This window comes from Nyctereutes procyonoides, unplaced genomic scaffold (assembly GCF_905146905.1).
Source record: "Nyctereutes procyonoides isolate TBG_1078 unplaced genomic scaffold, NYPRO_anot_genome, whole genome shotgun sequence".
NCBI classification, from domain to species: Eukaryota; Metazoa; Chordata; class Mammalia; order Carnivora; family Canidae; genus Nyctereutes; species Nyctereutes procyonoides.
This window is the reverse complement of record NW_026575121.1, coordinates 16,756,722-16,828,810: the sequence shown is the minus strand read 5'-3', so window position 1 is coordinate 16,828,810 and position 72,089 is coordinate 16,756,722. Positions and strand designations below refer to the sequence as shown.

Here is a 72,089-nt window from a genome sequence, read left to right as displayed (position 1 = left end):
AACTCTGCCATATAAGCTGGAAAATGCCAAAATTATTGGGAAGTGTCTCAGATGTTAAGCTCTACAATAATGACAAAGCTCCATAAGTTCCTTTACCTATCAGTCTTACATAAAAATCTAACATTACTTTCTCCATTATCTTGTCATGCCCTTGCTTCCAAAATATTCACTTGTTGCAGTGATATGAATGAACCTGGAGGGTATTACGCTATGTGAAATAAGCTAGACATATATAAATAATGATACTGTACAACATTACTTATATGAGGAATCTAAAATAGTCAAACTCAAAAAAGCAAAGCATAAGATAGTGGCTGCCAGAGGCAGGATGAGGAAATGGGAAATAATAGTCAAAGGATACAAAGTTTCATCTATACAAGATGAATAAGTTCTGGAGATTTATTGTATAGCATAGAGTCTATAACAATAATGTATTTTATACTTAAGATTTTGCCAAGAGGGTAGGTCTTATGCTAGGTAACTTTATACATACAAAAAATAATAAATAAAGAGGGTGGAAGCAAGTTTTTGGAGGTGATGAATATGTTGACAGCATAGATGTGATTTCATGGATATATACTTAGCTACAAACTCATCAAGTCATCTGCACACATTTTATATGTCAACCGTACTTCAATTAAAGTGGTTAAAAAAACAACAAATGTTGGAGAGGATGTGGAGAAGGGGGAACTTGCACTGTTGGTGGGAATGTGAACTGGTACAGCCACTCTGGAAAACTCTGTGGAGTTCCTCAAAGAATTAAAAATAGATCTGCCCTATGACCCAGCAATTGCACTGCTGGGGATTTACCCCAAAGATACAGATGCAGTGAAACGGCAGGACACCTGCACCCCGATGTTTCTAGCAGCAATGTCCACAATAGCCAAACTGTGGAAGGAGCCTCGGTATCCATCGAAAGACGAATGGATAAAGAAGATGTGGTCTATGTATACAATGGAATATTCCTCAGCCATTAGAAATGACAAATACCCACCATTTGCTTCGATGTGGAGGGATGTGGAGGGTATTATGCTGAGTGAAATAAGTCAATCAGAAAAGGACAAACATTATACGGTCTCATTCATTTGGGGAATATAAAAATTAGTGAAAGGGAATAAAGGGAAAGGAGAGAAAATGAGTGAAAATATCAGTGAGGGTGACAAAACATGAGAGACACCTAACTCTGGGATATGAACAAGGTGTAGTGGAAGGGGAAGTGGGTGGGGGGTTGGGGTGACTGGGTGATGGGCAATGAGGGGGGCACTTGGTAGGATGAGCACTGGGTGTTATGCTATATGTTGGCACAATGAACACCAATAAAAAAAAATTTTAAGTGGTTAAAAAAAACTGGTTCTAAGTAATCAGCTGAGAGTAATATACTTAATGGGTATCTATGATCCTCTAGGTTCACATTTTAACTACCCAACCTCCTTCCCCTATTATTCAGTGTAAATCCTCACTTTCTATTTTCCTAGGACACAAATTCTAAGGCCAATACTTTGCACATGTTCCACCCTCTGCCTAGAATGCCCTTGACTTAATTTCTCTATATAAATCAGGGGTGCTAAAACTTCTAATGATATCTGTGATGAAACACAGGGTCTTCCTGCAACACTACCCTGAGAATGATTAATACCGCTTCCAGGTTTAATGGGAAGATGACTGATTTTTGGTGTCTGCCATGGCTGAAGGAGAAGTGACTCCTTCATGCAAGATCTCCGTCCTCCCTGGTCCAAATACACACACTTTTCAAAATTCTGCACAAGTACCTCTCCTATTAAGCCTTGCCCATCTATTATAGCTCACTATGACCAATGTAATTTTAAAACTCAGCACTAATTTTTTCACATTCATTTTGACACTTCTCTATTTCTTTTCACAGTCTCATGAATATATCATAGCTTCATGTATCATGTTCCTTAGGTAGTAAGCGCCTAAAGGTTAGGATCCTTTCTTTCCTCCTCTTGCTCATCAGCACATGAATCTGTACTCTGTCTTCAGCAGATAGTCAAGAAGTCTGTTGAAAGAGCAAATGCCACTGTAAACCCAACTCATATTTTGTCTTCTTCTTTAAGATGCTGGGATCTCATATTCTCCACAGTGACTCCTATGATATTTTATATTACTGATGTACAACGCTGGCTTCTCAAGTTCCTAACACATCCTTGGCAATGATGCTAGTAGATAAATTGGCTCAGCCTCTCAAGTACATTCCCTAAGGTTCCTTGAAGCTCAGCAGCTGCTACAAATGTGCTGTACTTGATTCCCTTGGCAGGCTCATCATGCTCACCCCAGTCACCTGTTCTCACATTGCTTTGGTGAATTCACCTGTTGTGACAAATGTCCTCTCTTTTCAGCCAGACAATGATTCATCAAATATCTTACTTAATCAGGTATTTCCTCTTCTAAGTCTTTGTATGCATTTGTTCCTCTCATTATTCTTGTGTGCTGAGTAAAATAATGTCTCAGATCCTAGAGCAGGGAAATACTCTATTAAAGAATCTGGTATGAAAAAACTATGGTAATGTTTTTTGAGGGTACAGGTTTTGAATTTTGAGTATCCAAGTACACTAGTTCTTGATGACTTACCAGAAAATTGTCTGGCAAGAAAAAGGGGCCTTAGGAAAGCATTATATACATGTGTCTCTCTCTCTGTGTGTATGTATATTACCATTTTCCATAAAATATCATTAATTTTGGAGAAAGTCAAAATTACTTTTATTACTAGCTCCAACTTTAAATAAGTAAAATGAAAAAATCTGTATTCAAGTAGGAAGCTGTTCAGCTGCCTTGCCATTTCTTCAAAGAGCAAATGTATGTTAAGCATCTTCTAATATCCTCATTCATTTCTTCCTTAAATTTCCAGCTTACTGAATATTTTCAATACCAGAAAACCTTCAAATGCCTAATCTAGCAATTATTCAAAATCTCCCTTTCCACTATGATCACCACCCAGCCAAACGTATACCCTGCATCAGTCATAGTTCATCCTTCAGCCACCACAACACTCCCAGGTCTGTACAGAATGTCCAGATGCGTTCTTGTTTCTTCATCTTGCAATTAGTACTTAAGCCCACTTTTTGATCAATTTTCTTCTAAGTCATCATGAACCATCTCATATACCTCCTTTTCAGTGAATCTTGCCTCAGATTCTCAAGGCCAATTCTCAAGGCCAATGGTCCACTAGGGAGCATCTGAGTAGTTCAGTGGTTGGGCATTTCCCTTTGGCTCAGGTCATGATCCTGGGGTCCTGGGATCGAGTTCCATATCAGGCTCCTTGCAGGGAGCCTGCTTCTCCCTCTGCCTGTGTCTCTGCCTCTCTGTCTCTCTGATGAATGAATAAATAAAATCTTCTAAGAAAAAAATAAAAGTGGTTCACCAAGTTCCCACAGAACAGTTTTCTATTACAATTGACCACGTTTCTAAGAGTCTTCATGCCTAGAAATCCAAGAAGGCAGATCCTATCCCATTCTTTATGAATTGATACCTGGCAAAATATATGACATGTATGATGAACTTGATCAATATAGGAAAAATGATTGTAAATTAAGAATCATTTTTGATAGATTTTGTTTGTTCAAAAAAAAAAAACCCTAAGAGATTTGCAATAACATTACCACTGAAAAAAATTCAGAATGCTACACAAAATATAAAAAAAGCATAATTACAAACCCACTACTGGACTGATAAGAGTATTAGAAATCCATAATAAAAGTGAAGGCAAAGGAGATAACTGGTGATTTTGAGGTTTGTTTTTAATGTATATATGGACTATGGTGTGAGAGGTCAGGAGGAGTGGGCCTTGGAATGTTAACTCCACCCCCAAGCCAGTGAATATGACAACAGACAGCTGAATAATGCTGAAACTTAAAACAGTACATGTTCAGTGTGACAGTGAACTTGAAATAAACTGCTATGCATGAGGGAAAAAGCAGCAAGGGAACTTCCCTTTCCCCATATCATTACTGGGTCTAGGAGAAGCTATATTTTCTCCCTGTAATTTGGCCCTCCTCAAATCTGTGCTCCCAAATCCCAATACCTTGGATGGTTCAAAAATCCTCAAAGGGAAATTATAAAGTGACTATTGGTTAACGGCATTCCAGGAACCTGGTAGAAGCAAATGCAAACCCTTTTTGGATTAACTGAGTTCTCAGGAAATCATCACTAAAAGAAATGTCTAGCAACAAAATTCATAACAGAATCACAATCCACACAAATAATGCATGTGCCATAATACCCAAGAAACAACAGAAAGAAACAAAACACACAAAGGTTTAGATACTGAAATTATCTATTCCATACTGGATATGGAATGTATAATAAAAAACATTCATGTGTTTAAAAAAAGGGAAACTGAAAAATATGATCAAGGAACAAAATCTTTTTATAAATAAAAAAATTTAAGAACAAATATAACTTCTAAAAAGGAAATAATTTCAACTAATAACTAAATTTCACAAATGAGTTAAAGAGATTAGATATAAATAAAAAAAGACAATTGAAGAAATTAAAGATTGACTTGTGAAAACTATGCATATCACAGTCATGAAATGAAGAGATAAAAATGTAAATGGTGTTTTAAAAGATTATCTAAAAAGATTAAAAGGCTATATTTCATTTTCATGAGTAGGAACAAATAATAAAATAATGATTCACTTATTTCCAAATGCTCTGTAGATTCAGTGACATTCCAATAAAAATACAGTTTGGAACTTGAGTAAGCAAATCTAATATGTTTTTGTATCAGAAAATACCCAAGAAGGACCAAGACACTTGGAAAATAATAAGGAAGGAGACTCACTATGCTAGATATTAAGACCAAACGTTTTTACATTAAAATAACATAATTAAGATAGTGTCTAAAAGCACAAAAAGGAGAAACAGAGCAACGAAACAGAATGAAGTATTCAAATTACAGTGAAAATGTATAAAATGTAGCTCCATGCATTTACCATGGATGGATATCTCAAATGTCATGTTGAGCCTGAATCATATCATGAAAGAAACATCATTATTATATTTATATAAAGTTCACAATTACATAAAAATGAGTGACATATTTTAGGAATGCTTTCACATGTGATGAAACAGTAAAGAAATGTAAAAGAATATGAGATAAAAATCAGGAGAATGTTCCTCATGAGGAAATTAAGAGACTGGAGTAAGTCTCTGGAGCAAGGATGATGTGAGAAACAAGGGCAGAAGAAAAATTATTCAACTTCCTTACTATTTGCAGCCCATTGACAAGTCCTTGAAACAGACAGAGTGAAATTCCTCTAGGGACTCAACTGCCTGGATGTTGACTCTTTGCAAAAAACAGCAGGCAATCTTAGCCCAACCCCCAGGATCCTGTAAGTGTACTTGAACATATATAAGAATTCCTTTGGAAACTTTATCTTTAAGCCCCCTCCCCCACTGATTATATATGTTGGCTACCATTCCACCAGCATATGACCCACCAATATACATCTGAAGGGTCTCCTGACTAAGGTTTTATTAGACAATAATAAATGACCTTTTCCTAACAATAGCTGGCTCCCTCAAGGTCTTGGAAACGTTGCTTCCAAAATTCCTTTGAGATTTATGCTGTCCCTAACCCCCTCCCAACTTTAAGATATATAATGGGCCACTCCTCATGACCCTAGTGCGGCTCTTTCTGCCCACAGGTCTTGTCCCGGTGCTTTAATAAAATTACCTTCTTGCACCAAAGACATCTCAAGAATTCTTTCTTGGCAGTTGGCTCGAGACCTCACCAACATTCCAACACTATGTCATTTGATAACCCAGATAGGACCCCTCCTCTCACTCTAGCGAGCTTTTTTTTCTCTTCTCACTTTCACTTAGGAAACTGACACTTCGCCCTTTTGTGTCCATGAGATTCATTTTTTGACTCTACAAGACAAGAACCCTGCAACCCTGTAGCAAGGACACAGCAAAGTTCTATGAAATTAGTAATATTCTCTTGCTTATATGGTGCGGTGGGAATAGAGATATTTGTGTTGTATACTTTTTACGCCTCCATTCACATGTCTTAGAAATATTGCTTTCTCTCCTTATAATAAAAATTGAGATTTGATTTTGAATAAATAGGATTTATTAATTAACTCAACAAATATTTATTGAGAACCTTCTGCATTCAAAGCACTGTTTCAGGTGCTGGGATACAGTAGTAAATAAACCAGATTAAGTTTTTATTCTGGTGCAGCTAACATTCTAGTTTTAGAAATAAAATGGTGAACATAATTCTTTTATTTCACTAATGAAGAAACTGAGAAATTGAAAGTCCAGATGACTTTTTAAAAGTTCCAAAATGAGGATAAATTCAGACTTAAGTATCAGCCGTCTTGATAGCCAGTGCAGTGTTCTTTTCATTACAAATTCAACTATCTATATGCAGGAGAAATGCTATGTAATAGAGAGGTAAAGAGATGAATCAAAGGTGGAGAGAGGGAGAAAAAGAGAGATACACACTCATAAATATTATACCTAAACAAAAGCAAAAACAATACACCAAGGATGTGTTCCTGTAAGCAGTTATCTGTTGGATGACAGCCTGTACTCTCTCATTTCCGAATAGTCCTCTAAAAGGTCATCTCCTATTCTGTAGGTTGTCTTTGAGTTTTGTTGACTGTATCCTTTGCTTTGCAAAAGCTTCTTATCTTGATGAAGTCCCAATAGTTCATTTTTGCTTTTGTTTCTTTTGTTTTCGTGGATGTATCTTGCAAGAAGTTACTGTGGCCAAGTTCAAAAAGGGTGTTGCCTGTGTTCTCCTCTAGGATTTTGATGGAATCTTGTCTCACATTTAAATCTTTCATCCATTTTGAGTTTATCTTTGTGTATGGTGCAAGAGAGTGGTCTAGTTTCATTCTTCTGCATGTGGATGACCAATTTTCCCAGCACCATTTATTGAAGAGACTGTCTTTCTTCCAGTGGATCGTCTTTCCTCCTTTGTCGAATATTAGTTGACCATAAAGTTCAGGGTCCATTTCTGGGTTCTCTATTCTGTTCCATTGGTCTATGTGTCTGTTTTTGTGCCAGTACCACACTGTCTTGATGACCACAGCTTTGTAGTACAACCTGAAATCTGGCATTGTGATGCCCCCAGCTATGGTTTTCTTTTTTAAAATTCCCCTGGCTATTCGGGGTCTTTTCTGATTCCACACAAATCTTAAAATAATTTGTTCTAAGTCTCTGAAGAAAGTCCATGGTATTTTGATAGGGATTGCATTGAACGTGTAAATTGCCCTGGGTAGCATTGACATTTTCACAATATTAATTCTGCCAATCCATGAGCATGGAATATTTTTCCATCTCTTTGTGTCTTCCTCAATTTCTTTCAGAAGTGTTCTATAGTTTTTAGGGTATAGATCCTTTACCTCTTTGGTTAGGTTTATTCCTAGGTATCTTATGCTTTTGGGTGCAATTGTAAATGGGATTGACTCCTTAATTTCTCTTTCTTCAGTCTCATTGTTAGTGTATAGGAATGCCATTGATTTCTGGGCATTGATTTTGTATCCTGCCACGCTACCAAATTGCTGTATGAGTTCTAGCAATCTTGGGGTGGAGGCTTTTGGGTTTTCTATGTAGAGTAGCAAAGACAACCTACAGAATGGGAGAAGATATTTGCAAATAACATATCAGATAAAGGGCTAGTTTCCAAAATCTATAAAGAACTTCTTAAACTCAACACCAAAGAAACAAACAATCCAATCATGAAATGGGCAAAAGACATGAAGAGAAATCTCACAGAGGAAGACATAGACATGGCCAACATGCACATGAGAAAATGCTCTGCATCACTTGCCATCAGGGAAATACAAATCAAAACCACAATGAGATACCACCTCACACCAGTGAGAATGGGGAAAATTAATAAGGCAGGAAACAACAAATGTTGGAGAGGATGTGGAGAAAAGGGAACACTCTTACACTGTTGGTGGGAATGTGAACTGGTGCAGCCACTCTGGAAAACTGTGTGGAGGTTCCTCAAAGAATTAAAAATAGACCTGCCCTACGACCCAGCAATTGCACTGTTAGGGATTTACCCCGAAGATTCAGACGCAATGAAACGCCGGGGCACCTGCACCCCGATGTTTCTAGCAGCCATGTCCACAATAGCCAAACTGTGGAAGGAGCCTCGGTGCCCATCGAAAGATGAATGGATAAAGAAGATGTGGTTTATGTATACAATGGAATATTACTCAGCCATTAGAAACGACAAATACCCACCATTTGCTTCAACGTGGATGGAACTGGAGGGTATTATGCTGAGTGAAGTAAGTCAATCGGAGAAGGACAAACAGTGTATGTTCTCACTCATTTTGGGAATATGAATAATAGTGAAGGGGAATATAAGGGAAAGGAGAAGAAATGTGTGGGAGATATCAGAAAGGGACACAGAACATAAAGACTTCTAACTCTGGGAAATGAACTAGGGGTGGTGGAAGGGGAGGAGGGCGGGGGGTGGGGGTGAATGGGTGACGGGCACGGAGGGGGACACTTGACGGGATGAGCACTGGGTGTTATTCTGTATGTTGGTAAATTGAACACCAATAAAAATTAATTTATAAAAAAAAAAAGGTCATCTCCTGACAAATATAATCATTAACATCTCATTTTCATTTTAAATGGTGACAAACATTAAAATATGCCTTTCAATACCTCCAATTAAATGGGAGCAATTTAGCATCAATGATTAATCAATAATAAGTCAACAATAGCAAACTGCTTACATGTGAACGTATATTTTTTAGTAGTGACCTAGTGCTAATAGTAATACTTTCTTTTCTTTTATGCTTCTAGGCCTAATGATAATTGATCAAAGCAAGCAAGTCTTTGCTAATTTGGAAAGGACCAGAGCTGGGTGACACCCTATATATACTAAAGGGTGTAGATTATGTATTTATGCATCTTTAAAATGAAAATGTGTAAAGCACACATAAGTATTTGAAATTCTATACAGACTACACATACTGGTGAATATTAAGAAAACTTTGTGAGTCATAATGTGTAACTCCACTTATCCTTTTTTCTAGGAATGTCAGTTCTACTTACAATAATATAATAACTCTTTAATTAAAGGACTTAATGCAATATTCCCAATGCTGGTTTGATTAGTTATTCCAAAGAGCAACTGGTTAAGAACTATTGACTGTTTTCCCTTGAGAAGAATAAATAATCATTCAATAATTGCAGATTTTCTTTAAACCAGCAAGAATACAAGTTACAACAACAACAAACACACACTACATCATATAATACATATTTTTCACAATAGGGTTGGGAGACAATGACACAAGATAGAATTAGAGAGACAGCATCAGAGGAGAACACAACCAAAACCAAAATCCAAATAGTTAATCAATATGGCTTTCTCGGGATCCCTGGGTGGCGCTGCGGTTTAGCGCCTGCCTTTGGCCCAGGGCACGATCCTGGAGACCCGGGATCGAGTCCCACGTCGGGCTCCTGGTGCATGGAGCCTGCTTCTCCCTCTGCCTGTGTCTCTGCCTCTCTGCCTCTCTCTCTCTCTCTCACTGTGTGCCTATCATAAATAAAAATTAAAAAGAAATAAAAAATAAAGCTTTAAAAAAAATAAAAAATAATAAAAAAATATGGCTTTCTCTAAAAATGTCTTGAAATTTGATTTTTATAGAACTATAAAATGTATCATGCAAGCTACAAATTATGTGTATTATTAAGTGAATTTAAAAGAATTGATTCAAAAGTCCCTGAATCTGTCACAGTTTCAAATTATTCAGCACTCAGAAAAATGCTTCTCATTAATAAAGTCTATTATTTTCCTTTTTGTTGTAAATAAAATGGTGTTTGGGTTGTCAAATAATCTTCTTTTCAGAGATAAACTCATCTTCATAGAGATTCCTAGAGATAAATAAAATGGTGCAACGTGACCCGGAATTCAAAATGACTAAATGAAGAAAGTACAGGATATGGTTTTAGCTTATTTAATATCTCTAATAAATAAACCTATCAGTCCTAGAATAGATGAAGGAATATGACATTTTAAAAAGCATACGGTGTTAATGGCATCATCACTTATACTCTGAATCAAAATGACAGGATCACCAACAAACTAAATGAGTACTCTCTGATCTGGAAATATAATTCAAAGGCTCATAGCTTGACTAGTCAACGGTGGTTATAATACTTATTTCTACTTTATTTAAGTCTGTATTGTCTGTATTGCCAGCTAGAGACATAAGTATGTCAATCACTTAATATTACATCATATCCTTTGGAAGAGTTGAGGTTTTCATAAGCTAGTTGAGTCTCCTTACTCAATAATACTTAGTTCTATCTTATTAAAATCTCAATATATTCCCACATAGCAGTGACCCTTATTCCCATAATATTCCACGTTTCCGATAGAAAGATGAATGAGACATTGCCATTGGCCTGTGATTGTGGAGAAAGACAAGAGTACATAAATAATTATGACACCTGTGTAAAGTGTTTTATTCAAAATGCTTTGAGAAATATAGTGTGGCAGATGCTGTATATTACCCCACATCCATGGTTATTCCTTTCCCTTACTAATTTATTCCATTGATATCTATTAGCCAAAGCTGATTATTAAGCTAAAAACCAACTAACTAGACCCACTGCAGACAGGAATTGCTTTGCTCTTCAATTCCAGACTTGTGCTTGGGGTTGCCTACTCCCTTTTCTCCTTCTTCCTACCTAGAATGTGAATGTGATGCCTGGTTTGGGGCCATCTGTGTTGTAACCATAAGGACAAGCCACTTATTAAAAACGGCAGAACATATGTTGACTTCCCACGTCAACGCTTAACTACCATCCTGGAATCCCTGGTAGTGTGATATATAAAAAAAACCCTACCTATTTCAGCCACTGTTGTAGGCTGTTCTGTTACACTTGGATTTGATCCTAAGTGATGCAGCAGAGAAGGGTAAGCTAGTGCTGCTCTTGATACCAAGGGAAGGTTTCTTATCTGAAAAACATTGGAGAGCCTTGAAAGAAGTAGAAGAGCTCAGAAACAGAGGAAGAAAATGTGAACAATGTGGAGGGAATAGTAGTCTGTGTTTGAAGCATGGGTTTGGGGGAGTGGGTGCAGGGATCCATTTAGGCACACAGATGCAGAAAGGTGGGCTGGAGTTAGATGCTCGAGGGTCTTGTGTTTGAGGCACAGGAGTCTGTAGTTTACTACTAAGTTCAATGATCTGCAGTCATCTTCCATTCACAATCATTTGCTTTAAGGTTCTGGATTAACATTTGCCAATGCACTAAATTGAAGCAAGATTTAGAAAGTGAACTAAGCTGGAAGCCAATATTCTCACAGGTCATGTGGGTCAGTCACTTACTAAATCTTGCTATAAGCTCACCTTTGATGACTGCAGCAGCCAATGATGATTTTTTGTGACTTCCCACAAAAAGAGAGGCTTTTCCAGCATCTCTACTCATTTGCAGAAGTCACTCATAACTATTTCTGCTGTGACTTTCCAGATCTTTTACTTCCCATGCCTCTCCCTCTTCCTCCGGCAAAAACACAAGCCTGATTCCTGTAATCAACACTTTATTGGTAGAGCAAATTTACACTGGTATACCTGGTAAGCAGCAAGAAGCTAATTTTTCATTAGTTCTTATCTGGTCCTTCTGCCTGTCATCTCTTCTATTCCACCCATGACACTGTGATCAGAATGCTCTTTCAGAGCACACACTATATATTTTCATGACTTCAAACCCTTGGAGGGTTTTCTACAACCCACAAAAACGGTTCCTGACACCTGCTAGATAATTGAGGTAGAGTAGCCTCCTCCATACAGTCTAACATCAGCTCTCTCATTACCTTTGTTTTCAACCTGACATCAAGTTACATCGAAACTGTTTGCTTTCCTGGTTTAAAATGCTTTTCTGCACTCTATACCTTTGTGCATCTTTTCCCATGGATTCTCCCTCAATTTTTATCTCATAAATTTCAATTCACTTCTTCAAGATATAACACAAATGTCTATGATCGGCTCTTTGCCATTACCTCCAACCTTGCCCTTGACTGACACCACTAGCTCCCTGCATGTTTCTCAACATACTACACACACTTCTATTACAGACTAGTCATCTACTGTGTCATTTACACTTGCCTTTCTCCCTCAGGAAGACATGACTCTACTGTGAATAATCTTTGTAGCTCCATTGTTTAGTTTAGTAATACCATGCTCTAAATACTTTTGAAATCAATGACTCTGTTTTTATTTTGAATCGAAGGTTTTTAAGCATGGAATAGCATAATTGGATTTGTACCTAGAGAGATACTGTCATGGGAAATAAGTGTGACATAAAGAGTGGAGTGAGAAGAGACAAAAAGGCAACTAAAAGCAATATACAATTAGGAAATGTATGAGAAAATTGGCTACATTTCCATTTGGAGTGGTTACAATCTACTACATTGTCTCTACATTGTCTCTTGAAATCCACATTTTTCTAGGCATTTGCTGCTGAGAACGTGGCAATAGTTTCCCAACAAATTTGAAGGCTGAATTAGTTCTCCGGAGCATCCAGAAAGACTGCTGCTACACTATTCTACTGTGCTATGAACCCCCAGGATCCTCTAGGATCACTATGTGCCCTAACTTCAGGGCCACTGAAAAGACATCAAAGGACCTCTTCAACCCAACCACTAATACTTGAGGAATAACATCTGTCAGCCGATAGTTAGTGATGAAACATAAGATTGCCCCTAGGAGATGGAGCTTTGAGCTGTATTTTTAAGTTATGACTAGCAAGTGATTTTTTTTTTTGTACCAGGCTTTGTTGAATACAAAAAGACTACCAGGCGTGTGAGTTTCTGAAAGAGAAGAATAAACCCCATGAAACCCATCAGATTGAATGCATTAATTGAAAACTTTACATTTGTGATAATTTTGGCCTCAGATTAACTTCCATGCATCCGTGTGGTTATTTTTGCAAAAATTTACTGGCACTAAGTATCGAGGATATAATTGGATGCTACAGATACAGAGGTAAATTATCATCATCATTTCTGTGTCAGACAATAAGGAGACAAATAGAATACAGCCTGGACAACATCCTGATAGGTCTCTAATAAGCAGCCTTCTAGCACCAACATTTCCTGCTTTAAAATACAAATTTCTAAACGTTTTCCAGTTAACATAAAAAACAATCCCACAATGGTATAAATCCACCATTGCATCAGGTACTTATAATCCTGGTAATCCACAATCCACTATAATTGACATAAGGACACCCCATAAAACATCCCATTTGACCTTGGAGTCAAGTGTACCTGACTCATGTTTCGTACCTGATTCTCTAAGGCCTCTGTCTTTTCTAGTTAAGTAATGTTTCTATTTACTTAACTTCATATACAGCACATTAAAAACTTATGTCCTTAGATGCACTTCTGCCCAAATTACATGCCATTAGAGGCCTTGAAGAGGGTCATTCCTGTGCTTATTCTATGGCCACTGCTGCTCGGTTGGCTACTAGCCTTTATTTAGGTCAATGCACACAGGACTCCCTTCCCCAATTCCAATACCCTTAAATACCAACCATTAGCGTCCAAGGTCCCACCACTAGGTCCATGCTTTTTGTTATTTTATTTGTATAAATGTTGAGAATTTACTCTGTGGATACAACTTGGTGCCCTACTCAGAGGGTGTTTGTTCTGTGAGATTCCCAAGATTCCCTCTCCTCCCTCACTTTTGCTCAATACACTTCCTCAGACCCTTCAATTAGTGTCTACAAGTCTTCTTTTGCTTTTCTACCCAGCATCTATGGCCTCTGAGAAACCCTATTTTCCAATTCTTCATAGGGCCCCAAACAATGTCACTAATAACATTTACAAATATTAAACTCCTATAAGAGCTAGCAAACCTACTTCTAGAAAGAAACTCCACTCAGAACTTCACTGGGCCCTCAGTCTTCAGAAATTAAAAAAGTCACAAAATATGTTGTCCAGTCAAATCCCCATCATATTTCTTAACACACTGACATAAAACTGTGTTAAAATTGTTTTTTTAATTAGCTTTTAGCCTCTAGTGAACTAAAAGCTCATGATATTTGAGGTCATGTTTGATTCATTTATTGTTGCTTCTGCACTTTGCCCACTGACTTGCACAAAGTGGAGCTGAGAAATATTTGCTGAATGAAACAATAGATGCCTAGGTGGATCAACTCACTATGCACCTTTTAGGGTCTAGAGATCTTATTCTACCAGCCTTCCTGTTCAACCTCTTCCCACATCAAAGCCCAAAAACCTCCATTTGTATAAATCCTGACTCCACCCTGTACAGCTATGTGAGTTTGGGAACTTACAACTTAGAAACAGTCTGCTACCTGTAGAATGAGGATCGATGGTAGCACCCAACTCAGAGGGCTGTTATAAAGTTTAAATTAGTGAATACATGCAAAATATTTTTTCATAGAGTCTGGCATCTAGACATACTTCAGATTACTATAATTAATGTGCTATATTTGCCAACTTAATTTGAGAATAAATGACCCAGTTTTGTTTATAGAACACTTCTAAAGGGAAATTTTCTCACATCTTTGTTCTCCTTAATCAACAAAGGTTGATGTAGCTAATGCTAATATGAAATAATCTTATGATAGTTTCTTCAGAAATGAAAAAGCCTACTCCATTACCTCTCCCTTTTCCAGATGTTAGCAGGAACTAAAAGAGGCAGAGAAAAATTGAAGCATGACAAGTAAGTAAAAGGTAAAAAATATTCTATGTAAGATTGAGGTTTTATCTTTGTAGGATTTGGCACTCTATTGTCTGTTTAATTGAAGATTATTTCAAAGACTGTCTAATGAATACAAAGTTAATTCATTTTTTCCTGTGATGAAAATATATATTAACTTTGAAATATGGTCTGAACCATTTTCTCTTTTCATTTCAAGGACATTTTAGACACCTCTACAATTTAATCTTTTATGTAATTTCATATCAGTAAGGCACAAAGGATTGTGTATGTCAATAACTGATTATTCAGGCATGAAGATAAAACTTTAATAATCAATGATAATATATCTTAACAGATAATATCAGCATATCTTTAATGTGGTAAGCTTTGACTATATTGTATAATTAACTCCTTATATTCCTCTCTTATTGAAATCCAGGGGAAATATTATCCTCCATGTTAAAAATATTGATGCTTAACTGATTATCCTTAAGAATAGTAGAGACTTATTGTGCTCATCAGAATACTCATATTAAAACAATTATATTGTTAGGGATGGCAGGGTTGCTCAGTGGTTGAGCATCTGCCTTTGGTACAGGGCGTGATCCAGGGGTCCCAGAATCAAGTCCCACGTTGGGCTTCCTGCAAGGAGCCTGCTTCTCCCTCTGCCTGTGTCTCTGTCTCTCTCTCTGTGTCTCTCATGAATAAATAAATAAAACCTTTAAAAATAAATACAATAAATATTTTTACATCTGGTAAGTTGCAGGGCATATTTTATTGCTTTACACACAGATACAAATTTTAAGAGGAGATAATCATGTTGACAATTTACTCCGCTTTATTAATTTTGGTAATTAAACTCAAGTTGGCCATTCCAGTGGCGGAATATAAAACTGTGTAAGCCTTAAAAGCAAGCACAGAAATGCTGGAATATTTACTTACTATGTTTGTGATATATTTTTGTGATAAGAAAACTTAACGAGATCTATGCTCTCAACAAAATGTTAATAATATAATACAGTAGTGCTAACTAAAATAATAATGGTGACAAATAAAGAAGGTTGGAGGAAACTATAAGGAGGTGATACATATGTTCATGGCATGAATTATGGTGATGGTTTCACAGGTATATATTTCTCTCCCAACTCATCAAGTTGTATAATACATTAGTATGAACACCTGTTTGCACACCAATCATACTTCAATAAAGTGATTTTTTAAAAAAGAAATGCTAGAATATTTGTGTCTCAAAGCTTCTTATTAGGGGCCCTCATTCCAGAATTTCACTAAGTTTTTAAGGAATGTGGTTATACTTGGAACTAAGAGATTTCTTATTTTCTGGGGTCTGCTAAGAAATTATATAGTTAAAAATAATAATATGATTTCTATAATGTAGATTGCCCATATGAAAATACTGACTTCAAAACATTTAGTTACATGCAAGCACTTAACTAAAAATAAAAAGCAACTTACTATTTGACTATGAAAGTTATTCATTTTTCAATAAAGGGTGATTTTTACTTTTCAAAGATTTCCTGACTTTTCTTTTCACTTTTTAAGTACTATATCCTTCTTGACAGTTTTCAAATGAAATACTGAGAAAAAAAAAAAGACTAATGAAATTAGGATATCCCAATTACCTTGTAACTTTTCCTTTTAATCACTTAAATGCAAATCAAATGGTTTTTAGAAAGAGTAGTAACACTCTGCCAAAATGTAATGGTCTATAAGCATCGATTAAATCTCTTTTTGTGCCTCATATTTAATTATTTTACTTTGACACCGTATCCTCACTGGGATTACTCATGTGATCATAGCTATCTATATTTTGCATTGAGATCTGTCATTTAAAAACACTGCTCCTGCTTTAACTTATACAGCCAATGAAAACCCTTGAGTCCTAACATTCTAGAATACATATTATTTGGGAATCAAAACAAAAATACACAGGTTGAAGGAACTACTAGTGTCAGAATTAAGGAAGTATTTTTGCTTGTGACACTTCCCTACTAGAGTTATTATTTGCTTTAGTCTGCTCACACATCATTAGTTATTGTGAAATGTAGAAATTCCAGGGATAGACGGAAGTGCAGTGGGTAGAGAAGAGGGAGACAGACACTAAAATGCACAGTGAAACCTGCAAAGCTTGGGAACAAAGAGCAAAAGCTTTCTCTCACTCCTGTAACAGACATGTTGAGTTCTGTGACAAAGAAGTAAGAAATCATGGTAGGTCCGAATGTTCAATTTTCAACCAAGAATTTGGTTGTCGAGACCTTACCAATTTAACCTGCTGGTAAGAAATGTGATGTCACTCTGAATTGAGGCAGAGTAAGCGTAAGCTAATGTGAAGGTAAGTAGGTTGACATGCTGTCATGGAAAGTTGTACTTTTCTCCAGGCTTGCTAAAGGTCAGAGACAGAAAACATGTGTTATATCCTTTACCCAAGCATACAGCAAACCCAAGAAACTGTGTACCAAAGATACAGTACAGCTTAAAAATACAAATTGTTTCAATAAGAATTAATGAAAATTGAAAATACTTTAAATGGTCTATAATAGGAAATTGCTACTTCTGGTAGATTGAGTCAATGCAGTTGTAAAATTTCATAATTAGGGAAAAACAGATACAAAAATTCATAAAATAATAAGTAAATAAGCTTAGAACAAAGGCTATATTTAAGCAATTAAGATTGATAAGGTCTAGATGGGAACAAAAACAAAACAGTTTGTATGTTAGTGGAATTAGCAGGACTTTCACCCTAAATTTCTTTTATGTATTTTTTACTGTTTACACAAAGTTTTGTGCAACAAAATAAAATAAGGATAGTACAGGGAAAGTGTCTCATTTTTGATCAATTATAAAGCTAGTAAAAGAAGGCTAGAAAATTATAAGCATATAAACTAAACACATTCTTACTACATATATACTCCAGAAATTTCATTTCTAGATATATGCCCAATATAAATATGAAAAAAGGTTCATCAAAAGTCAAAAGATATGCTCTAAAATATTCTTGGTAGCACTATTCATAATAACTTCAAGCCAGAAACTATTTAAATACCCATCAATGGTAGAATGGATAGGTAAACTGGATATTCACCCAGTTGAATGTTATAGAGCAAGGAGAATGAACGTCTACAATTACGTGCCATAATATGGACAAATCTCAGAAACACAATTTCAAAGACAGAAGAACATACTGTCTTGTGTCTGGCTTTTCTCACTCAATATTATGTTTGTGAGATTCCATTTGTATAATGTAATTGAAAATCCACAATAAATCCTTTCAGAACAAATGTACAACACTTTAGGCCATGGGAAAAAATGTGCCAGAGAAAACTAAGAATTTCAATGGGCTATTAGGAGTCAACATGTACATCAAAGTTCAAATTTGCTACAATGACATACATTCATTTTACCTTGAAATCTTTATAATAGTTTCTCATTATAAAACCTAAGTGCATGCCCATATATGTATGCATTCTATATATGTATACATTAGACATGTATACATATGTGTGTTTGTGTATATATATGTATATGGAGATATACACAGATCTTATCACTTTACAATAGAGCTATGCCTGGACAAAATCATTGTAAGTTAAAAATACTGTAAGTTGAAAATGCATTTAGTATACCTAATCTAGCTTTAACCTAACTTAAATGTGCTCTGAACACTTAGATTAGCCTACAATTGGGCAAAATCATAGAACACACATCCTATTATATAATAAACTATTGATTATCTCATGTAATTTATTGAATACTGTACTGATGGTGTACAAAAAAACGGAATGACTGTAAACTCTTGTGATTACATGGACGACAGGGATCTGCAGCTGTTGCTGCTCCGCATCCCAAGAGAGTGTTCTAGGGCATATCACTAGCCCAGGGAAAGGTAAAACTTCAAAGTACGGTTTCTAGTGAATGTGTATCGCTTTCACACCATCATAAAGTTGCAAAGTCGTAAATCAAACCATACTAAGTTGGTCTGGGGACCATCTACATTCTAAAGCTTTTCTGTGGCAAAAACAGCTATATGTCTACCAAAGTATTGCCTTCCCTTTCCATAGTAAGGACTATTGGTGTGAAGTGGCCACTCAGCCAGGGACTCTCTTTACTAGACCCTCAACTCTTCTCTCCTCAGGTGAGATAAAATGACTACTTCTAGCCAATGGAACATGAGCATAAAGGATGTTTTGGTTAAGAACAAGCACACTTTCTTCGCATTACCCTCTTCCCTCCATTTGCCAATAGGATCCAGAAAATCCAGAATAAAACTCCAAGATATTATTTGATGAACAAATCATAAGGTGGACAAAGCATGAGTCTCTGAATATTCACACAGGAGGCTGCCCATCTACCAGAATCATCCACATTGACTGAACTTTTACATGAGCCAAAAATAGCCTATTAAGTCTGAAATTTGGAGGTTTGTTTGGTAGCAAATTAGTTTAATATAGTGTTTTGAGTTTTCTTTAATGCTGCCTTGACCCAGACTTGAGACCACGCCTAAAGGCTAGTCAGTTTCCCTTTTTGAAGTTAAGACCACACTCTAACCATTTCTCTTATCAGGCGCTCACTCACCAGCCTACTTAGCTCCTGCCCTCATCATCCTCAGGCCGTCTACAGTCTCTGTGGCCCTGGAGCCCACAAAATCATCCAAATTAGCCAATATACAAGAAGACTAAGAAACCTAGATAACTCTACTCTTCTTGTATATAATGTGCCCTCGATAGCTCCAGCTTGCTCTTCTCCTGTCCCAGGTGCAACTCTCTTTGTGACCCTGCCTCAAAGCCACCTCCTACTTGATTAAAGATATAAGTAACAAAGACTTCTGCCTTTCATCTATCCAAGTATTGTGTCCCACCATCAAAAGAATCTTAAATCTTATAAAATATGAATTCAGAGCTATCTTAATTAAAATATATCCCACACTTCTTTCTGTAAAATACATTTAGCATTCAAAGATTTAATATTTGTGGGGGGGGGGTTTCTCCCAAGAATACCAAAGATTCATTACAAGTAGTAGTTTGTATATTTGCTGAAACACAAATTTGAATAACTTCAAGGACGGTTGAATACACACGCTATTTAACTAGCAATTGGATTTATGGAGTTGCCCAGTATCTGCATTTCAATGTGGTTTTGTTCTTGCCTTATAACTACCTTTGCAGAAAATATAGTAAAGTGCCAAAATCTGTATTTCTTTGTGAAAAACAATCATTGAGTGAAGGATAAACTTCAGTGAAATCTGAGAGGGTTGAGGGCAGCCCAGGTGGCTCAGCAGTTTAGCGCCGCATTTAGCCCAGGTCTCCAGGATCAAGTCCCACCTCTGGCTCCCTGCATAGAGCCTGCTTCCCCCTCTGCCTGTGTCTAGGCCCCCTCTCTCTCTCTCTCTCTCTCTCTCTCTCTCTCTCTCCCCCTCATGGATAAATAATAATAAAAAAAGAAATCTGAGAGTGTTAACAGGGCACAAGAAACAAATGGCTCTGCACAGAAATGTGATTGAGGAATATGTTGAGAGATTGTATAAATCCAGTAATTCTCTTGAATTTCATGTTTTCCAAAGATATCAACCATATCTCTCCAAAATGATAAAATCTAATCATATAAATGCATAGGTATTACATATAAACCTATGTAATTTGATTTTTTTCTTATCTTTTTGGTTTCGTCTTTGTCAATCTACTCCATTTTTTCTTATATAGTACTAATATGAGAAATTTGAATTATTGGAGAAAGGGTGATTATGAGCAATTAGTACTTGAAATTAGGGGAAAAAAACAACAATCTCAGTATCTATTCATCCTACTTACCTCTTCCTTCCCCATTTATACAAAAAAGAGCATATCTGGGACTATTTAACTGGAAAATTTGCAAGTTTGTAATATGTGAATATTATTAGGAAATGTGCATTACTTTGTTTACTAGAGGCTTTGGACATTTAAAAAGGAACTAAGAATAAAATATACATACTACCATAAGCACAAATTTATTGTGTAAATAATACCCATTCATATAACACATCAATTAGGTTAAATCATCTATTAAACAAATTTCTAACCAATGACTTAGCAGAACTATTCAGTTGTAGATTTAAACAACCAGCTAAAGGTAACAATGAAGTATACCGGCTAAGGTCACAGGCTCTGGAGCCAAACCATCTGGGTTTGCATTTCAGTTCCTCTCTCTATTGCTGTGTAATCTTGGATAAATCACTTCACCTGCTTGGACTTGAGTATGATCATCAATAAAACAAATATAATAACAGTAATATCTTATAGTGTTGTGAAGATTGAGTGAAGATGTATAAAGTACTTAGAACTGTGCCTAGTACTAATGAAATGTTGCTTATCATTATTACTTGCTATGAAAGATAGAGTCCAAGTGAGGAGATTCTAGCTCTGGAGCTAACTCTCTACATAATCTTAATAATCTTAATATCTGGGTCTCCAAGTCTATATCTACAAATGAAAGATGTGGGCTACATCATTTTAAGGTCTTTGCTGACCCTAATTTTTTTGGAAATCAAATAATATTTTACAGAAATCACTTGACTGTCACCTCAGTTACTACGCTCCTAATGACATTCTCATAAATGCTTTAAAATAAGCTGTGTGCACAATCTTTAGTACAGTGGCTGGTTGGTTGAAAGTGAGTTCTGAATGAATCAACTGCTGAGATCTTTCCAGATTCAGATTATATTTTTCTTGCTATAAAAACAATAGGAAATGGTGAGTTTAAGAAATTTCATTCCATAAGAGATATTGTATCATACTTATGGATCACTAGTGTAACCAACGTAAAATAAGTTTGCACTGATATATGCCATGTTGTGATGGACTCTTTCATGTTAATCAGTTTATCTTAACTTTTTAAGAAGTAGATTTATGATATGTCATTTAAATACCAAAATTACATGTTCCTTTGTAAGGCTAGCTCACTACTAAAGAACACTATCTGCTATGTAAAATAAATTCAGCATAACATCTGATTTTGTAGTTACATTACTGTACTATATTAAAGTAAATTTGTATTAAGAATAAAAGGAGAGAGATCATTTAGTAGCAGTTTCAGATAAAAGGTGAGCATTTGTATAAGATTTTCAATAACAGGGATAATCAAAAGTGCCTTTCTCTTTCAATACTGCCTTCATCCAATAGTGTGGCCATGGTCAAAATAGGTCTATGGAAATTAACCTGAGGTATAATACAATTTGGAAAATAATTATTAGTCAATTATCAACTTTTAAATGTGATTTTAAAATCCTCACACAGTGAAGTCTATAACTGCTGTCATTCTGCCACAGATTGCACCCGATTTAATCAGTTTTAAACTAAGACGCAGATGGCTCTTGTTCCATAAAATCTCTGGTTTCTTTCTCCTTCACTGACCATAGTCAATCTGCATGAATCTCATAGCTGAGACTTAACATTTTCTTCAATTAGCCCAGGGCAGTAATAAATCAAAGATTCATTTCTGGAGAAGGCAAACCTTACAGATACAGTGCTGTGAATATCAGATAGACAGCTGTTTTGTGAAAGAATGTTGCTACTGGTGATCAGTTACACATTAATGCATAGTTTTCACTCATCTTTCCTGGGTCAAAATTGTATTATTTTACTCCTATTTTGTGTTACTGAAGTGCAGGCTGCTTTAATTAAACGGATACATAATAATCAAGATTTACTCAGTCCAGATATAATCAATGTATACCTTTTCTACTTCAGCTTCTTGATAGATCTCAAGCAGTAGGCAGTAAACTGGAACCAACTTCACCACACTGATCAACACAAACCCTGACCATATTTTTCCTTCTATTAGTTGGTATGAAAGTGTTTTTTGGAGACACATATTGATCTTATTTAGAATATACTTCAGTAAGCTTTTTGGGAGAAAGAAACTATGGCAGAGCTCAAAAATCTGAAATTAAGAGGAACTGTTATTAAGATCTCTTGGAAAGAAATTAAGGACAAAAATGACTGACATTTGAGGCTGGGTAGGGAAAGAGTAAGGATGGGGAAGGCTCCAACTGGGAGGAAGAGCCAAGGAGAAACTTCAAAAGAGAAATGTATGTAACAAGTTTTCAGTTGAAATGTAATATAATATGATTTTGAATCCTCCTGATGACCCCTGGAATTATCAATTAAATTACCTTCAACAAAATCATATTATAAATTTGATATGAATGTTTTTTGTAGAAATCAGAAAAGAAGCCCACATCTTGCAACAGGATAGAAGAGTCAAAACAGCAGGGGGTGGGAGCAAAGAATAGCAGAAAACGATGTCTCATGCATTATGGCACTGGGTCATTTTCCAAAACCAGGTAGGATGCATCATAAGTTCTCCATGGCATTCCAGTCAGATTCATAGAGTGGATGTTTGGAATTTGTGTAAATAAAACATCACGATAAATGTCCTGGCAGTAATGGATAGAGCATGAGGGTAGAGAAGGGGAAGGGTCATTTACCTCCATTTATACTCTTGTCTGAGCTCCACAGATTTTGGGACTGGGCCTGAATCTGACATTTGTGCTTTAAAAGATCATTTTGTCTATTTTTCAGAAACAGAATGGAGGCAAAAGGACTGGTAAAAAGCATAGTATTTAGTAATATGTTGAATATTCCTAAAAAAGTCAATATGGTGTAGCCTGGGTAGTGATAGTGGAGATGGAGATAATTTGACAGAATTTGGTGTTTTCTGTGGGGGCTGAGTTGAGAGAGAAGTCAAAGGTAATGCTCAGATTTTCAGTTTTCACAACTGGGTTGATGATAGTAGTTTTTAGTACAATAAAAAACAAAGAGGAAAAATTGTTTATAGACCAATGATGTTGACCTCAATTTGGAGGATAATAAAAGTGTTTGTGGGTAGGGTGCCTGGGTGGCTCAGTCAGTTAAGCAGCTGCCTTAGCAGCTTGGTCATGGACCCAAGCAGCTTGGGTCATGATCCCAGGGCCCTGGGATGGAGCCCCACATGTGACTACTCCCTGCTCATGAGGAGGCTGCTTCTCCCTCTACCCCTCCACCCAGTTTGTGCGCATTGTCTTTCTATTAAATAAAATCTTTAAAAAAATAATAAAAATAAAGTGTTTGTTGTAGGACTCAAGACGGAGATGCCCAATAGGGCACTGGATTTTGTGATCTAAGAGCAATATGATAGAAAAATACATGTGGGATTTATTAGCAAACAATAGTAACTAAAGCCCTTGGAGTAGATGAAATCAACTGAAAAGTGGTAGATGAAAAAAGATCCAAGGACAAATCAGTGAGTAAACCCAGTATTTTCAGAGATAAGAAGAGAATTCCACTATTAAATGTGTCCCCCAATATAGGTAGTATGTTGTAAAGAAGGTTAATGAAATAGAGTAAATAAAATGAAAAACATAAATCAATTCATAAAATGAATCAACAATATTAAATTCAGCTTATGTTTCAATAGCCAACATCACCCCACCTAATCCTGGGGGTGTTGCCTCCAGAGATTTTGAGCAATTTTTAAAATGTATTTAATATATGCAATACACAAGCCAGTATAAGTACCCCACTTCCCATCCATGATATTCTTTATTTTTTTAATTTTTTATTAAAGATTTTATTCATTTATTCATGAGACTCAGAGAGAGAGAGAGAGGCAGGGACACAGGCAGAGGGAGAAGCAGGCTCCATGCAAGGAGCCCGATGTGGGACTCGATCCTAGGACTCCAGGATCACGCTTTGGGCCAAAGGCAGGCGCCAAACCACTGAGCCACCCAGGGATCCCCCATGATATTCTTTAAATGGTTGTTTTTTAAAATCATTAAAATGTGCCATATTTAGTAATTATAATTGAAACTGAAAGTAGTTTGTCATACTATTATGTGTTGTTTACAATAACTGTACTAAATTAATTTATTGACTGCCTTGAATACTATATGCCAGACACTATGCTAAGAACATTTCAATCATAATCTCATTTAATCCTCATGAAAAATTTATAAAGCAGCTACTATTATTCCCTTCTTACAAATAAACAAACTAGAGTTTAGGGAAATTAAATAACTTGGTTATAAACACAGACCTCATAAGTGCCAAGCTGGATTTTGAACTTAGGCTGATCAATATCAAACGTCTTAACATTATTAATTTATTTTGATGTTGGGAAAGAAAAAGATAAAGATACTCTTAGCAGCTAATTTAGGTTTAAGTGGCCTTTCTTGACTCACCATAATTTATAATAATAAGTAATTTGAGGACATCCACATATTGACTTTCTTATGTGCTCTCTATTAAAAAAAAAAACTGAATCAACTTTGAGTTAGCTATTTGTTTTTGCAACATAAGTGACTAGCATATAATCAGTTTTAACTGAAGCAGTTAAATATTAATTTACCTTGGTATATAATATCCAACCAATTCTTGGCACCTGCATTACTCAAGTTATAACACAGAAATTTCTCATTAGCTTAAAAGAATTGAGAAAAAATTTTTTGAATACATGAAAATTCCTAACTAGAGCATATCATATCTGAAACTCAGTTTGTTAATTAAATCATATCTAACACAAAATTAATTTTAAAGAAAATCACAGAGAGGCAAATTCTAGGTAAAATAATATAACATAAAGTAAAATAAAATACGTAAATCAAAAGAATTTCAACTGATCCATTGATTACATCATGAAAAGTGACACTACTAAGGACTCAAAACATTCTCACAGTTAAACAATCATCCTAAATTTTTATGTACACTAAAAATTTGTTTAACACATTTTTTCTTTGCATATAAGAGTATACTTTAGCATCATTCCTACTCAAATAATCATAAATTCCTAATTAGTTAGGCATAACTAATGAGACATGACACTATTTTTAATTACTATAATAACCCATAAGTATCTCCATATGCTATAGTAAATATAAAGATGAAATATACAAATGGACTAGTTATTCATGTTATGAGGTAGGTCAGGTCATAAAGTTGAGTCTATAACACTGAGGACTATAAGGTAGATGGACAATCTCAATAAATAAATACCCTTTCAGAAGCAGAGCAATAGAAACTTGGGCAAGAAATGAAATATGTAATGGGGGAGAGGGAAATATTTACTTTCAGAAAATCAATTCAATAAAGATGTTCCATCTCCTCATAAATACACATAAATATAAAACATCCATTATTCTTCTTTAAGATTGATATATATGCACATATATTAAAGAGAGGAAGAAAGAGAAAAAGAGGGAAAGAGACATTCAAGTGAGGTAGAGAAACAAGTAAATCTATCATTTCTAAAGTATTGATTTTAATTAGCATTTTATGCTTTCTCTGACTATGGTCTCTTTTTTCATAACCATTATCATCAATAATGAAATTTTATCGAGTCAAAACTGCCCCAAACATGAATACTGTCTTCACGTACATTAGGTCTCCTTAGCGCATCAATTTTTGCATACTCTGAGGGTTTCCAATATGTGAATTACTCTTTTAATATATTGAGCTTATATCTGTATTTTCTGATCTATCATTTTTTAGTGACTTAACTCCTTTTATCTACTCGAAGATTTTACAATTCACTAAGACGTGGTAAGAGGAGAAAAGAGTAGTAGGCTTAGTATTACCAAGTTGCCAACAAAAAAGAAAAGCTATGTGCTGCTGCTACTTTAGAATTTTATGGTCTTATGATAACCCTGTTCTTCCACCCAACTATACATTCAGCTTTTAGTAGGTTAATTGCTAACCTACACTTCAGAAATTTCCCTTTAATTAACCATTCATTCAAAAAATATTTGAGATCATCTCCTTTGTACTAGACATTATATTTTGTGCTCAGAGTGCAGAAATGAGCAAGGTATTTCCTGATCTCATTAAACTCATAGTCTATAGGGAGAGAAGTAAAAAACCAATAATTACTATGGGGTTTGTTATTGCTGTCATAAAAATTTACCCAGGTGCTATGAAAGCAAAGGAAAGAACAGATTTTTTTAATAGCCCATCAGATCAGGAGAATTTTATTAAAAGAGATTAGTTACTCTTGAGATAAATCCTGAAGTCCACGAAGAACTTCCCCAAGCAAAAAAAAAGGTAAGAATGTCCCATGGCTGAAGAATAGCATGTAGGAATGCAAAGCACTGACTTAGTATCAGGCATCCAACAACTGGAATTAATTAAAATGGCTTAAGTAGAGATAGCATATGGAGCAGTAGCAGAAGATAGAGAGCTAGAAACAGAGGCAGGAGCCCTGTACAATAAACTAAGAGGTTTGAACACCTTTCTGAAATCTAGAAACTACAGGAGACTTTTAAATAATTTTGTGTATTTAGCTAAGTAGCACCTTGACACAATTAACCTGGCAGCATATGCTTTGACGAGAGATTCAGATATTGGGTAAGAAAATGAGGAAATGTGCTATTGCAAGAATCAGAAAGGTGAACCCACTGTAAGATTCAGATATTGGGTAAGAAAATGAGGAAATGTGCTATTGCAAGAATCAGAAAGGTGAACCCACTGTAAGGTAGTTGTGGGGATGACATTAGGAGGAAATATGAAGAAAGGATTGCATGCAGGCCTCTGGCTGACATCAATATATTCACTGAGGACAAGGTTACAGATATAAAGATGAAAAGCATTTTCAGCATAGTAGATGATGGACTGTGTCTTTGGAATATTAAAGTATCACTGGCCAACTAATCAGATACTCATATCTGGATCTCAGAAGAAATGCAGAGGTAAACATCAGGAAAGCAGCATTTGTATAGGTGATAGGGTTTGGTTGAAGTCACCCAGGGAAGAATACAAAAAGTGAGAACAGAATGCAAGGATAGTGTCAAATCATTTTACTCAGAGTAAGAAATTTCAGTTTATGAAACATTAAAATTCAAATTTTCAAATGATAGAAAGCAATTGCTTTTTCAAATGCAAATAACTCAAATCCACACAGACACATTAAGCCATCTCTAACATGATCTTTATTTTATAAACATTTACAATGAGCATGATTTCCATCTGACTTTTGATCTAATCTTGCCATCATGTTCAGAGAAAGATCCAATTTAAAGGTAATGAAGCTTAAATATCAGGGCCTCTCATTTGCATAGGTTCCTTCCAAGACCTAGAAAAAAAGTCCAGCTATGTGCTCATACAGTCATACAATTTTTTAAAAGGTTGCCAAAGTAGGATATTTTAACTGTAATTGATTAATACTAATGCTCTTTTCTACCAATCTTCCCTTCTTGTTAGGTAGCATAGGATGACTTCGGCATTTTGGAGATACAGCTAAGGGGAAATTGAAGGAGAGATACATGCAGTTTCAATTCAGTGGGAAATATTTTTATAATTCAGTCACTTCTATATACAACTAAATTATTGCTACCTGTTCCAGAATGGGAATGAATTCCAGAAATACCCTTCTACCCATTGACCTGAAGTGCTACAGGAGCAGAGTCACATGGTAATCTGAGTAGGCTCTAATGGTAGCTTAATCCATGAGTTGAGGAGGGGAATCTGGTTGTGGAGTGTCTGGAGCCAGCAGATGGTCTGGTAAAATTCTTCTAAATCTCAGTCATATATTTTAAAAACCTCTCAGAGTCTTTCCAAATTAAAAAAAAATCTAGAAATTGCATAACATTTTCAATAATATATAAAGCTAAAAAAATATATATAAGCTGTTAAAAATAAATACATTTTGATCCAACCTGTTGGCAAAAAAAAACATTTTTTCTCTTCTTTGTGTAGAAAAAGATATAAGGAAACTATTATACAGACTTGATCAAAGAGTAGGCAACCAAAAATGTAGAGGAAAAAAAAGAAGGCATCATGAAACTAAATACCATACTAGTTTTCTGGATCTTTATGAAGTTTATGGCTTCTGACCATTTTTAAAAATGTAATATTAATTATGGGTTTTTTTTTCATCCTAAATACTCACTTTTGTACTTAATTAAACATTTATAATTTTTCATTACTTTGTCAAATAGAACCTCTGAAATTATATAAGATCTACCTTCTATAAAACCTAGTTCTTCCCTAATGAAGAAAGGAAAACAGCTTGAAAACATTTTTTAAAAATATTCACTATGCTACTGTGGAAATAGTAAAGAAAAAACTTATTGAATACTATCCAAAGATATTCATGAAAATTATTTCTGAGTGCTACACTGATATTCTAATTTCTTTAAATGGTTCTTAATCCACTCAATATTATCATGATAGTAACACTATTTCAAAAGCATCATTTCATATAACAAATTTGCATGGATTTTGGAATGCTATAATCCACACATCATTGATTTAAAAGCATGTTGATCTGTTTTATATTTTTGAACAATTATCTACTGCTTTGGCAAAATATTGAGTTTAATAGTATAAGGTATATTCTTATCACTTCATTGCTTAACCAGAAAAATATATACTGAATTTAAGTCCTAGGAAAAAAACCAGTTACTTTTTCCAGATATAATGGTAGCTATAAAAAACAAAAAAAAATGTTTTTTTTTAATCTAGCAAAAATATCACACTGACATACCACATTACAGCCAGACCTACTTACTCTTAAGTATCTGAAGAATAGAAGGGCCAAAAAAGTCATAAAAATGACTGTTCTAATATATTAAGTGTAATCCTTGCAGATACTGATATTTAGAGATGAATAAAAGAAGAACCTCATTTTCTAAAATGTCAATTGTGCAGTTTGTGCTGGCCTAAAGCATCTCAAAATTGCAAAATACCCCTCTACCAGACAATATGAGGAGTTTCACCTTCCTAGTAGAATGGAGGGAATGGATTTCTGAAAACTAATCATTTTTATAACATGTCTCTGTAGCGCTGAGTGAATTTGATGTATACACAATTTCCTTTTAAAGTCCTTTATAACCTAATTTATCAAGATCAATATTTTAAGCTATATTTATAGGTTTTAAAATTTTATTTATCTCTGATATGAAAATGTACAGTCTTAAAGAACTGAATGGGTAAATTTTTCGAATTATTTAAATCTGGATGTGTATGTCAGATTATTTTCACAGGAAAATTTTCCAGCTTCTAAACTAGGTATAGATGTCTAGCTCTTCAGGAAAAAAAAAATCATAAGAAGAATTCTCCTGAAATTTCTTCAGTGTAAATGTGTGCATAATGTGCACTGCCTCCAGTTCACACTAATCCTACTTTTTCAAGTTCTCTCTATCCTCTCACTTTTCACTGAAATAGCAATTTGGACACATGAAAATGCATACATATAATAGCACAAAACAATATGGGTAGCACTTTATCATACACCAGAATCTGGGAGGAGTTTACCTAAAATATAATACCAGTGGGCTGGGTCTCAAAAACTCCAAGTAATGGGGTGCCTGGGTGGCCCAGTTAAGTGTCTGCCTTCTGCTCAGGTCATCCAGCCCCATGTTGGACTCTCTGCTCAGTAGAAATCCTGCTTCTCCCTCTTCCTCTGCCTGTCATTCCTCCTGCTTACCCTCCCTCTCTCTGTCAAATAAAATCTTTAAAAACAAATCCAATTAGTATCATGCTATTATTCACACCTTGCCTCTGGTTCTAAATATCGTATGTAGTAGATTATTGTCCCCTTAAATATCTAGCTATGTTATTTATTTACAAGCAAGTTCTCACCATGCTTCCTACCTACTGTAACTTGGGGGAAAAAAAAAGATTAGAGTTTCCCAGTAAATGTTGTTTATTGTTTTGTAACTGAAGCTTAGTATAAGTGTGAGTTCTTAGACAACAAAAGTAATAGTTTGGTTCCTAATCTAAAGCATTGGTTAATTGTGCATTATAAAATTATTGTTTAAATTCATATATCTGCTAAATTAAATCTTGAAAATTAAACTCCCATTTATTTTATAGATCAATTAGAATTATTTTTATTGGGTAAGTAATTGTGGTTCTGCGCCTATGGTATAAAAGAAATTGCCTGAAGCTTTAGCTAAATGTTGTTCCCTAAATTTATTTTATGTAATCATCTTGGCTATCAAACAATTAAATTTCAATCATTCTACAGTTGGTTTTAGGATAATTCCCCTAACAAAGTATATATAGACTGCCTACACAGGTTAGTAGATATTTTTTAAGTTTCCAGAATATTCTTCCTAAAGGTATAGAGGAAAATGAAAGAAATAAAAGAAATATTCTTCAAAGACTCTATCTTGATCTTTATAGCAAAAAAATAATTCATCATTTCACAAAAGATGAACTAAATTGTCATCCTACCATTTTAATGCACTTCTGTATTAGCCTGACCCTATCTGTACACATTGATTGGACTATTTTTATGTGTTTTCTTTACAAATAGCTCACAATAAATGACCCTGCTGTGCAACAGTCATTACAACACAATTTAACTAGTGCTTACAGCTCTTTGGTTGTTGAAAGAAAGGAGGGAGATTATCCAGAACTAATACGGTAGAAATGACATTTGTAGATCAAGATAAAAAGCAGAAAAAGTGAGAGGGAGGGAAGAAAAGAAGAAAAGAAAAGAAAAGAAAAGAAAAGAAAAGAAAAGAAAAGAAAAGAAAAGAAAAGAGCAAAAGAGTTGGCAAATCTTCCTGTTCCATGAGTTAAGACTGATTTAGAACCACAAAATAATTTCTCAGGTTCCTGCTGTGGAAAAAGTTACCATCAAATGCAAATATTTATTTGTATCTGCATCTGATATTTACATCACAACTAGTCAGGCAACTAAGAAGATAACTCATGTTAGTAGTTGTAATGAACAATTAAAAGCAAAAAAAAAAAAAAGTGAGGGTGTGTATTTTTTTTTTCATGATGAAAAACAAGTCAGGATAAGTGTCCTTATATCAAATGAATAGCTAAGTAACCAGAAGCTCTGAAAATTGCAATGTGTGCTTTGTGGCAAAAAAAGCCAGGCCTCAGGCAACCCGGGTAGCTCAGTGGTTTAGCACCACCTTCAGCCCAGGGTATGATCCTGGAGACCTGGGATCGAGTCCCACCACGGGTTCCCTGCATGGAGCTGCTTCTCCCTGTGCCTGTGTCTCTGCCTCTCTCTCTCTGTCTCTCATGAATAAATAAATAAAATCTTTAAAAAAAAAATGCTGGGCCTCAGTAGATAATTCAAGGTTCACTATAACATCATCAGTGACAATAGTATTACAGAGCCATGGTATAGGGGGTATTCTAAGTGTTGACTTGTCTCCACTGTAATTTCTTTAAAAAGAAAAAAAAGCATCAGAATGACTCTGAGAACAGTTGGAAATACAAATGTTACTAGGCCAGAATCAATAATATAAATCGAACTTCGTATTAAGTTTGGGTTTTCATAGAGGAGAACTTTCTGGTTACAAGAAAAAAGTCACTTTGGGTTTTTTTTGTTTGTTTGTTTTACTTGTCCTTATAATAATAAGAGAGGTGTTTCTCTGAGTCATAGTCTTGTACTATCAATATGTTTTAAAATATCTAATAAGAGTCTTATTTAGGACTCATTTGAATTCATCAGGGAAAATTAGACTCAAACATATTAGAAGTAGGAACATAAATTTCATGGAGATAACATTTTAATATCCCTGTCTTTTTTTCTCTCGCAAGTTGGTGAATATGTGTGAGTGGACTTATATTGGATAGAATGGATTCAATATTAAGAGGGGTTAGGAATGTTCCTCAAATGGCATAGTTGATTTCACAGAAGTGAGTTACAAGATACTACTTTGCAATGTCGACAATGCTGTTGTGTTTAATGTAGTATGGCCACATCTACTTATGAAAATAATACACTACCACACTGTTGTATAGAATGTAAAGCCCTCCTTCTGTCCTCAGAGTCATTGATTTCTGTCATGAAACCTGTGACTATTTTCACACTGTATTATTTAGTTCACAATTTTCTAAAGAGTTTCCAGGGACAGTACAAACACATGAGAGGCTCACTATGGTACTGAATCTCAAGGGGGTGAGATGCATGCCCCTTTTGGGAAGATGTCAAAGCTTCTAATAGTTGATTAGTTAGAAAAGATCCTACAGGTGATTGCAGTGTGTGCCTCCAGGTGAGGAGAAACCCCCACCTCATGCTTAAAAATGATGGGTTTGGATAGTTAATCTGAAGTTCTTGCTAAGAGCTCTTTAAAAACAGGCTCAGATCTTCCTCATCTGAAGACAAAAACCTTCTAATCATCTCTGATACTTTCCCTCTCTTTTACATGCTTAATTTATCAAGTATTGTTAACTCTCCTTTTTTTTTTTCTAACTCTACTTCTAAAACGAATTTGGAATCTACCCACTCTTCTCCTCTCCAATGCAGCAAGACAAGTCCATGGCCTATCATCTTTCACCTGAACAACTGCAATACCTTCTTAATAATTCTCATTTCTTTATAGCTCTTTTCTAAGCCATTTCCCATACAGCACCAGAGCAATCAATTTAAAACATGGATAAACTCATGTCACCCATAAAACCTTCAGTCACTTTGCAAAAGCCCTAGAGTGGGAACTGGGGGTGAGGTAAGAAAAAATATATTACCTTTATATAATCCCCAAGTCTCTCTGCTAATTATCCCTGCCCAGCATTCTTTCCATTTTTCAAGATCCTACAGGTTCTTTCCTTGCTTTTCTGCCTGAAATTCTCTTCCCTGATGTTTCTGCTTCCTAATGTCACTCTTCCTTTAGATCTTACCTTAAAATAATCACATCCCTGAGATGAAATATTTCTTACAGGTATTTTTTATGCCTCCCCATTCTCCTTTAGTAAGTTTCTAGGAGCAGAGACTGTTTGTTCACCACTTTGTATTCAGAATGTAGTATAATACTAAGTATACAGTAGGTGCTCAATAAATTGATGAAAGAATGAATGTACAATGGTGTCTTTAAGGTGTCAACATGGCTAGGCTATAATCCCCATAAGTTAAAAAAAAAAACCCACAGGATTGTGTTTCAACACAGTACTGTTGAAGATATTTTGCAGATGCAGTTAAAACCAAACAACTGACTTTAAGAAAGGAAGCTTATCCTGGACAATCAGTTGAAAGCCCTAAAGTTCAGGGCCGTGATTGTTCAAAGTGAAAAGAAATTCTCCCTCCTGGTTCTACTTCTTTGGCTGCACTCTGACTGATAGAGAAGGAATGGATGAATGAATACTATCTGTGCAAATTTACTACATGTGTAACCTTTGGGGAAAATCATTTATTTACTCTATGTAAAATTTGTAAAAATGCAAAATAGTAGTGCCCAACTCACGGAGTTGTTTCTAGGATTACAAATATAACAGCTACAAAAATTTGGCACAATGTTTAGTATATAGTTCAGTAACTACCGCTATTATCATTATGACAGAAAATATGTCTTTATTAAAATAGACTTATTGTTTTCTTATGAAATATATGCTCTACCTTTAAAAGGTATCTTCTAGTTGGCTCCAGGTTTCCAATTTAATGACATCAAAGTAACACAATAATTAAAGAAAACTATAAATTACTGACTCAGAAAGAGTAAGTATTGAGAAATTAAGGCAACATATCTCCTCTTTGGTTCTCTTATTTGTATATATTTCTTGAGCCAGTAATATTCTTTATTTAACAAAAGACGATGACAGTGGAGTAAGAAGCCCAAAGGCTTGCCTCATCCTGTGAACACAACTAGATAACAATCAAATCATCGTAAATACCCCAGAAATTGACCTGAAAACTGACAAAACAAACTCCACAGCTAGTGTGAGAGAGGAGGCCACACTGAAGAAACAGAAAGTCCAGAGGTGTGGTTTATGGGAGAAATAGATCATGGGTACTGTGGAGGGGAGAGAGCCATGTTTATGGAGAAGGGTGAGCAGAGAGTAGCACATGGGGGAACATACAAGAACACTTCCTTAAACCCACTGGCTTAGAAAATGAAAGGGGCTGGATTTCATGAGTTCTTGCAGCCAGTGGGGCTTAAAGCCTGGTCTCAAAGGCCAGTGGGCTTGGCTGGGATAGAGTCCTGAGCACACTGTGCTGCTCCTACAGAGAAAGCAGGCAAACAGCCCAGGGACAGGCAACACGAAACAATGAACTGCAACACACAATGGGGAGATTATTTGCTTTTCTCCAAGCATATCACTGACCAGACAGCATTTACAGAGACACCTATCCAGGAACAAAGGAGCTGGCTAGCACCATTTCCCTCCCTCCCCCTCAGCACAAACACAGAGCCACCTGTGGGAAGCAATATAGTGCCAACACTGGCTTCCTAACTTGCTTACACCAAGGACCATCTACCTGCACTCCAGTGGAACTGCTCTTCTCAGTCATGCTTGCTTTAGCCCAGTATGGCAGGCCCCTCCTCCAGAAGACCAGCACAAACCCCTGCTCACAACACATCTCCTGACCACAGAGTTTTGTGGGACTTCAGTTCCAATAGAGGTGGTAACAGTAACAGGTCCCAGTTCACAGCAGACCAGAGCACACCACACCCTGGCCAGGGACCAAACATTGCCCACAGTAGGCAAGGAGAGCCTCTGCAAATAACTGACCTGAAGGACAGAGCAACCAAAACACAGTAGTAGAGTGCATGCGGCACACAGCAGACATTACCTGAAGTGCCAGGTGCTGGGCACGACATGATCTCTTCTGTATACACACAACCTCTTCCATTACTTTCAGAAGCAGGAGATATAACTGGCTTTTCTAACACACAGAAGAGGGCAGGGACTTAGAAAAAAATTCTAAGACAGGGGAATTTATCCCAAATGAAAGAAAAAGGCCATGGATAGAAAGGAAAACAGATATAAGTAACATGCCTGATGGGAAACTTAAAGGGATGATCATAAGGATTCTCACTGGTCTTGATAAAGAATCAACGACATCAGTGAAACTCTTACCACAGAGATGAAAGAGTTTAAACAGAATCTATCAGAGATTAAGATTACAATAAATGAGATTAAAAAAACACTTTATAAAATGAACAGCAGGCTGGAAGAAGCAGAGGAATGAACTAATGACCTAGAAGACAAAGTAGTGGCAAGTAATGAAGCCGAACAAATGAGAAAAGAATTCTGTAAAATGAGAATACACTTAGGGAACACAGTGATTCCATAAAATGTAGTAACATTCATAATATAAGAGTCCCAGAAGAAGAAGAGAGAGAAAGGAGGCCAGAAAATTTATTTGAAGAAATAATAACTGAAAACTTCCCTAATCCAGGGAAGAAAACAGACATCCAAATCAAGGAGGCACAGAGACCTCCCATCAAAATCGACAAAAGCAGGTCAACACCAAGACATATCACATTTAAATGTGCAACATGTAGTGATAAAGGAAAAAAAAAATCTTAAAAGCAATAAGACAAAAGTCATTAACTTACAAGGGAAAACCCATAAAGCTAGCTGAAGATTTCCCAACAGAAACTTGGCAAGTCAAAAGAAAGTGGCATGATATATTCAAAGTGCTGAATGGGAAAAATCAGCAGCTAAGAATTTTCTATCCAGCAAGACTATCATTCGGAATAGAAGGAAAGATAAAGAGTTTCCCAGACAAACAAACACTACTAACCTTAATATTTCATGACCACTAAACCAACCAAAGCAAGAAATATTAAAGAGGACTCTTTTAGTGAAAAGGAGAGACAAAATAAGGGCAGGAAACACAAAAGCAGGAAAAATGAGTATGTCTGTAAAAATCAAAGAACTCACATTCACAAAAAGATACAATATATAATAACATATACCTAAAATATTGGGAAGAGAGAAGAATGGGTTCAAACTTGAACAAACACCAACTTAATATAGACTACTATTTGCAAAAGTGGGTATTTATAAGCCTAATGGTAATCATATATCAAAAACCACTAAAAAACACGCAGAGAATAAAGAGAAAGAAATTAAAATATATCACTAAAGAAAATCAGCAAAACATGAAAGAAAGAAAAATCTCCAAAAACTGACTAAATAAGTAATAAAATGGCCATAAATACATACCTTTCAATAATTACTTTGAATGTAAATAGATTAAACACTCCAATCAAGACATAAGATTTCAGAGTGGTTTAAAAAAACAAGACACATATATATGCTGCATACAAGAGACTCATTTTAAACTTAAAGACACTTGCAGATTGAAAGTGAAACATTTGTCATGCAAATGGATGTCAAAAGACAACCAGGGTAGCAACACTTATATTGGATGAACTAGATTTTAAAACAAAGACTGTAGCAAGAGACTTGAAGGGCACTATATAGTAATAAAGGTAACAATCCAATAAGGAGATATAACAATTGTAAATATTTATGCACCCAGCATGGGAGCACCCAAATACATAAAACAATTAATAACAAACATAAAGGACAATGAGATATCACCTCACACCTGTCAGAATGGCTAAATTAAGAACACAGGAAACAAAGATGTTGGCAAGGATGTGGAGAATTCCCACTGTTGATCAGAATGCAAACTGATGCAGCCACTCTGGAAAACAGTATGGAAGTTCCTCAAAAGGTTAAAAACCAAATTACCCCAAGATCCAGGAGTTGCACTACTAAGTATTTATCCAAAGACAAAAATACTAATTCAAAGGGATACATCCAACCAGATGTTTATAGCAGCATTACCTATAGTTGCCAAATTATGGAAACAGCCTAAGTATTCCATCAATTGATGAATGGATAAAGAAGGTGTGATATGCAATGGAATATTACTCAGTCATAAACAAAGAATGAAATTCTGGCATTTGAAATGGTGTGGATGGAGCTAGAGAGTATTATGCTAAGCAACATGAATCAGTCAGAGAAAGACAAATACCATATGATTTCACTCATATGTGGAATTTAAGAAACAAAACAAATGAGCAAAGGGGGGAAAGAAAGAGAGGCAAACCAAGAAACAGACTTAACTATAGAGAGCAAACAGATAGTTACCAGAAAGAAGGTAAGCAGGCAGATGGGGGAGATAGGTGATGGGGATTAAGGAGCACTTATTATGATAAGTACTGGGTGATATACGGAATTACTGAATTCCTTTACAGCATATCTGAAACTAATATTACACTGTATGTTAACTGAAATTTAAATAAAGACTTAAAAAAGAAAATGGATAAAAGGCTTAGGAAAGTAGCATATAGTAAGTGATATATATATTTAGCTATAAAAATAAATACTGTGTTACTTTTGTTTACACTGAAACAAAATTATATATATGTCTTTAATATATAAATTCAGATCAAGTACTCATTCACATCATGCTTGATTCATGCATCAAGCTCTGCCTGAATATTCAGGAATCAATTTGGATTCTAAATAGATTCCTTTAAGCAATAAACTTTAAAAATATTCTATTGTTTAGCAGAGATAGTAAGGGAAGTATAATTGAGGGTATGATTGATTCACATTTGATGGAGGTTAACACTAGTCATTCTGTTCAAATACACAATAATCTAGTATGTTACAGAATGAGCTTGATTTTCCAGCTGGACTATTTTCTAAGGCTTTTGAAAAAAATTACACTTAAATAAATTCAGTTGATTGTTCTCCTTTTATATAGCAATATGGAAGATCAATAAGAAACTCAAAGCTTGGGATGCCTGGGTGGCTCAGCAGTTTGGCGCTTGCCTTCAACCCAGGGTATGATCGTGGAGTCCCGAAATCGAGTCCCACATGGGGCTCCCTGCATGGAGTCTGCTTCTCCCTCTGTCTCTCTCTCTCTCTCTCTCTCTCTGTCTCTCATGAATAAATAAATAAAATCTTAAAAAAAAGAAAGAAAGAAACTCAGAGCTTTAATCTCACAATATTCCTTCACCATGGAACTAAATGCAAAGGTCTTTCATTTTCAATTAAGAGATATAACAAAAAGACTAGCAATGAGACAGACAGTCATATTTATTTTTAGCTATGGGGAGAAGGAAAAGATCCATATTTTTCTAGAGAGTTTTTGTTTTTCATATTTTCCTAGAGTGCTTTAAATTGATTATCAACATTATCACAATGGAAGAATATAAGACACTCTCTTACATGACAGGTCTGCATAGTCCAGTTTTATCAAGAATCCTGACAAGTCTGTTTAGAGAGAATCTTTCACCCTCAATATCTGATCACCTTGGCCTGTCTTCAGCAAGAATTGTGTTGAGCAGTTTAGCTAGAATACAGCCTACACTCGATATTTCTCTTAGTAATTTGCCACCCACCTAATCCTCAACTCATTCCTCAGCTACAAAGCCCCACTTTTTGTTTTCTGTACTCAGAGTAAAGACCAGTCTCTCTCCACTACAATGCTAGTCCTGAATTGTCTTCCTTACTCTTTCATTGTGTGTCAGAATAATATTTTTTACTTTAACAAGACTCTAAAAATGGATCAAAATAAAGGAAGATCTTTTTTCTTTCTCTAAGCTTAGTGTATATCTAACCTGCATGTAGAGCAATTCAATAATACAAGAGACAAAGTTCAACCAAATCATGAGTTTATTTAAAAAGAAAACATAAGAGGGCAACCATATAGATTTTATAATCTCTCACTTCCCACTCACTCCTCTTTCTTTCTTTTTATGGTTACCTTGAAATGAAGATGAATCTATAGGATTTACATTTGCAACAAACCATTTTAGCATTTTGGATTTTGACTGGAATAATAAAGACTGTAAAAATAACTCTATTAATATTTTTTAAAAACAAATTCATCATTCACATAATAGTCCTTAAAAATGTTTTAATGCAAATTGACAGGCAAAATCTTTGCACTGAAAAGTTGAGTTACATTTCTTATTTGCATTAGGTTAAGGATTTATAGGTGGAATGATTTGAATTGGAAAATATCTAAATCTCCTTTATATTGAAAAACGTAAGATGAGGGAAAAATTGAATGGGTTGGAAAGGTAGTTTTTACAACTAATACTTCATTCATTTTAACTATGGATAGGAGGGAAAAATTAAAATGTTCTCACAAATCCTGGATACAAACTCTCATATTTTATGCTACTTTTAATCTTAAAATCTTAAAAGAAGGGCCATCTGGCATTACAGTAGAAATCACCACACTGTAACATTTTCAATTAAAAATAATTGTATATATGATAAGCTTTTCCTTAGGGTTATTCCCCTTAGGGAATAACCATCATTTTCTAAAATAATCGCATCAAAGACACATGATTTTTAAAAAGGAATTATCTATAGACATGTTAAAAGTCTAGAATAGAGCTATCAAAGTTTTATTCTGCATTTGGGTACATTAAATTGGCATTTCAAAAGCCAACATTTGTAACCTAAAATATCTTCAGACTTTAACACTAGTTAATTTAAGTTCCTCTGAAAATAAATAGGTGCCAGACAGGTTTTTGTTGTTGTTTTCTTTGTTGGTTTTTGGTTTTTCATGGGAGGATACCTAGTGGGGAAAAAATCACCTCTTTGATTTCATGAACTTCTAACTGAAATTTTTTTTAATGGATAAACTTTGTTTTTAGCACATTTTCCTATGGAAAAATAATTGCTGGAAAGGTAAAAATATTGGTAGAAAGGTAAGCTCAAATAACCAATGGTGATACTTTATATACTCACATAATATCCTCCATCTTTTCTGATATTTGCATGCTAACTTGGAATTAGAAAGGAATAGGAGATATCCCTGAATATCTGAAGTTTGGTCCCGAGTTCCTATTTGAGAACTAAATTTCTTTTTTTTTTCTTCACCAATCTCTTAGGTGCTAAGAGATTTCATTTTTGTTTTTAAGCAGAGAAATGAAGGGAGTAGAACCATTTAATAGCCACATGTCCAAAAATTTAAGGCTCAATATGAAAAATACCAATTCTAACAATCAGAATTACCTAAAATTTAGTTTATTTGCCCTAAGATGAGTATTTCATCTTTAAACATGACTACTTGTCAAGAGTTTCAAGTAGGTGCTCAACTAAATGGTGAATCCATTAGTATTAGAGGATTTGGTCTATATGGGACAATATGTTCAAATTAGTACACATAAGGATTTATCACATAAAAGTAGTCTCAACAATGTAAATAATCATGGTCATAAGATAACTCTGTGACCCATTTTCTTTTGCAAGACGAGAAAATTTAGAACTGTCATTTCTCTTCAAGCAAATCAAAGTCAACAATTAAAAATCTATTTGAAAACATCATCAAACAACTTTCACAACCACTATAATATTTTTAACTGATTTGGGACTTCTTTTGGATATGAATACATGTGTGCTATGTGCAGGTGAATGAGCATTTTTTTAAAGATTTTATTTACTCATGAGACACAGAGAGAGAGAGAGGAGCAGAGACATAGGCAGAGGGAGAAGCAGGCTCCATTCAGGGAGCCTGATGTGGGACTCAATCCCAGAACTCCAGGATCACTCCCTGAGCAGAAAGCAGATGCTTAACCACTAAGCCACCCAGGTGTCCCCAGGTGAATGAGTATTAAGTGTATGTATATTGTGTGTACATGTGAATATACAGTATACATGTGTCTGTGATTTTTTTTTTTATTTTTTTGTGTGTCTGTGTTTTAAAGAGCCATTTTGTGGTGAGCCCAGATTAATGCCAATTTCAACTGGATGTGAGTTAAATTATAATTATATTAGCTAATCTTTAGAAATAAAGTTTAAGGATGAAGTAGTTATAGATTTGGACTTTTAAGAATAGTTTAGATCTAATACTGAAATAGATTAATAAATAACATCATCAAGGGGACCTATTATATTTTCCTAAAGTCACTCATAAAGCTAGATGGCAGGCCTGTGATTTGCTCCTATGCAATTAAGAAAGAACTAAAATGTCTGATGCTAATAATCCAAATTACACTGTACTACTTGAACCACTTAAGTTCTTTCCTCTGTAAAATAAACACCAAGCATGCCCCATCCATAAATTCATAATGACTGGCAACCAGTTCCAACTTCTAAAGTGAAATAACAGCAACCACACCTTTCTTCACTCATAAATGAAAAATCGCACACAGACCACACAGCTGGCATCAATTAACTCTGATTAAAAATATTATAGCTGATTTGGCATCAGAGCGTTCATTCCCAACCCTTCCGTTCTGCACTGTGTCACTCAGCCAATTTCATTTACATCAATTGAAAACTAGCATAAAAAGGATTAGGCAAACGGCAATCTAATAAAATGCAAACAAAAGAATATTAAAATTTCACCACCCCCTGTTTTTTTCCTATTTCAGCTGTAGTTGAGATGTAGCCAAATGGAAACCATTTAAAATGTTAAAGATGTTTTGGGACATTTTGTGATATACAGCTTATTTAAACTGACTGGATCCAAAGCAACTATACCATATCTATGAAAAAACACTATAAAAGAACAGTGCTTACTCAATCGCAGGATAATTAGAAGCAAATGGAAAATTATAGCAAAATGTAAAACAGTACTGTTTCACTTTATGGCCTATTTTAAAGTGAACAGAACACTTAGTTTGCCAAAGGCCCTTGTTTTGAAAGAGTACTGTAAAAATGTACACACCTGCTTGGAGCTAATTGTAGCATTAACTACCTGAATTGCAAATGGTAATAGGCAACTGTAAATACTGGGAGTGATTTGAGCCAGTGACTAGATGCACATTTTTCCAGGCATTATTCAGCAAGATGCCTTTGTAATCTTAAGCCTAATATTTTTTGTAAAGATATAGCCAACATGTAAAATAAAACTTTAAAAGATTCATTTAAAATAGATCTTTTTATTTTCTATTTTAAAGTTCTTTTCTCAAATTAAAGATAGAATTCAGCTATTATGCAATCTGTGTCTAACTTTTATTCTACATATATAAATTATATATATATATATATATTTTACATTTTTTTCATTTATCTCTACTCAGAGTTTTCAAAAATCACAAATATGGTCTTAATTTCCCTGCATAAAATTGTTTGAATTCCTCCCTATTACTCTAATATTCAAGCTTCAAATTCCTACTATGTATGACTTTATCTTTTCTGTCATGAAAGTACCTTCATTCACCACTACTCCTTACTCTCTCCTTTGCCACTATCCTCAGTTCTTTGCACGTGTAATCTTTGTTTTAGTAATACATTATTGTTTTAATTCCCTTTATGTCTCTGATTCTCTCTTGCCCCTAGGCACTGAATGCAATATTTTCTTTGAATATGACATTTCTCAACCTAGAATATTCACCCCATCTCATTGTTCCTTAATTTTGTTCTCAGTTTAGGGGCTGCTTCCCTGGAAGAATCTCCTAGACTCATTAATCATATGTTGGTGCCCAGTGTATATGCTGCAGAGTTGCATTTATTACCTTATCAAAAGGCACTTGAATTGCCTGCTTACTCATCTATGTCCTTATTGACTAAGTTCTATGGGATAAGGAAACATGTCTGTCTTATCTGACATTGTATCCCAGCCCTGGTACACAGTTAAGTCAATACGTGTATACTGAGCAAATGAATGAATGACACAATCTGCAAAAATTCGTACTTGGCATTAGTTGAAAGGGAAAACAATAACTGGACTTTAAGGATTGGCTGTCTCTGGGGGCTAAGAGTAAGTGAGGTACAAAATCAGTCACTGTCCCTTGAGAAAATTACTTCACCACAATAAAATGAGATGACACGGAGATAATGATAATGGTGCCTACCTATCTCACAGGATTTTCAGAAACTTAAATGAAATAACATATGAAGGTATTTGGAAATATGCCTGACATTTTCTAAGGGCTTTATTTGTATGTATGTTATAAAACCAAAAGTGCACCAGACCAGTTAAAAAAGCAAGGAAGACTATTCAAGATTACTGCAATAGACGGAAGAGAGTACTGCAATCAAAGAAACTGAATGCTGGGATGCCTTGGTGGCTCAGTGGTTGAGCATCTGGCTTTGGCTCAGGGCATGATTCTGGGGTCCTGGGATTGAGTCCCACATCAGGTTCCCCACAGGGAGTCTGCTTTCCCCTCTGCCTATGTATCTGCCTCTCTCTGTGTCTCTCATGAATAAATAAATCTTTTAAAAGAAAAGAAAATACTGAATGCAACTCCACTGAAACAAAAGTTTTTAAGTACTGGGATGAGTTGGTGAAAAAGTACTAGAGGATATTAAGGCTCACAGATGATTATGCCATCTGTGTTTGCTGACCTGGTACTTCTACTGAGCTTGGCTCCTACCTTTCCACAGAGAATAGAAGACAGTGGCATTATCCTTCCTGATGATTACATTTTTTTTGATGATTACATTTTTAAGGAATTGTTCCCAGGTTCTTGAAACAGGCATTTTTGGGTTGTTGATTTACATCTCAAAAGGACAGAGAAAGAATCTACAACTGCAAGTTTCCCAAAGTAAATGTTCTAATAAAAGGGAGGTAAGAAAGAAACCTGTCTAAAGTTTAGTCAAGCTGAGGGGAACTCTTTAAAGCTATGTTGACCAGTATCAACTATTTTACCATTAATTAAATAGTAGGGATAAAGGTAAACGGATTTGATATTTTTTAGGGATAAAAGTAAACTGATTTGATATTTTTTAAACTTTGTGGATATGCATTTTTTACTATTTCCAATAATATCAGTTGTATATGCCAAGTAAGGCCAACACATTCTTGAAATTAAAATGACATTTTATACTGCTAGAGACTTTGCTCCATAAAATATACTGTGCAAGTCAGAACTGAAGCTAATGAGACTATAATGAGATATACCTTCAGAGAGTAGCAAAAAGAAAGGCACTAAGGTACTAATTAGCAGGTGATAGGCCATACCAAATTTACATCACTTAACTCCTGGTTGGAAATTATAGGCTGCTAATCTGGAGGCCATGGAATTCTAGAACATTATAAAATGTATTTTACCTCCTAGGAAGAAGCATTTTTCTCAGAGTTACTTGAGTATTTGAATAGACCTGTCTGAGAAGTTACTAACCACCTTTAACTCATCAAATTTGTTCAACTTCTTCACTAGGTTTCCAATTTTGCTAAAAATGTCATAAATCCCATGTCACAACACAGACAACTACTATTTAATCAAGAGGGTAACGAGCTAAAGTATGACACCTTGCTGATTGAACTTCCTAATGTAATTTCAACCCTCAAAAGCAGCTTTCGTGTAGTATTCGTATTTAAGAGAAGCAAACATGATGGAACTAATACTCTAGGTTTAGGTACAACTGTAGTGACTATCTGCTACCTTAATTAAGATACCTTAGCTTCAAGCTTACAGAAAAGCTTATCACCTGAGATGTTGCTGTTAAGAAAAGAGCTAAACTCAAATGGTGCTTCTTAAAGTAACTAGACTTTAGTGACCTCAAAATGGAAATACAGAGATACATTTAATCAAGAAGGATGAAAGAAAATGTTAGTGCCTGAGAATAGGAATTATTCTGATTTCGGGATCCCTGGGTGGCTCAGTGGATTAACGTCTGCCTTTGGCCCAGGGTGTGATCCTGGGGTCCCTGGATCGAGTCCCACATCGGGCTCCCTGCATGGAGCCTGCCTCTCCCTCTGCCTGTGTCTCTGCCCTCCCCCAACCCCCGTCTCTCATGAATAAATAAACAAAATATTAAAAAAAAAAGAATTATTCTGATCTCAGGTAGGTGCAGTGTGGTTCTAGCAAGGCCTATGCTGTGAGGATAACCCCCCTACATCAGCTTTATGCACAGAGAAACAGCCTCATGATTCTAGTCTACACATCCAGGCCAACTCTCTCACAAGCAGGTTCTTGTTGGGATAAGAAGGAGAAGACTATGAATAAGGGTGGGGAGGTACAGAATTATTTTTTTAAAAATTCATCAAATCTCATGCCTTCTTTTTATTAGGCAAGGCAAACACAAAGGACAAGATATTTCAAAGTTGCAAAGATCCTCAGAGAAGAGACTCTACAACTTCCTTAAAAAAAAAAAAAGGATTTTATTTATTACTCATTTGAGGGGTGGGAGTGGGATGAGCAGAGGGAGAGGGACAAGCAGACTCCCTGCTGAGCACAGAGCCCCACATGGAGTTCAATCCCACCACCGTGAGATCACAACCTGAGCTGAAATCAAGAGACCAATGTTTAACCGATTGAGCCAGCCAGGCACCCCTCCACAACCTTATTTTGCAGCTAATGTTTGAAAGGCTACTGCTTAGGAAATTTCCTAAAGCTTTAATGTAGTTGTTTATGATCCTTGGTAAAACTATGCAAGAGCTTATCAATCTCTTCTGCATAATTTCCGAGGTTATATAAGGAAGGTTGTATAAGGGAAAAAATGTATCTTTGGAGCAAGATAAAAAAAGGACTGAATACTTTTCTAAGGTTATTAACTGCAGAGAGAAGTTTAAAATCTCTCTGCACCTCATCTTGTCCTGAGAAGGTACACTCAATCCTATATTACAATTGCTATAAACATCAGAAGGAACAATATATTTGTACATGTCTAACACAGTATCCACCACATAGCATTAATAAAAATTAGTTTTCTTCCCTCATAACTAAAATTTTATTGCCAGGTTTCTCAATAAAATTTGGGGGCATTAGAAACTCTGAAGGTATATGTTAATTAAAATGGGGGAAAACTTAAATACTGCCTTGGGGAAATCAGCCCATTTAACATTCAGCCCATTTGTTATTCCCATGTATATTCTAGAACATTAGAAACTAGTAGGAAAGTGTATCCAGCACTAGCCTCAGAAGATGTAAACATATTTCTTTGTTTCAGCTCTATTCTTCTATTGTATTTTTTGAGGATTAGAGTTCTTAGTTATATTATAGCTGGTCCAGGATGGCTAAACAACAAAACAAAAAAACCCACAAATATGAAATGTTTTGCTTCCTTAAAGTCAAGACTGTTGCAAGGTATAAGGCACTTCTGGGAGTCTCTAGGAGATAGTCTCTGAGATATGCATGTCCTTCTAGCCTTGCATAAAGGAAAATTCCAAAAATAATAATGTTATAAGTATTTTAGCTGGTAAAAATGACAGATAAACATGTCAGAAGCCAAAGTCTACTGTAAACTACCTGCCGATATTTGACCTACAACTAAGCATATATTAAAATTAGGTGTCTGCTCTGTCTCTCCTTAAATGTATTAGACAGTTCAGAAAGCAGATCTGTAATATCAGCTGCAAAAGCTTCTAGAAGATAGTTTGTATTTCCATAAGCATGGGGACTTATTCCATGTACTACACAAACACCTCCTTTGCCCTTTTAAGATGCGGAGTGCAAGGACTAAAGAGACATCCCATGCACGAATGGTAGCAGAGAGATCCCATGTATTTAATCTGTAAAAGGCTATTAGTTACTCAAAAACTAAGATGTATCAAAGAGCCAACACCATAAAACTCTAATATTCCTCAACATCAGAATATTTTCTATTACCAAGATTTTTCCACCCTGAAAAGAATCTAGTGTTAACTCATGCAGGGTGTTACTATGGAAGCATTAAGAATAAATTTAAAAATGTTGCAAAATCCCTGAAATAATTAAGACCTTTTTAAAGCTATTCTATGATCGTCAAAAAATTTCTTCAATATGATCAGAGATTTGCAAATTTGTGCTTAAAATCCTGTTTTAAGGAATTTATAAATGGGCTACGAGCTTAATATAATTGCCTGAAGAGTTTGCTTTATGCAAGATTGTTTTTGTTCTATCAGTACAAATGCTGTGAAAATGAGAAATATGTCTTACTTTGACAGTAATTTATAATATAGACATTGGTAGATGTAAAATTCAAATGTAGAAATTGTATGTGTTCCAAATTTAATTATTATAACTACTTGTTTTTGATTGCTGTAGAGCAGTTTTTGTTGAAAAAATAGTTTTGTTATGCTTAAGATTAATACAACAAAGTGGAATAACTGCTATTAATACTCCCAATTCTGGGCCTGAAAAATATATTTTAAAATCTGACATTATAAAGACTAACAAAGGCAAAAGTCAGATTTAAAGATGAAAAGAAGATCTCTAGGACAGAGCTCACCTAAGTAATCTACTAATATTGTTGTTTAATCCTAATAATTCATTTAACATTTAATGAACACATACTATGTATCAAACACTGGAAGCAGCTCTGGGGATACAGCAGGAAGCAAAACAATATGATTTCTGATTTCAAGAAATGCAGAATCCAGAAACAAACAAAAGAAGGCAAAGATGGAACAGACTGAACAGGTTGATTAACTCCTTGCCAACTACCCTTCACTTACATCCTTTCCCCATAAAGGTGATAATTAGTCATGGTAACTTCAGTGGTGAACCTTCATGGTCATATAGCTGATTTTTGCTTGTGTGTATTTTAAGCCATTTTTGGCACACATACAGCTGATGGAACATTTCTAGAAACTCTGATATCTGAAGTTTTAAAGATTACTAAAAGCCTATCAGTGTTGATAGCACACATTATTTGACTTTCGAATTCTTAAAACAGCAGAAGTCCCAATAATGAGTTTCCAAAATGGATGGATTCAGAGATGGCAATAGTAAAACACATATGATGATACAAAACAATTCAATTTAACAGAGATTATTGAGCTGTCACTAGGTACACAGCACCATTCCAGGTGTTATGAGAGATTGAGAGATAAAAATAACCTCATTCTTTCCTGAAAAAAAATTTCCTGATTAAGGTCTTCAGCTGCTCTAAGTTTCTAATATGCTATTGGATGTACAGCCTCAGGTATCTTCAATGAGTTAGTATTTCTGCTTTAATTTTGTAAAACACCTCAGGATCTACTGATTGCTTTGCCTTCAATTTTTCTTTGCTTTTACTTATTTTGGATTTACTCTGATCTTCTTTTTGTGCACATACTGAAGTTGTCGGGTAAGGATGCTGTATATATGTGAATTGAATCAAATTAAACAGAACGTACTGTTTAATTTTTGTTATCCCTATTAATTTTATTTCTATTTCTTGTCCTATGAACATCAAGAGAAGGGTACTAAAATCTCCGATCAAAATTATGGATTTATCTAATTTCTTTTTACTTAGATCAATTTTGGCTTAATGTATTTTGAAGTAGTGCTATAAGATACATAACTACTTTAGGCTGTTAGGCCTTTTTGATGATTGACCCCTTTATCATTATGAAGTGATTATCTTTATTCCTAGTAATATTCATCATCTTAATGTAGGCTTTTCAGATATTAATGCAGCCATGATGGCTTTCTTATAAAGACTGGTAATTCTATGGTATTTATTTCTCCACTTTTTCTTTCAGTTATCTTTGTCTTTATTATTTTTCTGTAGAAAGCATATTGTTCAGTTTTTCCTTCTTTAAAAGAATATTTGAGAGAGAGAGAGAGAGCATGTACACATGGAGGGGAGGGGCAGAGGGAAAGTCTTACACAGACTCTACACTGAGTGTGGAGCCAGACATGCAGAGCTCAGTTTCACATCCCAAGATCACGACCTGAGCCAAAACCAAGAGTAGGAGGTTTCATGTGGTATTTATTCCTTTTTTTCCTTCCTTGGAATTATTTAAATTGTGAAGTTTTAATGACTTTCTTGTTATATACACTTATGGCTTAATAGCTATGCTTTTTATTTCTTATTGATTTCCCTAGGATTTATAATATTCATTTTTAATGATCACAGTCTATTTTCAATTATGTTATACTAATTTATTTAAAGTTTAAGAAATATATTCATATTCCTCTTTCCACCTTTTGTGCCTTTTGTTTTGGCACATGTTAAAAACTGTATAGAATATTGTTCCTTTTTTGCTTTAAATGGTCAAACACCTTTGAGGGTGCCTCGTGGCTCAGTTAGTGAAGTGATCAACTCTTGGATTCAGTTCAGATCATGATCTCAAGGTCCTGGGATCAAGCCCCAAGTTAGGCTCCACAATCAGTGGGAAGTCTGAGGATTCTTTCTCCCTCTTCCTCTGCTCATTCCCCTGCTCTGTCTCCCTCTCTCTCAAAAACAAATAAATTAAAAAAAAAAATAGTGAAGCACCTTTGAATAAAATTAAAGGATGAAAGAAAATTTTTTTTAAAAAAATAACACATATTTACCATTTTCAATACTTTTCATTTCTTGGCTTAGATCTAAAATCATTTTTCTTCTCTCATTTTTTTTTTTTTTTGCTTAAAAATAACTTTTTAAAAATAACTTTTTTCCTTTAATTTTTTTGAAAGATAATTTTGCTGGTATAGAATTCTGTATTGACAGATTTTCCTTTTTTACCATTCAGAATATTAAAATCATCCCTCTTTTCCTTTGGCTCTCAGTTTCTAATGATAATTCTATGGTAATTATTTTTGCACCTATGTAGGTATTATTAAGATTTTCTGTTTTACATTGGTTTTCAGAAACTTGATAATGATGTGCTTGGTGTAGTCTTCCTTGTTAATATTCTACTTAAGGCTCATTAAACTTTTGTATCTATGAAGTTCTGATTTTCTCAAATTTGGAAAAACATCAACCACTATTTTTCAATTTTTCTGCATTTTCTCTCCCTGGGACTCCAATTATTCATACATTAAAGTACTTGATGCATTCCCAAAATTCACTGAATCTTTATTTTTCTCTGTGCCTCATTTTGTATAATTCTGTTATGATTTATTCAAGTTCACTAACATTTTATTCTTAAATTGTGCTTACATTTAATTCTTCAATGTTTGATCAGTTATTAAACTAATCTAGTAAAATTTTCATTTCAGAAATTTAATGTTTTCATTTTTAGAATTTCCTTCTGATCCATATTTTTCTCTAAATTCTGAGCATACTGAGCATATTTTAATAGCACATTTAATGTCTTTGCTAATTTCATCGTCTCCGTCATTTGTTTCTATTGACTGATTTTTTCTACTGCTTATGGATCACAAATCACTGTACATATTAAGGATTTTTAAACATTTTTTATTTCATTTTGAGAGAAAGAGAATGATGAAGAGAAAAAGAGGGTACCTGTGGGGTAAGGGTAGAGGGAGAAGTAGACTCCCTGCTGAGCAGAGACCCTGACATGGGGCTCCATCCCATGACCCTGGGATCATGATCTGAGCTGAAGGCAGATGCTTAAAGGACTGAGCCACATTTTTTAATGGATTGCAAACATCTTAAATTTTACATTGTTTAGTGCCCGGTATTGCTGTAGTCTTATTGAGTATTTAAGCTCCTTTTGGGAGGCAATTAAGTTACTTATGAATCAGTTTAATCCTTGGAAGTCTTGATTTTTTTTTCTTTTAAAAAATGAGTCTTGGGGGTCCCTGGGTGGCGTAGCGGTTTGGCGCCTGCCTTTGGCCCAGGGCGCGATCCTGGAGACACGGGATCGAATCCCACGTCGGGCTCCCTGTGCATGGAGCCTGCTTCTCCCTCTGCCTATGTCTCTGCCTTGTCTCTGCCTCTCTCTCTCTCTCTCTCTGTGTGTGTGACTATCATAAATAAATAATTAAAAAAAAATTTAAAAAATGAGTCTTAACCCTATGACTAAGGTATGCTATTTCTGGAATCTGCATTGCATGTCTCCTGTTTTCTTCAAAATCTCTTCACTCTGACTCCTAGAAACTCAAGCAAATAGTGCTGAGTAAGCTGGAAATTAGACTTGTAATTCCCTGGCAATTCTTTCTTCCTTATAAATTTTTCACTGGCTACACAAGTTTCACCCTATTCATGCATAGACTGGTAAAGATATAAAAACCCTCCGTGGATTTCTAGAGCTCTTTCTCCATGTATCTCTCTCCTTTCAACTATACTGACACAAATTTTCACCACCTTGACCTCCCCAGACTTTGATATCTGTTCCTTCAACCCATCTAGGTTCCTTTTGCAATTCTTTGCCTAAGAAGATGGTGGAACTTCGTTTATTTTCCTTTCCTCAGGAATCACAGTCTTACTTTGATTTTAGTTTTTCTTTTTTCTTTTCCTTTTCTTTTAACTCTTTTTCTTTTGCGACTTTGGTTTAAATTCTAAAAATAGTTGTTTGATATTTTTTTTCCATCTTTCTTGCTGATTTTGGTGGAGGGAAAATGTGGACCTAGAAAATGTAGACCCTCTTCCTATTCATTATTGCAGCACAAAAATTTATTTTTATTCTTGGGTAAAATTATCATTAGTACTAAAAATGAGGATTTAAGTCTTCCAAATAAGTAAAAACAATATTCTAGAATTTTAAAATAATTTTATATATTTCTTATTAAAAAGGTTAAAATAAATAGCTATGAAAACAAAGAATAAAGATATAAAAAATAAGAAAAAAATGAATGTTATGAAAATAAAAAGCAGGGTACAAAACTCAATATTTTTGGTTCTGAATCTGTGTGATTTGAGGATATGTACTATGATGGTGGTAGTAGTGGTCTGTGTGTGTCTGAGTACACAAAGAAAAATAAACACTAAAAAAAAAAGATATGCTGAAATTATCTTTCTTTATTACAAAGTTACTGAATACTTGTTTCAAGGTCCTTTGATATTGTTCACAGATTGCTGAGCTGGAAGAGTTTCCAGGATATCAGTTGCAGGTTTCTATTTGTATTCCCAAGCATAGGTGAATAAAATAAGAGTGTATTAAACTGGGCTATTAGCTCTGTTTCACTTCTTTGTTGAAAAAACTGACCTTGACATTCTGTCACAAAACTGAACTAACAAGGCGTACTCTTGGCTCTGTTTACTAATATAATGAACTCCAGACAGATACATTTACTTAGTAAATAATAACTAATATATTGACATATACTTCTAAGTTCAATAATGCCAAATTTCTATTATATCTGGTTATCTTTCACCATGTGCTGTTTAGGTTTTCACCTGAATTTCTCATTGGTATTCATTTTATGTTCTTAACTAGACTACAGGTTCTTTGCTGTTAGCATGGTTCAGCCCATTGACTTTAATTCTATTCCTACTTTGTTTCTTAAGTTTTGCTTATTTAAGGAATCTCTATTCCCAATGTGGGGCTTGAATTCATGACCCCAATAACAAGAGTTGCATGCTCTTCCACCTGAGTCAGCCAACATCCTTATTCCTAGTTTTGATACTTACTAACATTATAATTTTAAGTAACATAGCCTCTTTGGACTTCAATTTCCTCATCTCTATGTCACACCTACTTTTGTTCTTAAAGTCATTTGATTTTTATTTTTCTGTCATATAGGGCTTGGGACTAGGCTATTAGTATTGCTCTAGAGAAATGAAAAAAAGGGAGATGGTTTCCTGGTATTTTTTAGAAGCCTAAGATAGACCAGATAGCAACACCTCACATGCACACAAATACATACACACACACTAGTATCAAATCAATATATATATATATATATATATATATATATATATACACATTTATGATCGTACATATATAAAAGAAAACATAGATGTGAAAAAGACAAAACTAATTGTCCTGAATATCAGAAAATAATTCTTATATAAATGCAATGTATAAAATGTTACTGGATGGAAAAACTTCTACTAAACAGTTGCCAATGCCCACATATATTAATTTATAAATGTAGTGATTACAAATAAAAGTCACAAAATACTGTTATTTAAACTGAAAAAGGTATTCCACATTTTTCTGAAAAAAAGTGATCACAGGAAAATAGATTATCTTAAAGAACTTTGTGGGATCCCTGGGTGGCGCAGCGGTTTGGCGCCTGCCTTTGGCCCAGGGCGCAATCCTGGAGACCCGGGATCGAATCCCACGTCGGGCTCCCGGTGCATGGAGCCTGCTTCTCCCTCTCCCTGTGTCTCTGCCTCTCTCTCTCTCTCTGTGACTATCATAAAAAAAAAAAGAACTTTGTTGCTAAATATTCAAGGGTATTCAAAAGTTAAAATAATGGGAACTCATTAGTACATGAAACTGATGAAAACAGGATAGATAATCCAGGAACATCTATAACTATATTCTAATGTGTTAGGTAATAAAGTGTGATATTCCGTAATTGTGCAATGGGTGAAGAAAGCAGTAAATGGTTATTTTGTTACCAAACATTTGGGAACAAAATAACAAATTACTTCCCTACATAATGCTAATCAACAAAATTATTTCCAATGAATTAAAGAGCTAAAAGAAAATATAAACCTTAAGAATTCTGGATGAAAACGTAGGTAGCTAATAACATATACTTCGTGTGGGAGAGGCCTTAAGACCTCTGAAGAAACCAAAAGAAAAAGACCAAGGGATCAAACTACATAAAAATTCAAACATCCGCACCAAACAAACAAACAAACAAAAAAAAAACAAAAAAACCCAAAAACAAATTAAGATGACAAAAACAAACTTGAAGAAATTACTTATATTTTATGGAAAACAAAGGACAGCTTTACTAACTTGTTTTTCCATATCAATAAGAAAATATAAACACAATTAGAAAAAGTCAAAGGACATAACTAGGCAATCAATCACAAAAGAAGAGATACAAATGGTTACCAGACATAACGAATACTTAGTCTCTCCAGTGGAATAATATGTAGAAATCTTGCAAAATTGTCAAATATTAAAAGTACTAACACTCAATGTTTGAAATAAACATTCTTGTTTGTATTTTTAGATTTTGCTATTGGAGATACCATATAACCTTCTGCATAAAATAGAGAGATAATATATCTATAACCCTAGGAAAGCTCATATCTTTCCACACAGTGATTGTGAAAATTAATTATGAGGCATTGGCTTAGAACTCATTCCAAAGGCATGATGGTGGGAACAGTATGCCCAGGGTGCTGGCAATAAGGAAGGGTATTGTGTATAGAGAATTTATAACAATAATAAAGCTGACTAAAAGCCAGTTTGCTTTTTATGATCACCATGCACAGGCAATTTGAAACAATATCGGTGATTTAAATACTCCTCCCCACCAAGTTGAACTGCCTCACTGCCTAACCTTGGTGCTCTACTATTCTAAGGAAATACAAAAACACTTCTGTGCAGAAATATTTGATAAATAATATTCACCACCCTATTCTTTAATATTAAAAAAACTGTCCTAAATGACTAACATTATAGGATTAGTAAAATAAATCACAGAACATTCATATTTCACAATCATTAAAAATCGTGGTGCTATTTTGTGTTTGTTCACCTATGGTGTAGTATTAAATCAAATACTGAACAAAAATTCTACTCACAATGCATTTTTAAATATATTTATTTATATTACAAAATTCTGAATAGCTTTGGTCACAATCTGATTTTAAGTGTATTTTTATCATACTATAGGAGATATCAGTAAAGATAAATAAGATCTACAACACCCATTCCTCCCAACACATACACACACATTTATATGCACATTTTTTTTACTAGAACAGTTGTTCTCAAACTTGGCTGTATATTAGAACAGCGCTGGGGCTTTTAAAATCCTAATATCCAGGATACATCCAAATCCATTAAACCAGAAACCCGGGTGGGAGAGGGGAGGGATGTGGCATCAGCATTTCTAAAGATCCCCTGATGTGTCCAATGTTCAGCTAAATTTAGAACCACTCAACTACTGCTGCTCACTTGTGGTCGGTGGACCTGCAGCAGCAGCAACCCCTGGGAGCTGGTTAGAAGGCAGGATCTCGGGCCAGGTTCAGACCACAATCAACATTTTAACAAGATTCTCAGATGATTTCATTAAAGTTCAAAAAGCACCGATAGGGCACTTCTATTTTTCAGCAATCCAATACAAAATTTCATAGGAGGAAAGACTTCTGATGTTTCAAGTAAGTCTGAAAAATACTAGATTTCTAAAATTCTCTCTAAAACTTCTGTGATTCTTATTCATTTTACCTCCCTTCATCTAGAAGTGAGTGCAGATCAGTTTTGCTTATCTATATTCAATAGGAAAATAAAGCAATTAGAGATTCCTTGGAAACAGGTTTAGAAAGTAATGCATCTCCTTGCTCTTGGGACCAACAAATTCATGATTTTTCTTTCTCTTAGACAAGAGAATCAGACATTCTTTTCTCTTAGACAAGAGAAAAAATTTTCCAGACTTTGAGTTCAATATAAACTTACTGGATTGTCTTTTTGCAGAGATATATTAGCCAAGTAATTTCATAAACTGAACTTTAGTAAATTTGCCAAGTCTCTAGGAATTAATGATATCTCTAGTCCAGATCAAAAGAATAGCTGAGTCACCCATATATGTCATTCTAATCCCAGAGGTTGTATAAGTAACAAACTGCAAGGGTGTAAAGTTAATAAAAGAAAAAAAAAATCGAAGCTTGGGGAGGGGTATTAAAGTGAGATAGATTTTTAAATTGAGAAAGCAATTGCCATACAAAGTATTTTGGGTAGGGACTAAATTTACATAATGAAAATTCTAGGCAACCTGAATCAATGCAAATAACCCAACGCAATAACAACTTTATTAAGATAACAGCTATATACATATAGAAAATAAAGGCTTTTCCCTCAGCCATGAAATAGTATTCTCCTAATAGAAACCAGCATTACAAACTCTCAGTAACAAGAAAATTACCTGATACACTGATGTTTCTTGTGTTAACATATTAATGCAAACTCAGTTTCTCAGTAGTTTCTGTTATAAATATCACTCCTGTTATATATGGTGGATGAAAGTTTAAATTGAATTCCACACCAAAATTTTGATTACTGCTCTAGAGTTTTTAAAGAATTTTCTCTTTCTTTATTCATCAAATCTTCATCACGACTCTGTAATGGATTGTCATCCCCATTTTAGTGCTAGAGAAACTAAAAGTTGGAGGAGTGCTAGGTATTTACCCAAAGAATACAAAAATATTAATTCAAAGGGATATATGCACCCCACTGTTGGTAGCAGCATTATCTTCAATGGCCAAATTATGAAAATAGCCCAAGTGTCTATCAACTGATGAATAGATAAAGAAGATGTGGTATACATATAAAATGTAAATATTATTCAGCCATAAAAAAGAATGAAGTCTTGCTATTTGCAATGACATGAATGAAGCTAGAGAGTATTATGCTAAGTGAAATAAGTCAGTCAGAGAAAGGCAAATACAATATGATTACACTCATGTGGAACTTAAGAAACAAAACAAATGAGGAAAGAGGAAAAAATAGAGGCAAACCAAGAAACGGACTCTTAACTATAGAAAACACACTGATGGTTACCAGAGGGGAGGCAGGTGTGTGTTTGGGAGGGTGGGGGGGATAAGTGAAATAAGTGATAGGAATTAAGGAATGCACTTGTGATGAGCACCAGGTGTTCTATGGATGTACCACATCACTGTATTGTACACCTGAAACTAATATTACACTGTATATTAACTGGAAATTAAATACAAACTGAAAAAAAAGTTGGAGCTACCATATCCAAGAACACCTGGATGTGGTAAAGCATATACTTAAACCTTGATCATTCATTTAAGCTTCCCCCATTCACAGCTTCTTCTCATGTAATTTCATTTTATTTCTTTCAATATTTATTTTGTTCATTATGTTTTCTGAGACAACACACATACCTATACATAACATCCACACCCTCACATACACTTTTGGATAATCCTGGCCAAAATCCATGTCATAGGTAACTTGTTAAATACATTCATGAAGGTTTACATTTTTAGATTCAGCTGCCCATCTCCACACAACCAAATATGATTGAATAGGGTCTTTTATGGTTTCACCCATTATTCTGGGAGTCAACATTAAATTCTACTTCTCACACGGATTATTTTTAGTCACACTTACTCAAATCAGCAAGGGAATAGTTAGAAGAAAATATTATCAATCATTTTGCAAGGTAAAATTAATTTTTAACTGAATTCTATGCTTTTTTTTTTTAGAAATGTCATACCACATCTCTTCATATGTGCCTAAACACTCACTACTGTATATATACCCTGTTTTATTTTCAATGCTATTTTTTTTTAGTTTTAAAAATTGTCTAGAGGGATCCCTGGGTGGCGCAGCAGTTTGGCGCCTGCCTTTGGCCCAGGGCGCGATCCTGGAGACCCGGGATCGAATCCCACGTCAGGCTCCCGGTGCATGGAGCCTGCTTCTCCCTCTGCCTGTGTCTCTGCTTCTCTCTCTCTCTCTGTATGACTATCGTAAATAAATAAAAAAAATTTAAAAAAAAATAAAAAATAAATTTAAAAAAAAAATAAAAAATAAAAATTGTCTAGTATATTTTCATGGTACAACACAACACATGGAAAATTGGTGTATACATATCTAGAAGGCAGGTTAGAGTTTGTTTATTTAAATATAATAGTCACAAAATTTCTTGTTCCATTTTTCTTTTCTTTTTTTTTTTTTTTAAGATTGACTGATTTGACACAGAGGGAGAAGTATAAGCAGGGGGAGCAGCAGAGGCAGAGGGAGAAAGGAGTTGACTCCACACTGAGCAGGGAGCCTGACATGGGGCTCAATCCCAGGAACTGAGATCATGCCCTTTTATGAAGGCAGACCCTTTACCGACTGAGCCACCCAGCCACCCTCCCACTTCATTTATCTACAACTCATTTGGATTTACTTCTAATTTGTGAAGTTCACTTGATTATGTCCTTTTATGTGCCTATGGTAAGCATTTCTATGCATATCAAGGTGAAAGAGAATTTTTAGGGATTCTAAGAAATCTTGATATTAATGTTCTCCTATTTAATAGTTTTGCACTTAATAAAATCTCTACAGAAATAAGAAAACTCAAAGAGAAAATATTTGGAAATATGTCTAAAATGAATGAATAATACCAAATACAATATGAACAATCAATACTCAAGTAAAAATAATTTCCATTCTAAATAATTCATAATCTTTCTAATCCCATTTTATTTTCATTCAGGTAACAGAACAATTTTCAATATAAATAGGGATACCTTAGGGATATTCTGGTTATTAACACAGTATATTATGCCTTCCCTGTTCTTTGAAGGTAATTGTGGTCACTGCACAATATAGAAGTGAAAATTTTAAAAACCTTTAATTAAAGCTATTTGAAATTCAAATTTTTTAACAATACATTTATTTATCTATACATTTATACTGCTGATATGGATGCAACTGATTCAATTTCAGATCAAACTAAATTTTCAATCTAGCTCATGGAAAATGGGGGGGGGTTCTTAGTAAAGATTAAATGTTTTCCCATGTATATCATTAGAGTTAGAAAATCATACATTAACCAACTAATTTTTAAAAAGGAGAAACAAGGTATAAAATTTAAAGAAACATATTAATTGTATCAAAAAGAAATTTATCTTCGTGGTAGTAATCTCCAAATATGGTCCCCTAATCCCCAACAGACTCTTCACACCCTTAAATATAAACTGAAATTTACTTGAGTATGGGCTGACACCACAATTTGCTTTTGAACTATCAAAGACAGTGTCAGTGTCTCTTATTTCCAAGGTTACACAATTTTAAAAAACCTTGTATCTTATACCTAGATCTCTCAAAATGCTTATTGTGGGGGATGCCAGCCCTATCTTGTAAGAAGCCCTACTACACTGAAGCCACCATGCTGTGAAAAACCCAAAATGAGAGAGACAGACAGAGAGAGAGAGAGAGATGATTGGCTAGCCCTCAGTTTTTTAAGCATCCAAATCCAGGCATCAGATATGTCAGTGAAGACATCTTTTCAGAGATTTCAGTCCCAGGACACATCTTAGGGAAGAACCCAGAAATCAGGCTAACAGGTAGAAAGAAATGAGGTTCCCAATATCTGGCTTCAGTTGACTCATCTAACCATCTCTAACCACCTGAACCCCAGTTATCTCAGTTAAGACTTCAGAAAACAGGAAGAAGACTTGAGCCATTCTGACTCTATTCTGATGTAAATTCTGACCCAATTCAAGAATTGTAAGCATAATTGTAAGCATAATTGTTATGTAAATGAGTTTAAAAGAAGGTTTCTACATTTGGCCTCCAGATTGTTTATTCCTCACTGCAGACTGAGACCTGTTACCCCCAAATCCCTCCAATGCCAAACACAAATTTTTTCCGATCCTTTTGTCTTAGAAATAGCTACAAACAAGCAGATTTTTGGCCATTTAAGACCTGTCTGCTTTGCATATCCTGAGAAGACTCACTTAACATCTGATTGATGTTACTGATAAAACAAACCAGTGGTTCAAAGACTCCAAGCTGCCACTGTTTTTCAGAGCCTTCTGACTCAAAAGACTTTTCCCATGCTGGTGATCAACATTACCTAGATCTCCTAGACAAGTAAACCCCCGTCAGCAGCCTGTGGAAGACTCTTGCTTTGAGGGATTGGCCCACATGTAAACCTGTCTAAACACAGCCCAATAAAAGGCTTCTGTCACCTCTTGATCATATGTTATCCCTTAGGCCAGTCCCCCAAATCCCTTAAACTCCTACAATAATAAAATGACTTTCATTTCATGCAACTAAATTTTAGGGCTATTTGTTATGCAGCAACAATAAATAATAGAAGCAACTTAAATTATTTCCTTAAGGCATTCAAAGCCAGTTGTAAAACAACTAACTGCCCTGAGATACAATGTTGTAAAATTATAATTATTTTTAATGCATAAAAACGATCCAAGGTTGAGATGGTAAAGTTCCTGAAATAATGTTACTTTTTATGGTCTATCACATCCTTTGAAGGACTCTGAGATGAGAAAATGATTTAGAAAAAATAAGGAATAATATTCACAAGAGGAACTTCAACTGTTAATAATATGCAATATAAAATCACAACCACAAGCAATCTTGTCCATCAAAGACAAAAGGTTTTGGAAGTAATCAACTGTTCCTAAGTTGTTAATATTAATGTTCCTTTTTTATTTGTTTTCATTTGCTTTTTGCCATCCATTAACATTCATTAGCAAAGAAGTTGCAGAAAACACTGAAGTAAAAAGAAAACCAGGAAAATTAATTCATTATGTGCAAACTCATAAATTTATAAGAAACAAACTTCTTTATAACTAACAAAATTAACCTTCTCAAAACTTACAGACTCTCATTATTGGTTTTTGGCAGTGTAACACTCTGATCCACTTGCCAAACACAGGTGTTCTATGTTAGTATCACCTGAGAACAGTGATGTGGAATTGTCCTATCACACATTTATGCTCTGCAAAATAGAGCAAAGGAGAATTAATATGGTGAGCCCTCTATTAGTTAATCTATTTGGCTATATCACACCTGGAGTTAAAAGAAAAACTGCAAGCTGGTCTCTGAACACTTATTACAACTGAGCATGTCTCCTAGGGAAAGTTCCCAAATTGGGAATACCCCACTAATTCACAGGTGACTGATGTATGCTATGACTTTACTCAGCCATGTGAAAAAACATACCACAGACCAAAAAATTTGATAAAGGAAAGCTTGGTTTTACTTCTCCCTTTGCTACTTACAATATGATTTCAGGCAAATTTTATAACCAAACTGAGTCTTCATATATACATTTATAAAATCAAATTAATTTCAAATACTCATTTTGAGGATGAGATATTATACATGTGAGACTATTTCATATTAAGTAACTCATTATATAAGCAAGTTATTGTCTTCATGGACTATTTTTAAGTCAGCACAATATTACATGAGTTTCAGGAAAAACATGATCTCTTTCTATTTTACTTACCAGGAATGTCCATCACATGACCTAACACTTTCAGAAAAAGTAAGTAGGCTCTGACTTTCATTATATTTAGCTAATGCCACTTATTTGCCATTTACATGGCATAATATGGCAAGATACATTGATTGGCAAAGAAATTATAAATAAAATAGTCCTGTAATGTCCAGTTAGAAGCTTTAAAAACAAAGAAAACAATATTGATATGATATGAATTGGCACACCTAACTCAAAATATCCAATTACATTCAACTTACAGAAAATTATTAATTATGATTTATCTTTATATTAATTAATCTTAAAATCAATGTGGAATACCTATTTTCTTTATTTTACAAATAAAGATTTGTAGGTCTCAGAGGACAGAGCCAAGTCTCTGAATTCTCTTCAACCTCTCCTTTATAAAAATTTGATTTCCACCTGCCAATTCTGAAGGAAGGCACAGTAACTAGCTTTTGTTTGAAAAAGGGAACTGAGCCCTCATGGCCTCTGAAGACCTGCCTCCCCATCAGCACGCCTTGCTGTCACCCAGCAGAAATATTTCAATTACCCGCAGTCCTATGCCAAATTAGGCCAGTTTTGAGACACTTACTGGCTCCCTCAACTCACTCAGGCCCATGCCAAAGATGTAAAATTTAGTTTGGATGCCCAATCCTTAATGCTTCAAAGTGTAGACCTTTAGCCAATGCTGTAGCCATTACTATGGAGCTAAACAAAAGAACAGAGATTACTGAACAGAGTTGGGAAAGTCCCAAAATAACAAAAGATGTTGTGAGTGTTGCAAAGTCAATTGACTTAAAAGATAAATGTAAAAATATTGGTGTTAAACTTGTTCAGGTTGTTGCCAAGAACACAAATGAGGGGGCTGGGAATGGCACCACTGCCACTATTGTCTTGGCACACTCCATTGCCAAGGAAGGCTTTAAGAAGATTAGTAAAGATGCTGGTCCTGTGGAAATCAGGAGAGATGTAATGTTAGCTATTGATGCTGTAATTGTTGAACTTAAGTAGCAGTCTAAATCTGTGACGACTACTGAAGAAATTGCTGAGGGTGCTAATGTATCTGCAAATGGAGACGAACAAATTGGCAAAATTCTTTCTGAAGCAACGGAAAAGGTTGGAAGAAAGGATGTCATTACATGAAAGGATGGAAAAACACTGAATGATGAATTAGAAGTTATTGAAGGCATTAAGTTTGATCAAGGTTATATTTCTCTTTATTAATCATCAAAATATTAATTCCAAGATGCCTATGTTCTACTTAGTGAAAAGAAAATTTCTAGTGCCCAGTCCATTGTACCAGCCCTTGAAATTCCCAGTGCTCACAGTAAGCTCTTGGTCATACTTGCTGAAGATGATGATGGAGAAGCTCTGAGCACACTCACTTTGAATAGGCTAAAAGTGGATCTTCAGGCTGTAGCAATCTAAGCTCCAGCTTTTTGTGACAATGGAAGGAACCAGCTTAAAGACATGGCTATTGCTATTGGTGGTGCAATGTTTGGAGAAGGGTTGACTCTAAAACTTGAAGATATTCAGCCTCATGACTTAGGAAAAATTGCAGAGGTCATTATGACCAAAGGTGTTGCCATGCTCATAAAAGGAAGAGGTGACAAGTCTCAAATTGAAAAACATATTCAAGAAGTCATTCAGCAGTTAGACATCACAACTAACAAATCTAAAAGGAAAAGCTGAATGAACCTCTGGTAAAACTCTCAAATGGAGTAACTGTGCTGAAGTTTGGTGGGACAAGTGATGTTGAAGGGAATGAAAAGAGTTACAGATAGATGCACTCAATGCTACATTAGCTGCTGTTGAAGAAGGCAGTGTTCTAGGAGGAGGTTGTGACCTGATTCGGTGCATTCCAGTCTTAGATTCAATAACTCCAGATAATTAAGATAAAAAAATCGGCATTCAAATTATTAAGAAAACACTCAAAATTCCTGCAATGACCATTGCTAAGACTGCAGGTGTTGAAGGATCACTGAGAGTTGAGAAAATTATGCAGAGTTCCTCAGAAGTTGGTATGAAGCTATACTTAGAGATTTTGTGAATATGGAGGAAAAAGGAATCACTGATCCAACTAAGGTTGTAAGAACTCCTTTCTTAGACACTGCTGGAGTGGCCTCTTTGTTAGCTACAGTAGAAGCTGTAGTCCATGAAATTCCTAAAGAACAGAAGGACCCAGGAATGGGTGGAATGGAGGTTATAAGGGAGATGGCATGTTCTGATTCCTAGAATAGTGCTCTACCATTATTAATGAACTATGAGAGGAAGCTCAAGGAAGAGCTCCTCAACAATAACTTCAGAGAAGTCAGCTGAAGGAAATGACTGAAGAAAATCACTACAACCATCAGTTACTGGTTTCAGTTGACAACATATAAAGGTTGACTAATGTCACTGTGCCTACAAATAATTTTGTATTTTTGAATAAGACATTTCTATATTAATAATAACTGAGGAGATCAAGAGCCACATACCAATATACTGCTTTCAACTTAAATCGCTGAGGTATTTGTACTTCTATTCTGTTAAAATCAGGAGTTTCGTGTTTGCCACACCAGATGAAAAGTTAAGAAGCAGTCTTTCTGTGGAGGGTAATAATTGTGTACAAAGTAGATAAATATCCATTTATGTGACAACTTTTCTATAATAAAAATTTGTTTAAAATGAATGAAAGGGAACTGAAACTGCATTAAGGTGATGATTCTCATTACCAAGTTTAGAGATATTTGACTTTTTGGAAGGGAACAATTGTATATCTAATGCTATTAAATACTTACTGTGGAATATCTAGCATTAGTGATAGTCTAGTCATGCACTTCTATGTCTCACCTGGCATGGCTCATAAGACGCCAGAAAACCAGGAGATCATTATGCATGATTCATGGGTTCAGTTAATCAAGGCATGAAAAACAGAAGCCAAAAAAGGTCAAAGTGAGACTGGATATACAAAGGTACAAGATACAGACAAGTACTCTAGGTAGAGAAGATAAGCTAAGCTGGAATGGAGGGATAGAATCTTAGGCCAAAACAATGGCAATAATTCATCATAGTATGATGAGTAAAAGTATGGATTGAGAAGAACAGAGAGAAGGTACTAAAATGCCAGAAGCAAGTTGAAATTGAACAGATTAGAGGAGTAAAAACAACATGTAAATCTATTTCATAAATGAAAAATCATCAAAAAATTTAAGTAGGTATTTTTGGTGGATTAAATTTCACAATATGGCTCCAAATTCATCTCAGCAATTTATGAAGGCTCTCCTTTACTAGTCCTTCCTTGCCCAAATCCTTTTAGAGATTAGTTAACACTTACTTTACCAATATCTTCAATCTCCATTCATTACTCCCACCACTCCTATTTAGCTTGCAATCCCATGATCCTACTGTGACAATTCTTCATCAGGTCACTGTGACATTTCTAAGGAATCTAAATCAGTTGGCAACGTTAGCCCTGATCTTATTTGAGTTTCAACAATACTAAACCCATTTGAGTACTCCATCTTTGTTTCAACACTCTCCCCCCGTACTTCTATGATATCACATCCTCCCGGGATGTCCTCTATTTTTCTAGCTGCTCCTTCTCTTTCTTCTTTGCTGACTCAGTTTTCTCAAAATAATCCTTAAATGTCAAATGCCTTTCAAGGCATATTCTTCAGTCCTTGTCTCTTTCATTCTGTGCATTCCTCGTGCATACACTCTTCCTATGGTCTTCAGTTACCAGGCATATTTTTGTGACATTTAAATCTCTAGCAGGCTTCTCAGTTTCAGGTGCTATACCCAATTCACAGTGTTTTCACTCACAGGTTCCAGAGATATCCTAAGAAGCCAGTTTAAAGCCAAATTCCTGACCACCTCCCCCAGTCTGTTCTCCTCCCATTGTTTGCTATTGAACAGCATGCTGATACAACCAATTCTTCAAGCCAGAACCCTGACCAAGTTATCCTTGGTTCTCTCCCTCCTTCTCCATAGCCAATACATCACTAAGTTTTGTTGATTTTATTTCATAAATTTAAATCTTTCCATTTCTTGTTCCTATCCTTACTGAGTTCAGGTTACTATGGTCTATCATGTGGACATATTGCTATAGCTTCCTGACTAGGGCTTCCTGAAATTTACTCTCTAAATTGAAGCAAAAGCATTTTTAAAAACACTCTAACCAGGTATATTCTCTGCTTAAATCTCTCGAGAAAAGGTTCAATATCTCTAAATCTGGCTTACAGAGCCCCAACTGATCTGCTCCCTATAGCCATGTCAGCCTCTCCCATTCCTCTCCACTGCATTCTGCTCTCCAACCACATTACAAAGTTTCCACTTCTCAAATACATTGCACACCCTCCTGCCACAACCTTTGTACAGGCTGTTCCCTGTGCCTGGTATGTTCCTCCCCATTCTTCGGCACTTCCTAAAATAACCCCAACTTATCTTTGGATCTCAGCACCAGAGTCACTTCCTCAGAAACGCTTCCTTGATCTACACCCCCTAGCTTCCCCCAAAAGAGTCAGGTCCCCTTGATACTCTCACTATACCCTAAACCTTTTATACACAGCATCTGGTGTAAAATTATATAGTTATTTATGTGATTGCAAACCCTGGGAGGAAGGGATGATGCTGGTCTTTGATCATCATTGCAAGCTCAATGCCAAATATAGGAGTCGTCATAGAGCAGAGGTTCAGCATTATTTGTTGAATAATTAAGTGAATGGACTGAACCCCCTGGGTGAATACCTTCTCATCTTTTCAAAGCTCCAAAATGTCTTCCTCAAACAAATATTTCTTCCTCTGCACTCATAAGTAATTCTGTTTATGTTAGTAACATATTTATCACATTGATGATTGTATAAGTATCTTTTTTCCAACACAGATTATGAGTTCTTTAGAGGCCTGAGGTTAGAAATGGTATCTTGTTCACTGTTGTATCCTGGGGCCTCTTGCAGTGCTGGGCATTTCACAGGCACTCAGAAGTGGGAGGAACTGAAGTAGAGAAAAAGATGAATTCTACTGGTTTTAAGATTTCAGTTGGCCTTGCATCAAGAATAAACCCATTTGCACACAGGAGGCAAAGCCAGGCATTACTGAGGAAAATTGCTTAATCTGCTCTATATATTACAGATAATGTCTCGAATCTGCTATCAGGCCCTGCCAACCTGCTGAGTTCCTGAATAATTCAAAGCTTTCTTCTGTTTCTTCTTCCCCTTCTTCTTCTCCTTCTTTCTTCTCCTTCCCCTCCTCTTTTTCCATTTATAAATATAATCTGTATATTAAAACTTTCAGAACAAACAAAATGCTTCATGATAATTTCATATTTTCTTGGAAAAAGGTAGACTTTACATCCAAAATAGGTAGTTGGGTTTTATTTTTTATTAAACAATTACAGCATTAATTTACAAAGCAGATGATCAAGTTTTAAAATTCATTATCCAGAGATATGATGTTAGAAGTAAGAAATAAGAATGGATTTTATTTTTAAAGAGTTGATTATGAGTAATAAAAATCTTAATTTTTCTTACTAAGAAAATGATATAGTTAACCTTTAAAATTCACATTATAAAGAAAAATTGTGTCCTCTCATTACCTCTCTCTTGAGGCATTTGTTATCAATATAATACTTCTCTCAGGAGTCAATGGTTCTCACTCAGGTCAATTCCTAGCTTATGTACTCTGTTAAATAAAACACAGAAATATATTTAGGATTTTGTTTTAATAATCGGCAATCTCTCACACAATTTAGAAAAAAAATATTATCATTAGCTTGTTCCTTGACTTTCAAACCTGAAAGATTATCATTAGCCAAGTAAAGGGTTGTATTTACTTTGTAGGGAAATTTGGAGCACTACCTGTGACATAGATAATGGGCCTCAATTGAAAAAGATAAGCACAGGAAGCTTTGAAGTTTTCAGATAATAATCTCCTAGATAAGGAAAGAGTAACTATCTTTACCTGTTTTTAGCAACAAAGCACATCATCAAAGCAAGAACACACTAGACGGAATGCCGTAGATATGACCTAATGAGTAATATTTTAGAATAAACATTATACTGATACTTCATTTATATGTATTAGCTGATATGCTTATTAGGTGTAACTATGCTTGTTGGAAAGAATATTTCCAAAAGATCTCATCTTCACTGGTTTAACAGATTTCACACAATTAACTACAGATTAAGATAAATACAAGATATTAATAGATAGATAGCAATTATTCCCTGTAATTTTACAGTTGTTAAAAACAGATACAGAAAATTACATTTTTAATTTTTAATTCAACTTTAAGATTCAATATGTATAGAATAATACACCATTATTTTTTAAATGTATAGATCAATGAGTTTTAACAAATGTGTATATCATGAAACAACTGCCTTAATGGAAATCTAGAATATATGAATGTACAACTTATTCATCTGTTGATAAATATTTGAGTTGTTTTTAGTTTGGGGCTATTATAATTAAAGCTATGATGAACATTCATGTACAAGTCTTTCTGTGGATTTTTTTCCCATTTCTTTTTGATAAATACCTAAAGGAAGAATTGTTGAATCATATAGGAGGTATATATTAAAACTTATAAGAAACTGCCAATCTAAAAAACAGTATTTTAATTAATAAAATTCAAAAGTATCAGGAGGGCATAAATATGTATTCAACATGTATTCATTCACTCAACAAATGGTAAGCAATCATCTATTATATGGCAGCATAAGTATATGCATTAAACGTATAGAATTTAATAAGACACAGTCCCTAACCTGAGGACATTTAGAGAATATGGGAAATATTCTGTTGTGCATGTTTGAAAAGATATCACTCTATGTGCAATGTATCTGAGAAAGCAATGCTTGTATAATTGGATATGCTAAGCCCCAGGTCTGCTATCAAGTAGTTATTTAACTTTGAGAAGACTCTTAATCTCTCTGAGCTTTATTATCTTTAAAAAGACAAGACTGTGCATGTTGGCCATGTCTATGTCTTCCTCTGTGAGATTTCTCTTCATGTCTTTTGCCCATTTCATGATTGGATTGTTTGTTTCTTTGGTGTTGAGTTTAATAAGTTCTTTATAGATTTTGGAAACTAGCCCTTTATCTGATATGTTATTTGCAAATATCTTCTCCCATTCTGTAGGTTGTCTTTGAGTTTTGTTGACTGTATCCTTTGCTGTGCAAAAGCTTCTTATCTTGATGAAGTCCCAATAGTTCATTTTTGCTTTTGTTTCTTTTGTTTTCGTGGATGTATCTTGCAAGAAGTTACTGTGGCCAAGTTCAAAAAGGGTGTTGCCTGTGTTCTCCTCTAGGATTTTGATGGAGTCTTGTCTCACATTTAAATCTGCATCACTTGCCATCAGGGAAATACAAATCAAAACCACAATGAGATACCACCTCACACCAGTGAGAATGGGAAAATTAATAAGGCAGGAAACAACAAATGTTGGAGAGGATGCGGAGAAAAGGGAACCCTCTTACACTGTTGGTGGGAATGTGAACTGGTGCAGCCACTCTGGAAAACTGTGTGGAGGTTCCTCAAAGAATTAAAAATAGACCTGCCCTACGACCCAGCAATTGCACTGTTAGGGATTTACCCCGAAGATTCAGATGCAATGAAACGCCGGGGCACCTGCACCCCGATGTTTCTAGCAGCCATGTCCACAATAGCCAAACTGTGGAAGGAGCCTCGGTGCCCATCGAAAGATGAATGGATAAAGAAGATGTGGTTTATGTATACAATGGAATATTACTCAGCCATTAGAAACAACAAATACCCACCATTTGCTTCAACGTGGATGGAACTGGAGGGTATTATGCTGAGTGAAGTAAGTCAATCGGAGAAGGACAAACAGTGTATGTTCTCACTCATTTGGGGAATATGAATAATAGTGAAGGGGAATATAAGGGAAGGGAGAAGAAATGTGTGGGAGATATCAGAAAGGGACACAGAACATAAAGACTTCTAACTCTGGGAAATGAACTAGGGGTGGTGGAAGGGGAGGAGGGCGGGGGGTGGGGGTGAATGGGTGACGGGCACGGAGGGGGACACTTGACGGGATGAGCACTGGGTGTTATTCTGTATGTTGGTAAATTGAACACCAATAAAAATTAATTTATAAAAAAAAAAAACGTAGAAGAGTAGGGAGCTAGAATTAAAAAGCTAGATAAAGATATTGTAACAAAAGAAATTTTAAACCAATATCACTTGTGAATATAGGTGCAAATATCTCCAACAAAATACTACTAAATCATGTCTAACAGCATATTAAAATGATTATTCACTTCAATCAGTGGGATTTATCACAAGAATATAAGGCTGTTTCAACATAAAAAAATCAATGAATGTAATGTATCACTTTAAAAGAATAGAGAAAAAAACATATGAAAAAAAAAAAAAGACAAGACTGAAATAATTAGCTATTTTCAAAGACTAAAATAATTCTGTAATTTGTAATGAAAAAGGAAACAGCAACAACTTTTCAAATTTGTTAACTCCAAATAAAATTGATAACCTAAAGTTTTACATTTCGAAGTAATTGATAGTTTTGTTAAGAGGGTGATTAACAGAGAGGCACCTGGGTGGCTCAGTGGTTGAGCATCTGCGTTTGGCTCAGGTCGTGATTCTAGGGTCCTGGGATTGAGCCCCACATTAGGCTTCCTGCAGGTAGTCTGCTTCTCTCTCTGCCTATGTCTCTGCCTCTCTGTGTCTCTCATAAATAAATAAAATCTTAAAAAAAAAAGATGAATAGGGTGATTCCTAGTAAGTATGAGCAACATGAATTATTCCTTAAAGCACAATAACAGTTCATTTACTCAGCATTGGAACATTAATTGTAGGAGAAATCCTATCAATGACAGGCCTAAAAATCTACTCTCCATTGAATCTCAACCAATCTGAAATCTGGGAATAAAGACAAACTTCAGCCAAACATAACAGAACACTGAACTGAAAAAGAAAAGCCAAAGCTTCCAATAGCTCCTGACATCATAACTTCCAACAGTTATATTTTAATGCTTTAGATAACAAATAAACTGAAAACATAATTTATCCAACAGCTGTTAATGAGACCTCTCCTAGCAAACAGTTCAAAAAGTGATCTTCATGGAAAATCAAAATAGGGCAGGTAGTCAACCTCATATAAGAAATATGCATATAACTGTCCTTGTCCATAATTAAGAAATCTTTAATTTATACTTACAGATTTACATGGAGAGGATTCCTAATTCTTTTTATGGCAATTTAAAGGCCTTATGTGAAGAAAAGTGTTTGGTCTTTTTGTTTATTTGTTTTGTTGTTTGGTAACATCCTCATCTGTCATTTATCTCTGCCATGACATTCACACTATGACTCCAATTCCTAAACATTACTCATTAATTGCCTTTCTTCCCTACCACCAATGGCCAAACAACAGAGACACCAGTCCTTTGGATTCAGTCAAGAGTACAAAGTACTGGGTGGAAAAGATTCCTTATCAGGAAAAAAATGAAGAATGGAAACTATCTTCTCCCACCATTTGAATAAACATGCAAATCAACACATTAGTCAGAAAATCACCAAACACTAAGTAATAAAATGACAACTGCCTACAATGGAGGTCTTAGAGAGGTCGTTAGGGTCATGAAATCAGAACAGTAACCAGAGTCAATGACTTACTGTTCTGTGTAACCAGAGGCAAGTCAATTATTATTTTTTATGCCTTCTTTTCCTATCAGAAAAAGAATGCTTGTTTTTGTTCACAGCTCTATAATAGTTAACAGGAAAATCATGTTAAATATTCATCTTTATGTAACATAAAGTTACATAAAGTTCAGGAAATGATAAAATATAGGTATTTTATTCAATATTGACACTGTACAAGTGTAAAATAATCTTTATGGTAGTAATTTTAAATGTAGATACCATTTAAGATTTCTAGGTGGGATCGGAGGATACTTCTTAGAATAATAGGAATTTCTCATAAATTCTTAAGCTTCAAATTGAGCTCAAGAGTAAGGCTAATTTTCCATCAGTGCTGGGACTCATGCAATGATCTCAAACTTTACCACTTATAAAATAACCATTAAAGATGTATGAGAGGGCAGCCCTGGTGGCTCAGCGGTTTAGCGCCTGCCTTCGGCCCGGGGTGTGATCCTGGAGACCAGGGATCGAGTCCCACATCAGGCTCCCTGCATGGAGCCTGCTTCTCCCTCTGCCTGTGTTTCTGCCTCTGTGTGTGTGTGTGTGTGTCTCTAATAAATAAATAAATATCTTTAAAAAAAAAAAAAAGATGTATGAGAGATGATCATCCTGGGATCGAGCCCCACATCAGGCTTTCTGCAAGTAGCCTGCTTCTCCCATCTGCCTATGTCTCTGCCTCTCTGGGTCTCTCATGAATAAATAAAATCTTTTTTTTAAAAAAAGATTAATAGGGTGATCACATGCACATAATGAGTGTACATCCACTCTTGGATATAACCCCAAATTCATTATGTTACATCTATTTTCCCTACAGTGGTCCCCTGTATCAGTGGAAGACTCATTCACCCAAGACATTAACTAGAACCTTGTTTTCATGTACTAATTAGTCATGAATCATAGCAGAATGCCTAGAAGATAGAAGAGGTGGCTGATAAGTATCTTTTTGGCTCTCAGTTCTGAATTTAAGTTCTGAACAATTTGGGTCCTTTTTTTTTTCCCATTCCTGATTTATTTAAGTCCATCTTCTGTTACCACTTTATTACTCTCTAGTGTGGTAGGAAGTAGGAGAAAATGAAGGCATTACTAGAATGAGTGTGTGGTGACTATTGGTCTTAAGGCATTGTCCAGGATGAAAACAAAAACAGTAACTCTATCATCTAGTCTCTTCTTTGCATCCATGGCTAACATTAAGTTGATGGCTTTCTAGGGTTAGATGGGGCTAAATAGAGCCACACAATCTTTCCTTTACTTACTAGCATCTCCTAAGTAACAGCCTATGCTGCTAGCCTTCTCTCTTACTTATAAAATCATTTCTCTGTTGCTTTAATCTTTCTTGACTTTTTCTTTTTAATTAAAAATAAATAATATATATATTTTTTAATAGTAAGCCATGCAAGGTAGTTATTGAGCTAAGTGAATTGCTTGACCCCTTCTGTGTTTGGTTAAACATTTCTAAACATCAAGTTGAA

General features: G+C 35.1%; 1 pseudogene; it reads left to right on the top strand.

Moving 5' to 3' along the window:
* Window positions 1–16,804: 16,804 nt before the first annotated feature.
* Window positions 16,805–63,195, top strand: LOC129516436 (60 kDa heat shock protein, mitochondrial-like; annotated as a pseudogene).
* The last annotated feature ends 8,894 nt before the right edge of the window (window positions 63,196–72,089 follow it).